Source organism: Xenopus laevis, chromosome 6S, assembly GCF_017654675.1.
Source record: "Xenopus laevis strain J_2021 chromosome 6S, Xenopus_laevis_v10.1, whole genome shotgun sequence".
NCBI lineage: Eukaryota > Metazoa > Chordata > Amphibia > Anura > Pipidae > Xenopus > Xenopus laevis.
In genome coordinates, this window is record NC_054382.1 from 43677536 (window position 1) to 43749624 (window position 72089).

Below are 72089 nucleotides of genomic sequence, written 5' to 3' on the forward strand. Positions count from 1 at the left end.
CAATACCTGCAACATAAAGTATTGCCAATGCCCTTAGGGATTTGTGGAAAAGTAATTCTCACTTTGTATACTGCAGGTGAATTCTCTATTATAACTTCTTTAAGTTCCCTGCTTAAAGAGTTACTTTAAGCAAAACCAGTTCTGTGGCTTCACCGTCTCTATGTAGGTATTGCACTACAATTATAAATAGGTGGCAATGAGGTGCCGCAATACCAATATTATAGGAATAAAACATCTTAAAAATTACGACGTGCAAGTCGGCTTGTCTCAGTTATGGACAGAAAATAAAAAAAATATACAAAAAAAAAGCTTATTTAAGATGTAGTTTATGCAAACCAGTGTGTAACTACAGAATTTCTAAAAGATATGAACTCTTTGGTAATATTTCGAGTATACAACTTTTAGGTGCATGCCACCTAGTGGGGTCATAACTTAGTCCCCCAATGTCTGTGCATCTGCTTAAAAATCAATGACGATGAGGGGAGGGAAGGTCACTTGTCCTAATTATGGCACCCAACGGACATACTGATGAAACATATATTCCTACCACTGAAACCTGCAGATTAATTGCGCTTCTTTCTACAAATGCTCAGTGGAAGAACATTAGCCAGGTTTTTATTGTTGCTGAGGGTGCACCCATTTTTGTTTGGCACACTGAATTCTACAAACCAAGTAAGGAAAACTCTCAAAACTAAAGGGCACGTATCAGTTTGGTCAAACGTACAGTTACAAGATACAGCTTATTTGTTTCATCCACTCAGCAGTAAACAAAGATGCAAAGAATAACTGATGGACTTGCAGCAGAAATTGTTCTTAAAGGAATTGTTCAGTGTAAAAATAAAAACTGGGTAAATAGATAGGCTGTACACAATAAAAAATGTTTCTAATATAGTTAGTTAGCCAAAAATGTAATGTATAAAGGCTGGAGTGATTTTATGTATAACAAGTCAGTCAGAAACTACTTCCTGCTTTTCAGCTCTCTTGGTTTACACTGACTGGTTACCCTGGCTACCAGACAGTAACCAATCAGAGACTTGGGGGGGGGGCACATGGGTCATATCTGTTGCTTTTGAATCTGAGCTGAATGCTGAGGATCAATTACAAACTCACTGAACAGAAATGTACCATGTGGCCCCCCTTCAAGTCGCTGACTAAGTCAGAGTTATAGAGCTGAAAAGCAGGAAGTTGGATTCTGGCTGTTTTATTAGACATCTGTTCACTCCAGCCTTTATATATTACATTTTTGGCTAACTAACTATATTAGAAACATTTTTTATTTTGCACAGCCTATCTATTTACACAGTTTTTATTTTCACACTGAACTATTCCTTTAAAACAAACATGAAGCCATATATTGGCAGATATACTACCATGACTTGTCGAGTGAAAATACAGGTACATACTGGACACCAGCAATGGGAATATCCCAGAATTGCATTTACTATGTTTTGCTAGCTATCCAGAGAAATAGTAGGATATGCTACATGTTTCTAACAAGGTCATGTTCATTGTTTTTATTATACATATGCAAACTGTTTCTTTATTATGGTACAAATGTAAAGAAGTGGAACTTGATCATTACACCTAAAATACTAAGGAATCTGGAAAGCAACAATGTAAACAGCTCAGGTAGATGTGGTTCAGTTTGACCTGCACCTGGCAACAGGAAAAAGGAATAGAATTGTACGGAGAAAAAAAATTACAAGTTGATAACTACATTGCGGGACAGATCTCTGTAAAGAATGAAATCGAAAGAAGTAACAAACACATCAAAGGCAGAACGGATTGTCACTACCGTAGAAACTGGGAGGCATTCTAGGCGAGCTTAAAGATGGCTTTGGGACATGATGCTCTGGAACACTGCATCTAATGCGGAGAAGAGCTTGTGATATCAGCAAGCCTCTCGGGATGATGCCAACATAAAAACATTATTGCTTTGGTTCTATCACAGACACACTTAGGGACATGAAAATAAGAGAACTCAGGTCTGGAATCAAGAGAATGTAAGAAAACAACAAGGCTTTCTCTTTGTAAGTGCTAAACATGAGACTTCTAAGTGCTCTTCACAAATTATGCCCTAGGTAATGCTCAAGGAGAAGCCAGATTTACATTTTTTATATTAAAAACACAGAATCTATACAATAAAACATCTTAGATGAGCTGATGAGTGAATTATTTGCTAGCACGTGCACAAATAAAATGTCCTATATGGCAAACACAAACTAAAATGGTAATAAATAATTGCCAAAAAGTTCAATTAAAAGAAAGGTGAGGGTGGAAAAACTCAAGACAACAAAATGGAATAAACACAAAGTAAGTATTCACAGCCATTAAGATGTTGTTAATGGTGTCAAGCCAGCATTAAATGACATGGCAACAGCTGGTCTGACTAGCAGTACATAGAAGTCCCTCCCTGGGAGTTCGCTGGATATTCACAGATATTGTTTTTTCACAAAGAGGTAGCTGTAACACATTATTTTTAAAGTTTTTGTTCTTTAAAAGTTCTTTGTCTTTAACGGTGTCTGACATTTGGTCAGAGAATAATTTTACACTTCCAGCCGGTGCGATTTTACTGGCGATGCCGTTCGAGCCGACGCACATTTTCCAACTGGATTTCTCCTGGACTTTAACACTAGAAAAAGAGAGATTATTTTGAGAGTCAATTATATACTTAGCCCCGTTATGTAGCTGCGTGCCCAAACAGAGGCTCATTAGTTTTAAACTTTCCACCAACTCTCCAGCACTTCTGGGCGATTGCTGTACAGAGTTTGCAGATCCAGTGCAGTTGCGAGTGTTTCCAGACTGGTTGTTGTTGTTTCCACTTGATGTGTTAGAGGGACTGCCACCTCCTTTGTTATCGCTTGGGTTTGTTTTGTCAACGCCAGTGCTTCCATTGCTTGGTTTACTTTGCCCCCCACCATCACCTTGATTGCCTGGGGGCCCTTCACTGCTATCGCGTCTATGCCAGGAATAGGTAAATCCACTATCTTTATCCAGCCTGCGTCTGCTCTCGGAATCATCATCGCTAGTTTCTGAGCTACTGCAACTTGATCCACGCCCTTGGCTTTTCCTTCGATTATATCTCTTGTGAACAGTGCCTGGAGATGCAATGTTCATTTTTAATCTGCTCAGTTTAGGGGGAAGATTTTCATCCATATCAAACTCGTCATCTGATTCTCCTTCCTCAAAGATCTGGTTCAGCACTGGAGCACTTTTCCTGGAGGTAAGGCGGTTTGTAACAGAAGGTTTGCGTCGAAGGACAACTTGTGTAGAGAGAGCAATAGGTTTCTTATCTTCTTCCTCTTCCTCTTCATCCTCCTCTACCCTAAAGAGACATTTCTTGCCACTTGTTGTTGGATTCAGGTTCACAGGAGACAGGCCAGAAACATCAGGACTAGAGAAATCAGGGACATCCTCTTTCTTTAGAGGCTCCATAAAGCCTTTGTTTCTGTGGCCATTCAACACATTCTCTGTACTCCGAGCTGGAGTCGGTTGGACAGCAACATGTGCTATAGGGGAAGCAGTTAAATCATCTACCAAGTCCTGTGGTACATCAAGCTTTGTTGGCCAAGACTGCCTATAAGTAAATTAAAGAATAAACATTGAGAGTTTCCAGAACTTTTATAAATATATATACGATGCAGCAATTCTGAAAACAAAACTAATTTGTAAATATTTATTTTGAAATTTCTCAAAATTCACAGCAAAAAAAAAAAAAAAATTAAAATTCCTGACTTTTGCACAGATATTTACTCCAAAACGATCTGAACTGAATCAAGGCCAATACAGAGCATGAAGGCTATGGGCAAAGAGAAAGATGTTTGAATAGACAGTTTCCTTGTTCTAATGAAATGAACAGCCCTAAAAGCCTGACTAGTTATCGGATGTCACACTTTAAAGTTGACATGTAAAGTTTCTTTGCTACATATAAGCATGAAAGTTAACGTACAAGGGAGGAATTGCCTTGCTAATGAATATTAGGCAGTAAAATTGCTGCTGGTCGCTATTCATGGGATTATAAAGCAAATACCGGAGGCTTCTTTTACTGGGACAGGGGTAATGTGCTCCAGTGGAAAAGTCAGAAGTATCCAATCAGTTACTGGATTTCATTTGGCAAGTAGCAAATGCTGGATGAATTTATGAAACAGACTGCAGGTGTGGGGCTTGTTGCAATTTTAGGTGCACATAGAAAAAATGAATTTACAAAATGTTATTTATCTATATTAAGATTTTGGTAACAAAACAAGAAATATGTGTAAAGAGTGCATTCTCACCTCCCATGTGTGCATCCAATGTTTGTGCGCACTTAGTATATTTGAGAGGGGAAACTTTAAAGTATGCATTTGCCAGCAAAATCTACACTGTGCACGCTGCTGATGGGCTGATCCCACATCTGTCAGTACAACGCAAATCGGGGCCAGGCATGGCATTTACAACAATCTCTGTGCCATTAGTTACTGAGGCCAAGGTGAGATTGGGAAACGACTCAGGGCAAGGACAAACTTTTTAGCAAATCTCCGCAAATGAAGACATTCTTATAAGATGCACATTGCATATAAGGACTGTAAACCTACCACTGTGAAAATAGGGGGCTGAAATGCACTGGTGACAGAAGGAAAGAACATCTTTTAAGTAGACAGGACAAAAGTATCAGAAACAAGGGGCTATTGACACAAATGGTTAAAAATGGTTTTAATGACAACTACATATTGCATGTTTTGTAGTATAAATCCCCAAATTCTTATTTCATAGGTAAATCTGTACCTGAACTGAGCCTTGATGTTACTGGGACTGGCTGATCTCATCTGTGTCTCTTTCTGTTGTTTCTCCCGCAGAATTCTCTCAGCCAGCAGGAAATAAGTTGCTGTAATATGATTGTACTTGTTTGTTTCCAAAGCACTGTAAAGAGCAAAAAAGCAGTTTAATGGATAAAATGCATGATTTGTAGTTTCATTTTTCCTACTGCCTTCTGCGAGGTAAAATTTATTTTCTGCCTTCCGGCAACAAAACATGAAAAATTCTGAGACCTACTGAGAATGCAAGAGTATAATTTGGAGGGCGCACACCCATTTCTTGAATTAGTGCAGAGGTGCTAATACAATGGAGACTGCCCATATGAAGCCTCCTGATAGATGAAGTACAAAACAAATATAAAGGATTGCACACACAAAATTTATTGTATCAAAAAACGTACATATCAGAAATTGGCCCTACACGTTTTGACCACGTCGGTGGTCTTCATAAGGGGCAAAATACACATTAGGTACAAAAAAAGATTAAAAAAGGGCATAGTTTTTTTTATCTTTTTTGAATCTGACGTGTATTTTTCACCTGATGAAGACCACCCATGTAGTCGAAACGTTTATGGCCAATTGCTGCTATGTACGTTTTTTGATACAGTACATTTTTACTTTTTATATTTGACTGAGCGTAAAATCCTTATGTTTGTTTTCTAGTAAAATGCAAGGCTTCACTGGTAACAACCAAAAAGGACTGACCACCAGGCTCCTGAATGTTGTACTATTAAACTTAATGAAATTAAACCATCATAGGAAAGTTCTTGCAAGCTACATAATGTGACCCATGCCCACGCAGCTGTGAATCAATGATATGAAACATCCTAATGCTGTTAATATTTGTAAAGGCATGTCTGCTTTTTATGGGGCAGTTTCCAATGTTGGATAAAATTAAACATATAGCTATACTTAATGGAAATTCTCCAGTCCTGCAGTCTTCCTGCTACGACAAAACTCACATCTGCTTTCTGTTAGAACACAAGCTGAGACTTAATTGTCCATTGAAAATTAGACTCTCCTCAGCAGGAAACTGCACTGTCAGGGAAAACACTGCACATGGCGTACACACACTATATATACACACTGTATAAATATAAATATATATATATATATATATATATATATATATATATATATATATATATATATATATATATTCTGATGTATTATAATGACACATTCTTCAGAACTGCCATCAGACACCTGCTAAACACTTATATAAAGGGCAAAAAGATTATCATTAGGTGCTTATAACTGAATGGCAAGGCTTGTCTGAATGTGGAGTTCCTGCTGTGGTCCATGACTGAGCACTGAGGATGCTTAATGTCTTCCTGACAAAGTGAACAATCCAAGAGTCCTTGTAGAACAAACAAAAAACTATGACATTAACAACATAATCCCTAAACACAAAGGAAAAAACTGCTGTACTCTTTCTATACACTGCAAATATCAGGAGGGGGCTCTTTTGTGTAACTGCCATGTATGAAATCAGATATCTAATTGATTGAATAATTATAATGGGGGGTAGACTGGTAACAAACCACAATTGGAAACATTTTTAAAGATCTTCTTACTCAACAATTGCATCTCTGTCAGCAATGTCGCCCAGGACCATTCTCTGTATGATGCTGTTATGCTCTTCTTCGGACAGGTTTTTGTAGGAAACCAGAGGGATGTTATATTTTGTGGCTGGAGATGGATCAACTCCTTGCAGCCAGGGATGGTTTTCAATCTCTTCCAAAGATGCCCTTCGTTTTGGATCCCTCTGCAGCATGCGAGGGATAAGACTTGTGGGGAAGAATGAAAATAAAAGATAATAAATCCGCTACAGAAAAATTTTTTTCCTTGTGGTGCTGTCTGTTAGCAGTATACAATTCAGACAAGGCCTTTGGGTGGGGGGTAGTCTCACAAGCAAAAACCACAGATAAATGTTATAGATTGTAGCGTTTTTTTTTTGGTGGAAACAACTCCATGCGAGTAAACTGGTGCAGAAAGAGCTTTAATGCCTCTAAGAATCAGTGGGAGATTAAAGCAAGATATTAACAGGTGAATACGCTCAGCCTCCCAACAGTCATTTGCACAGAAGCTGACAATTGTTGCAGTTACAAGAGGAAGAGCTGGTTACTGGGGGTTCCATAGCAAATAATATAACCCTGTGTACTTTCATTAATGATTTCTCATTATGTATGGGAGTTTAAGTAGGAAACCTGTGAGAGCCTGTGCGTACTTACTCTTTGCAGTGTTTCGATACGTGTTTAGGGACTGTATATTTGCAATCCATTATCATGGTCAGTGTTTCACTGTCGTTGGCTTCTTGGAATGGTGGAGTTCCACATACCAACATGAAAAGGATTACTCCAAGACTCCAAATATCTGAAAGCAGAATAAAATCAAATTAGTCATCAAATTGGCTTTCTTGATGTATTTAAGCCATATCCACAAATTTTCTGAAAAACTATGGTACATGTTTTTGACTGCATTTGTCCTCTCTGGGAGCAATATGGTGGTCAAAATAACAATTTCAGACAGCAACCACTTCCCTTTCCTATGGCCAATGATAGGGGATCCCTTGGAGAAGAATTGCAAGTGTTTCAGAGTGATACACAGACATACAACACAGGTAGCACATACAGCCTCTTTCTTGTTATAGCTCTAATAAGTAATAGCATATATATGAATATGCAAGCATATGTTATAGCAAAAGCCTCTGTGCAGATTTATTCAGCCATCCATAATAAATTAGCAAGAAGACCTTTCTACAAGAGTGCATTAGTGGTGTGCAGGTCGACAAATTCTCAACCCTTACCTAACACTCCCAGCCCACACCCTTCCCCGGGGTTCCCCTTCTATTTATCGACCCGCGCCAGCCCCAATGTCACAAATGGGACAGGAGCGAATCTATAAATTTAGGCAACGGAAGCCGGCAGTGCTGGGTCACAGGCAGGGAGAGCAGGAGAAGAGCTCAACCCGGACCCATGACCCGAAGATTTTGTGCAGGAGCCGGCTCACACATCACTAGAGTGTATGTCCTTGAAAATGTCTGCACAGGTAGTGTGGTTACCATTCAGACAAATGGGGAGTAGCTTCAGATCAGGAAACATTACTCTACAACAGTCACAACAGGCCATGCACCATAGTGCTAAAAGCCCTCTTTCAGTAACTTCACTGTAAATCTGATTCCAGGCTTTAACCCGTGAAAAATTGTTAATCTTGTATTATATGCGGGTTAACAGCCAGAATGGGATGAAAGGCAACAGAAAGCACAATGGGCCACGGTGCAAAACCTTTATTATAATGCAAGCCTCAATACAGATTTGTAATAACAAGAATTACATCACACGATTGCCCTCATAATCGTTATTTTGCTCTGTTTAACATGGTTAGGAGACCAAAATCACTGTGCTGGTCAGTCAAAACGGAAGTAAAGTGGGTTACAAACAACAGTACACAATGCCACCAGGCAGTGTACAATTGCCTATTTAGAGTCCATGTATCCCATTTTGCCTGTTTAGAGCCCATGTTTTGTGGGATGGTGTTGCCCAGTTGGACACAACAGCTGATAGAGAAGCTGTTGACAAAGGCTGTACATCTGTCCTGTATCACCATATACAGCTCTAGTGTCAGAAGTGCTGTACAACTGTAGGTATTTCTTGCTTGTGAATACAGTACATTTTAAGTTTCCCAGAATAGATGCCATTTTTCAGTGTTCCATACAGGTCCTATCCTGATTTTACACTTGTTGGCCCCAATGGTATCTTCCTTTATTTTGGCCATTTTGCAGGTCAGAAAATGATTAAGCACTATTCTGCTACTGACTTTATTTTCAATATATTCACCATTTCCAGTTGCTTATAAATCATGCAGAGCTTTAACAAAGAAACCAACAAAAGTAAACAGCAATTTAGAATTGATCCAAATAATAGGAGGCTTGTCAATGACTGTTATTGCAATAATGGGCTTTATTGTGAGACACTGAAGAAAGTAAAATCCTATTGGGCATCAGAGAGGCCTTCGGCGTATTACAGAGCTATGGGGGCTGATCAATCTGGCACACAAAGGAACATTTCAGCCTATTAAAAACAGGTGCATGCCAAGAAACAATTATATACAGTCATCTGAACGCAACAATGTTATAAAGCACCTTCACATTTGAAATTCAATATTTAAAAAGGTTTCATTGGTAGAAAGGTTCGAGAGATATAGATCTGCAAGCCTGCAGCAAGAGCAGAGCATTTCCTTTGCAAAGTGTGTAGCGGATGATTGCATGATAAGCCTACAGAAAAAGAAGCAATAATACATATTCAAAGAAAACCAGCTGTTCTGCCACTATTTTATATTCTGTAGCCTAAACTAATGTCAAAACACTTCACAGCCCATGTTAACAATGGAGACAAACATCTCCAGTGATTGCCTATAGCAATCAATCAACATTTAGATTTGAACAGTCACCTAAAAGTTCGAAAACAAAAAACAAAGAATTGGTTGCAATATTAAAAAAAGGCTTTAAACGCCAAAAGCAGTATATGCATTGCTGAAAACAGTGTCCTTCACTTGTGAACAATCAGTGGAAAAAAAATCTTTTGTTATTTCTTGAACTAAACCGATAAATTGCAGGCACTCCATGTTTGGTCATTGCGAGGTAGATAATGACATTAACAATGCACAGATAAACAGGAGCCCATTAAGCAGGGGGTTATTTGTGCACTGGGGATCTAAGTATCTACCTTGCAAGGACCAAACATGGAGCAGCTGCAATTTCCCTGTTTAGTTAAAAAAAAAAAAAAAATCACAAAATGTTTCAAACCAATTTCACTGTAAACTATTTAAAGAAAGATGCATGGTCCCCCATTGACAGTGTAAATGAATATAGATGATAGCCACTCACTGCAGCCAATTAGGGGCAGATTCATCAAATTGTGACATTAGGGTGGTGGCACACGCAAAGATTCTGCCCAGCGAGAAATCTCCCTTCTTCAGGTGGCTAATCTCCCTGAAAATACCTTCCCCTCGGCAAGAATGGGAATCGCCAGCGGGATGGCTTCGATTTTTTGAAGTCGTCCGAAGTTTCCTCGTGAGGCAATTTAGGGGAGATCAGTCCCCCAAAGAAGAGGAGAGTTGTCACTTCGGCGACTAATCTCCCTGGAATCTTAGCATGTGCCACCACCCTTAGAGTTCACCACAGAAAAATCAAGGAATTTTATTGATGCACATTTGATAAATACACTTCTAAAAATCCCATAGGAATGGATAGAAAGTTTGTCTTTTTGCTACAAGGGCCAGATTTGGTGAGGTGAAAATATGTGGGGGCCAAACAATTCAGTCCGACATTCAGCCTGACACCTCTATCACTTCCGAGGTAGCTAGCTTGTGATCAGGATCTTTCCAGGATCATTCACTCCCGGAGATGGACGCGTACACGGCGTTTAGGAAGTGGAAAAGTGGAGTCTGTTTGGACTTATTCTCCGCGCCTTATTTAAACATAATATTTGGGCACATTAGTGAAATTATCTGCCAAATGACCTGAAGTGATTGTGCTGAAGGTGTTAACAATAGACACATACTGGCACGTAGTGACGTGCCGCTCTCGCATACTTCATTAGGGCTTAAGGTGTCAATAGACCTACTGGCGTGCCAGTACAGTAAACTAAAGAAGTATGCGAGAGTGGCGGGTCACTTTGGAATGCCTGCACTATGAGAATTAATTGATACAAGTAGAACTACAGCTTTCATTAAAACCATTGTCAGTAGTGATGTGCGGGCCGACCTGATACCTGTGGGACCAACGGGTTGGGCGGGTTTGGGTCGACCTTGCACTGCACATCTCGGGTGGCGGGCGGGTGTGGGTTGAGCTCTTCTCCTGCTCTCCCCGCCCGCCACCTTCTAATGCAGGCATCCGACTTCCGGTTTTATAGTCTCGTGTCTGCTCGCTCCGGCGGGCGCGGGCTGCAGCAGGGCGGGTTAGGGTCGGGTGCGGGTCAGGAAAACCCTGACCCGCACATCACTAACTGTCAGGTGTTTCTACAGTCAGTGGCTCATGAGCAACACATTTCTCACCATAACCTTATATGTTGCTCCCAGTGGCTTCAAATCAGGTGCTCATAATTGGATTCCTGATTTGGAGGAATAAAGACCATGTGTACTGCCAAAAAGACCCACCTGCAGTCTGCCAGGCCACTGTCCAGTCTATGCTTTTAAAATGCCAGGGCCTATTTGAATGTCAGTCAAACCTGTAGGGCCTGTATTTTGCATAACACTTTACAAAAACTTTATTTAACAAACATAATAGTTCTCTACAGAAAAGGAATACAAAAGCAGCTAGCTAGATGCATCTCTTCACTATATAACACACTTTTTTGCTATAAAGTGATTACATTAAACATATTAGTTATTATTTATCAATGATGCAAATGTGCCGGCATGCCAAGAATCAGGCTTTTATGCAGCTCCAGAGATCGTATAATATGCTTTTCTTTTTATATAGCTAGAAAGACAGATCACGATTTTCTTTTTATATACAGATAGGATGCTTTTTTTCATTCTCAAGAAAGCCAGTGCACACACAACCTCCTTAAGCAGCATCTGCTGTCATAGTAACAATGTGCGTCACCATTTTCCAGCCATGATAAAATAAGAGCACAAGCAATAAAACCTACAGAATAAAAAGGCATTCACTGCTCATTTTCTAGAACCAGTTTAACCTTAAACCAAACACTCAACCAGTGACAAATAATTGTATGACTTGCAGAGAAGAGACTGCAGCCAAGTGGACGAATTAAACCTATTAACTCTGAAATTAAAATTAAATCAAACGGTGATGGTGTAGGAATAGAAAGAATCTTACACAAAGTGCACCCCCTTGACTGCAGTATTGACTGGCATCTGAGGAACAAAAGTGAGCAAACATTATTTATAATAATAAATAATGGCACAAACCCCATATTTTCAACTTCGTTCAATACAAATAAAATCTTATATTGAGTTATGTCTCTGCCTTTATTTTTCAGGTAAGGATATTCAGTTAGAAACCCTAATTAAACACTAAGAGAGGAAGTGGAGAAATTAAAGTGATCAGAGATGTCCGTGCATCTGTGCGAGAAGCATGTCCTGACAATCTGTTATCGGACATTGAGGGAATCTGGAGGTTCTGCCGTCCACTGCTTGTCTATGGCCTGTGGTGATCATCAAACATGAGCAACAATTTGCAATGCTTTGTATGGTGGAGCTGTCTAGAACTGTGAGCCTTCCCACCATGTAAGCATTGATCTTAAAGGTGAGCCAGCACAAAATCTATGCTGCCAGCTGTAGGGAGATTGCTGCATCAAAATAGGTCTACAAAGACATTTATGCAGAGGGTGAAGTACAATATTCTGGAACGGCCGTCACAGTCCCACGACTTGAATATCATCGAAAATCTATGGGATGATTTGAAGCAGGCTGTTCATGCTCGGCAGCCATCAAATTTAACTGAACTGGAGAGATTTTGTATGGACGAATGGTCAAAAATATCGCCATCCAGAATCCAGACACTCATCAAAGGCTATAGGGGGCGTCTAGAGGCTGTTACATTTGCAAAAGGTGGCTCAACTAAGTATTGATGTAATATCTCTGTTGGGGTGCCCAAATTTATACACCTGTCTAATTTTATTATGCATATTGCATATTTTTTGTTTATCCAATAAACATTATGTCACTGCTAAAATACTACTGCATGTTATAAATTAAAAAGAAGTTACTACTTGAAAGCTCAGCCAATGATAAACAAAACTCCAAAGAATGAAGAGGGGTTCCCAAACTTTTTCATATGACTAACAGATTTCATAACTGTACTTTCTACAGCAGGGGTTCCCAAACATTTTTACCTGTGAGCCACATTTAAATGTAAAAAGAGTTGGGAAGCGACCGGCCATGTCAGTCAGAGCACATGCGCATAACCTGCTTCGGACATCATGCGCATAATGAGCAAGTTGCTGCATTCGCTCATTGGTTAACAAAATCAATAGCAACAGATTAATATGCCAAAGTAACAGGTTAACTTTAGCTTTAAAGGGGTGGTTCACCTTTAAAGGGGAACTGTCATTTCAGTCTGGGAATTCATAATTACAGCAAGCCGGCAGGAGCCATTTTGTATGGAAGTCTTGCATCGGCTCAGAATCTTGTTTGTGCAATAGAATGGGGGGCCCCCATGTCCATCCCCATGCACTGGTTAAACAACCAGTTAAACAATAACAATTAAACAATAAGGGGAATGTGGGGAGAGCAGTGACATCTAGGATGTGCTGAATGGAAAGTTAAAGTAATTGTCTGCCCTGCCTTTATGCCTAAGGCATAGAGGAGGAGCGGACCATATTTGATTGACAGCTGAGATTTTTAAATGAGCTTACTACAGTTATGAATGCTTTAATAAAAAATAGAAATTGGATTTCATGTTTATTTTGAAAAGGACTTTTATTACACAGATTTTTGTGTCTGGGTGACAGGTCCACTTTAAGGTAACTTTAGTATGTTATAGAATGGCCAGTTCTAAGCAACTTTTTAATTGGTTTTCATTATTTATTTTTCATAGTTTTATAGTTATTTGCCTTTTTTCTTCTGACTCTTTGCACCTTTCAAATGGGCATCGCTGACCCCCTTCTTCAAAGCAAATGTTCTGTAAGGCTACGCATGTATTGTTATTGCAACTTGTTATTTCTCATCTTTCTATTCAGCCCCTCTCCTATTCATATTCCAATCAATGCATCGTTGCTAGGGGAAATTGCACCCTAGAAACCAGATTGCTTAAAATGCAAATTGAAGAGCTGCTGAATAAACTGCTAAATAACTCAAAAACCTTAAATAATAAAAAATGAAAAACAATTGCAAAATTGTCTCAGAATCTCACTCTACATTATACTAAACGTTATCGCAAAGGTGAATCACCCCTTAAACATTAAGTACAAATTAGGCAAAATTTGGATATGAATTCACTCCAGATACAACATATTGCACCCAGCTCTAATGAATAAATGTATCACAGAATATAGGAATAGAATAAATACTGATTTAGACAATGATTGGCAAAAATACTGTTGAGATGCCTAAAAGGAATTCACATAATTACACTAGCATAGGGAAATATTTTTTTCTTGTCTCTACAGGTTGTCCTACTCCTATTGAAAGTCCTGAAACACTGAATCAAAGAGAATGTCTTCCAACAGAATACTTTTGCTTCAGGTGGCAGCCAACAAACCATTTTTGGCTATATCATTCCAAAATGTATCAAATCCCTTAAAGGTATAGGGAAACATTCTACTTGTATCAGGCACATGTTTCTATCAATAAGATAGCCTTTGGTAGTTTTAAGTCTACATTATTCATCCTGCAGACCTCTGTTATTCCTCAGCTTCTCCTTTATAGGAGGTGAAATTTAGCTGGGGGTAGGTTATGCCTATAAGGACGTTTGACCTTACCATATCAGGCCTTTATCCTCACTTAAACCCAACATCAACTCCTGAGATTAGTGCTGGATAGCTTATTTAAGATTTAGCTACACATACCTCAGAAATGTGGAGAGTGACACGATCACAAACTAAATCTACATCCTCCATTGGATGAATGGCCTTCCAGATATTCAGGCACAGTGTCGTTAGTGTTTGCTGTACAACAGGGGTCCCCAACCTTTTTAACCCTTGAACCACATTCAAATGTAAAAAGAGTTGGGGAGCAACACAAGCATGCTCCTGGGGTGCCAAATAAAAGATGTGTTTGGCTATTTGGTAGCCCATGGTGGACTGGCAGCCTACATAAACCTGGTTTTTATTCAACCAAACCTTTCCTCCAAGCCAGGAATTAAAAAATAAGCACCTGCTTTGAGGCCATTGAGAGCAACATCCAAGGGTTTGGTGAGCAACAAGTTGCTAACAAGCCACTGGCTGAGGATCACTGCTGTACACTATGATTCTATGTATTCAACTGAACTGCAGCACAAATTAATTAATCTCATGCTTTCCGGTCAGGAAAGAGGGATAAGTACCATACACAATAAAAAACTGGTGTTGCACAATTTTGATTGTTTGTTTTGATGTCTGTTTGTGCAGGCACAGACCCATGGGGAACACGAGATCAGTTAACAAATGTGTTCATTTCAGAGGGAAATACAGAACCAAACCACACGGCAAACAAATTAAAAAAAAAAAAACTGAATATACCTGACCCTATGACATAGATTAACATTTGAAAGTATACTCATCCCAGACAAACACCCATGAGGTTCTTAAATCAGATTAATGCAAAGGGAGACAACAAAAACCCACAGTAACCAAAGATTTATAGTAGATGCATGCTAAATATTTTTTTCATTTCCACTATGTACTAGATACAAAGGTAGAGGGGTGGCACAGAAACACAGTCCTTAAAAAAAGATGTTTTGTGAAAACACATAGGCAATCCAGTATTTTCTAACCACACAAGGGAATACTGGTTTCAAACCTGCAAAAAGAAACTGTGAAAGTTGGTATTCGAACGTCCTCTATCCTACAACTATAACAGAACATAAAATTGAAGATGCTGAAAACGGTTTTGATCTAATTAATGCTCAGTCAATGAGAAATATAGATTAAGCTTGAGAGGGAAAGTCCTATGACAGAGCATCAAAGTAGCAAGTGCACCACAGAATCCAAACCCACACTTCGTTACTTCTAATAAGATCTTTTGTTTCACTAGAACCTTCAGCTGTCTTGTGCTTCAGTAAAGGCATTTAGTTTCCCCGTGAAATCTAAAAATATCAGCAGAACAGAAAATGCATATGAATACATTTAACTTGGCAAGCACCCAGCGTAGAGGGGAAAAGCAAGAATGTAAATTCTGTTGAGCACAATTTTACCTCCTGTATTGATCACTATTAGTATGCTGGATAATGAAGTGCTGTTCATTTTAAATATATGTTAATAAATAAAATTGACAAGCCTAGTGTAGCCATTAGCAAACAGGTCCAAAATAAAAAAGTGCTGTAAAAAGTGCTTTTTTTGCTGGTTGTCCTGCTGGGTATCCTGCGTTAATACCCCAATAGAATCAATCAGAAGAAGAGTTGAAGTGCAGGACAAATCCACCGCAGTAATCTTAGACTGCAAATATTTTATTTGGGGAAGTAGGGGGGGACTAGAGAATCTAGGAAACTTCTCCAGCAGAGTATGAGATTGGTGAGAGCATAAAGGCAGCACATCAGATAAAGCACTAGAAGAGGTGACAACATTTACACCAAGTTACAGAGCAGATGGTATTCTTATTCGCCACACTGCATTTGACTCCCATCTGCAATCAAAATCACTTTTCGTTCTGTAATGTGTTGGGGTAAAGGAACATGGGGCATGTTCAGACATTTTTTCTATGACTTAAAAGGGGATGAAGATTTAACATTATCTTCAGCATACTAAATACAACCAACTAAACATTCAGTACCGTTTCTGAAATAATAAAGTTTATCTTCACTATCCCTCTCTCAGCGTCTGTTTCTGCTCATTATGTCTTCATTCAGAAGTTATGTGTCAGATGAATCATCCAATATATCTTATAGGGGGGCTACTTTTGCCTAGAAGATGTATTAGAGCTCACTCTATTAAAATCACCAGAAATCCTCTCTCTACATGCAGAAAAAAGGCAGTTATTTTGTTTGTACTGGAATCGGTTATTTGAGAGATCTCCAATACATCTGCTAGGAATGGGAGCCCCCTCCCATAAGTTGGATCATTCATCTGACACCCAACTGCTACATGAAGACAGAATGAAGAGAAACAAATGCCGAGAGAGGAATAGTGAAGTTAAACTTGATTATAAACAGTACAGAATTTTTAATTAATTGTATAATCTATTTCAATATGAGGAAAATTATATTAATTTCTCATTTTTGTGATAGTTCCCCTTTAAAAAAACAAACAACCAACAAAAACCTTAAGGCATAACAAAACAGATTGTCCGTAAGGACAATGGCAAACAGGAAGTTTTGTGGGCCGCACTTAATCTCCTGCAGTGTGAGCAACAAAACATCCTTCCCACCTCCCAAATTTGCTCGTGGGAAAACACATTCATGTAGAAAACATATATTTATATAAAACAAGGAAGGGCAATCCCTCAATTGAGAAGAGGAACTTAGCAGCGAGAAGTATCAAGAATAAAAGCACATACGTATTACTGTACTCATCAGGTCTTTCAAAAGCTTCAATAAATCGCCTAGCAAGAAGACATCAGTTGTGGCAATTGTAGTAAAGTGCTACCTATACTCAAAACAGTGCTCTATGGCTGGGCTTGTGTACCAGAAGAAAGACCACAAATCATTCCAGCGATGCCAACACACCAGTAAAATAATAAATACAGTGCTAGATATAGTCGGCAATACATATATAGCAATTAGAAGTGTCACTGGGGAACCTATGACTTCAGTATTCCCTGGTGAATGTCTCAGCTGACACTTTGATGATAGAGCTGCAGCCACAACCAATGGAAAAACCTGCAGGGCAGTAGGCTAGAGAAGAGATGGCTACAATGTTTTAAAAAGTATGAGCAGCTAGGCAAGTAGTGAAGAGAATAGCAAAGGGCAACAAACACTGCTTTCATAGCAATTCATTTTTACAAACGACTAAAATCAATAATAAAATGATACACACCCACTGCAGGAGCATCATATTCATCTCCCAGCAATATCTCTGGAGCAGAATAAGCCAATGATCCACAGCTTGTTGTAAGCTTTTTCCCAGGCTGGAACTTGTTACTGAAGCCAAAATCTGTTAATTTTACAAGCCCCTGCTTTTCGAAGAAGACCACATTCTCCGGCTTTAGATCCCTGTGCACCACGTGAAGCTTGTGGCAGTATGATATTGCGTGAACTATTTGTGCAAAGTACTTCTTGGCCAGATCCTCACTAAGACCATCTTCGTGCTTCATTATGTAGTCAAACATATCACCTCCATCGCCAAGTTCCAGAATGAGATATAATTTGGTCTGTGTATCGATGACTTCATACAGACGGACTATGTTTGGGTGCTGTACGAGCTTCATACATCGAACTTCTTGGAAAAGGTGTCCTGTCGCCAAAGAGTCTAATTTGGTCTTGTCAATGACTTTAACGGCTACCTTCTCACCAGTGAAGACATGGCGGGCAAGCTTGACCACAGCAAAGTGTCCTCTGCCCAAGGTTTTATCAAGATCGTAAAGTCCAGCTATTTTCCCATCATATCCACGCTTGAAACCTGCCATGCTGCTTCAGGTAAGAAAATATTAATCCAGCCTTAGCCAATAGTTGTCCTCATAACAAAACGTCCAAACCAAATAAACAGCACATCTTCACTGCCACCAAAGACATCTGTGGAACAAGAATCAATAAATTAGACTTATATGAAGACTGATTTTACATTTGCAACTAGTACATGCAAAACACAGAAAATATATTGATCAAATCATGTAGAACAAGTCATTTTAGGAGCAGGTTGTATAAAAATGCAAAGAAACATCTATTTATGCTACAAATCAAATTCCTTTTTACCACATATTTGGAATAACATGTATAAAATGGATTACCCAGGATGCTTGTGACCTTGAGTTTTCCAGATAAGAAGTCTTTCTGTAATTTGGATCTCCATAATTTAAGTCTTCGATAAATAATTTAAACATTAAATCAACCCAATAGGATTGTTTGCATCCAATAAGGATTAATTTAATTACATCAAGTACAAGGTGCTATATATTTCCTGTTATAGTAACCATTCGTAAAGGGGTGGTTCACCTTTCAGTTAACTTAGCATGTTATAGAATGCCCAACTTTTCAATTGGTCTTCATTATTAATTTTCTATAGTGTACAGTCTATGTATTGTTATTGCTTCATTTTATTACTTATCTTTCTATGTAGGTCCTCTTTCTATTCATATTCCAGTCTCTTTTTCAAAACAATGCATGGTTGCTAGGGTAATTAGGTCCCTAGCAACCAGACTGCTGAAACTGCAAACTAAAAAGCTGCTGAACAAAAGCTAAATAACTCAAAAACCACGAATACTAAAAAAGGAAACCAATTTCAAATTGTCCCAGAATATCACTCTTTACATCATACGAACAGTTAATTTAAAGGTGAACAACTCCTTTAACTTCATATCACACTTTTAAAAAAAACATATATATGCAGGTTGTGGCATGATAAGTACCTCTGAGAAGTAAAGGCTATAGTCATAACCAATTTTTCACTAAAATGGATAATCAGAGATTTTGGCCTTTGCTAATTTTTGTTTTTGAACAGGATGGAAGCGAATAGCTGCAATCCTGTCAGCTATCGAGGAATCTAACATTCCTGTCAGAGCAGTAAATTGAATCTGCAGTTTTATTGTTGGCAAAAGGTCTCTGGGTAGAAAAGCACAAGATTTCTGCAGCAGTTGTTGCTCAGTCCTGTTAGGAAAAAGCAGCTGAACCACAACTTGCGGCTCTACCAAGGCAGGAGAGCAGCTGACAGAAAAACTCCCAGGATGTCCTTAAAGGAATTGTTCAGTATAAAAATAAAAATTAGGTAAATAGGTAATAAGATATAAGTCAGCAAGAGAGGTGCGCTAATTAACCTTATAACTCCTTAAACACAGGCACCTAAAATGAAAAGAAACTACACATAGAGTAGTACGTTCGGCTCTTCCTAGAAATAACTTTGATGTTAGAACTACTCACAATCGTGATCCTCAAACAAGAGCGTGTAGAGTATTCTTTTTAAGCAGGGTATATACGATGTTGTAGCGTGCGATGTTTCTGAAGGAAAAGAGACGCTACAGATGGTGAAGAATCGTTAGAGATCCGACTTAGACCCTGCGGGTCCTAAGGACTTACCAGACTGCCGTCAGAAGAGAGCGTTGGAAGACTCGCAAAGAGATCGCCCGATGCAGGTGATCCAGGTGATGCCCCTGAGGAAGTATCGTAGGATATGAAACGCGTTGGGCCTTTGTATTAATGAAATAAAAGTTTGTTATAGATTTAATCCCCTTTCCAATCACTTATTTAACCTTCGCACGGCACCGGAGGCGAGCTGACTGACTGTGGGACGAGAAACAGCAGAGTTTGCGGACGCGCAGCGGGTGAGCAAGGCTGCCTGAACTCAGGGAACGGTGTCTAAACAGCGCCTGGGAAACACGTCGGCATCGAGCGATCTCTTTGCGAGTCTTCCAACAGAGCGTTCTTCTGACGGCAGTCTGGTAAGTCCTTAGGACCCGCAGGGTCTAAGTCGGATCTCTAACGATTCTTCACCATCTGTAGCGTCTCTTTTCCTTCAGAAACATCGCACGCTACAACATCGTATATACCCTGCTTAAAAAGAATACTCTACACGCTCTTGTTTGAGGATCACGATTGTGAGTAGTTCTAACATCAAAGTTATTTCTAGGAAGAGCCGAACGTACTACTCTATGTGTAGTTTCTTTTCATTTTAGGTGCCTGTGTTTAAGGAGTTATAAGGTTAATTAGCGCACCTCTCTTGCTGACTTTTATTACTCACAGTGGAAGTGTGGATCCACTATTTTTTGGTGCTGCTTTCCCTGACCCTACTATTCGTGCAACAGCGCAGCCTTCACTCAATTTTCTTTGTTCAGGTAATAAGATATGCTGTGCAAAATAAAAAATGTTTCGAATATAGTTAGTTAGCCAATATTGTAATGTATAAAGGCTGGAGTGACGGGATGTGTAACATAATAGCCAGAACACTACTTCCTGCTTTTCAGCTCTCTTGGTTTCCACTGATTGGTTACCAGGCTCGAGGGGGTGCCACATGGGCCGTAACTGCTGCTTTTGAATCTGAGCTGCATGTTAACGATCAATTGTAAAATCACAACAGTTATGTCCCATGTGCCCCCCCTTAAAGTTACTGACTAACTCAGAGTTAGAGAGCTGAAAAGCAGGAAATAGTGTTCTGCTCTGTTTAACATCCACTCACTCCAGCCTGTATAGATTACATTTTTGAGTAACTAACTATATTAGAAACATTTTTTTTATTTTGCACGGTCTATTTACCCAGTTTTTATTTTTACATGGAACTGTTCCTTTAATGACCCCCTTGTCAGCTTAAAGTTGACAGGAACAAAACCATGCCATTTAACAAAGTAGTTTATGAGCCCACTGGCTTCAATACTAAAGTTGAAAAGAAATAAATGCAAGTTTGTGTTCACAAAAGTATCCTAGCTGATGCTCCACTGTGCTCTTTTATAGGAAATGTGTGATACTTCTGCTGACTTTCTACAAAATGTACACATTCTCTGACCCCAGCAATAAAATATAGACTGCCAGGCTTCAATTTCACTGCTATTCTTATATTTATTGCTTATGTTTATATTCAAACACTCTTTAATTCATTGTCCATTATGGCTTCAAAAACTGCCTTGCTGCTAGCAACCAGAAAGTAATTACTGCAACTTATATTAATTATAATAAGCCTGCCTATTGTACAATAGAAAATAAAACATAATTTTTTTTAAAAAAAAACATACATTGCCAATTTAAAGGGACATTTCATCTTAAAATGAGCTTTCATTGTGGTGCTATAGTAGGAAACATTTGTAAACTGTTACACATGATCGGGAGTGCTACACGTGATTCTGTTTGTTACACATGATTAAGGGCTGCAATGCCGCTTTAAAAGCATGCAGTATCCAGTATCCAAGAACACAGTTACTAAAGCTTGTGGATTATTAAAGGGGTTGTTCAACTTCAAACACTCCGTTTTCCGTTCAGTTGATTTCAGATAGTTCACCACTTTCTATTTGTGACCATTTTTTCTAATATTGAAGTGTAAAGTTTAAATTTTCACCTTCTAAAGCAGCTCTGGGAAGGGGGGTGACTCTGTAACTGTTCTAAATTGATACATTTAGTTGATACATTTATCTTGTCCCTGCTGAACAGAATCCCTGAGTTTCATTAAAAGTAGCTGTTAGAATTGATACAACAGTTGCTAATATTCCACAGATACTGCTGAGAAATGTATCAACTAATTGGATCAACTTATAACAGTTCAGATGCTCCTGGATCATTGAGCTGCCAGACTGAGACACCAGAGACTGGAAAAATGAAATGTAAACGTACCTTTTGGGAAAACGGTAAAAAAATAAAATATAGAAAGCATATGAAAAAAGTATTTGTTTATGGTGAACAACCTGAAAACAAATTAACTGAGTTTGGAGTTGGTGAACAACCCTTTTATGTATCTATCTATCTATCTATCTATCTATCTATCTATCTATCTATCTATCTATCTATCTATCTATCTATCTATCTATCTATCTATCTATCTATAATCATATACCCATTTAACTACTACGCATGGAATTTTCCTGTCTCTCCAGGTTCAGCAATACTTACTTGCTTGTGCCACTTCTGCTGAAACTAGGGTTACCACCTTTTAAAAAAACTTCACCGGCAGGTGGAGGAGGCCGGGTTAAAAGGGCGGGTTGTGGTGCTAAAGGGGGCGGGTTGTGAAGCTAAAAGGGGCGGGCCATGATGCGCTATTGGCTGGGTGGTTTGTAACGTCAAAGGGGGCGGAGCCAATGCCCACGTTTGGCAAGAAGCCCAGGAAAAAGGTTAGTTTTGAGCAGGCTGGGGGCAGGCCACTGGCTTTTTTTAGGTGTATTACAAATGTACCGTCAGCTACATTGCCGGTAAATTTGTAATACCAGCCCCGGCCTTGGCTGGTGTTTTACCGGCCTATCCCCCACTGCAAGCATATCTGTATAAAAAATAATAGTGTTTCTGAAGCAAACACAGCAGTTTTACCAGTGCAGGGCAACACTGCATTTTATTTGTATTACTTAAAAACACACATTTTTTGTTGTTGCTGTTTTAAGTTATAGAATGCTCATATTTTAGCAACTTTTCAACTTAAAAATAGTTTTCTTCTTCTGACTCAAATGGGGGTCACTGACCCAAACAGCCAAAAAACGATTGCCCTCTGAGGCTACAATTGTATTTGTATTGTTATATTTCATTATTTCATTACTTAGCTTTTAATTTAGACTTTTCCTATTCATATTCCAGTCTCTGATTCAATCCACTGCCTGGTTGCTAGGGTAATTTGAATCCTAGTAACCAGATACTGTAGCTTCTGAAATTTTGAGCTCAAAAGCTGCTAAACAATGTGTGAGATAATTAAAAAATGACATACAACATACTAAACGTTAACATGATGGTAAACAACCCCTAGTAATTCTAGATATATTTGAGAGAGACTACATAGGATTAAATACCATTTAACTACATTTATTTTACTGCTGCATGGAATGCTTGTGGTTCAACCCATTAAACATAAAACATCTGAACCGTTAATGTGAAAAGAAAAAGAAAGACAATGAATGGTCTCAACATGTTCCGGCACAAGTCAGCAGGCCTTTGTTTGCCTCAATGAAGTAGGAGTAGAAGAAGCCCTAAATAGCTAGGGTCATTGACCCTGGCAACAAGGCAGCCGATTTCCACTTGGGGGAGTCACAAGAGAAAGTCTGGGAAAGGTTCTCCAGACCTTAAAGGAGAAGGAAAGGTAATTTTTATTACCTATCTTTAACTGTTGCCTGATCGCACCCCTCCTGAACCGCTATAGTGTCACCAGACAATTAGTTTTCCTGCACTTACACTGTGCCATCAAAGTTTTTCCCCGTTACGGAGTATGTGGCCACCATGTTGGCCATGTACGCGCCACATCCTTTGTCTCCTCGTTAAAAGTGCTCATCCGCGAAATTGATTCCTCCTCGCGTCATGCGTGCAACGTCACCCACACACCATCTGACCTGCTTACCATCGATCGCATGGGGGAAGTAAGCCAATAATGTGCACATGCGCAGGGCTTGCAGAATTTCTTCTGCGCATGTGTGAGCCCTGATAGTGCCAGTTTTGTTAGCAGGGGGATGTCTTCTGTATTCCATGCACCTAGCAAAATGTTTTACATCGACCTCTGAATGCAGCTAATGGGGAAGACATACAGAGCCACGATTATTGTAAGTAGTTCTCCTTTTTGTGGCCAATATATAGAAATGTATTTGTTTGTTACCCTTCCTTCTCCTTTAAAACAGCAGGACAATGTCTTCAGCCTCTGGTCAGTCTGCAGTTAGCAGGATTACTTCAGATCTTTAACTTTAACTATGCCAAAAATAAACTAAACTTAGACTATCCAGAATAAAGCTATTAGTGACAGACATGCAAGTAGAGATAGAGATAAATAGCTTTTCACTAAAAACAGGTTATTGCATTCAGTGTCTGTGAACCCTGTTTCAGTTCATGTGTCTGGCCTTCGAGGTGTAACCAGAATGAATCTTTTTATACCCCTACAATCCCATGCATGCCTGGCTGGCTAATCCCATCATTCCATGGCTTCATAACAGCAAAAAATGTAATACAAGTTATCCAGAATGCTCAGGACCTGGGGTTTTCCCGGATAAGGGATCTTTCTGTAATTTGGATCTTCATACTAGAGAGTCATGTAAACCTTAAATAAACCCAACAGGCTGGTTCTGCTTCCAATAAGGGTTAATTATATTTTAGTTTGGATCAAGTACAAGATACTGTTTTATTATTACAGAGAAAAAGGAAATCATTTTATAAAAATCTGGATTATTTGATTATAAGGTTGCCTATGGGAGACGGCCTTTCCGTAATTCGGGGGTTTCTGGATAACTGGTTTCCTGATAACTGATCGCATGCCTGTACAGGGATCCTCAAAAATAATACACACACACTTTAAAATGTAAAACCACAGATGCAATGGACATACTGTAAATAATTTGCTACCAAATAACAAAGGTAACCTCTGTTTAATTGTAACCCATGCAACAGAGATGACACTTTTTAAAACCTCATTATCCAGAAAGCTCACAGACAGACACCAAGTGGATTTTGATGCCAAATCACATGAGTATGAATTTCAGCCTGGTGTAGTCTGGAGTTAGCCTTCTCTCTGTAATAGAAAAACAGTAGCTTGTACTGTACAAAACTAGGACAAAAAGAAAAACTAGGACAAAAAGAAACAATCCAACTGTCCTTTTTTAAGGGTTTAATATTTTGGTAACCTTAGAGAATAGAGAATCCTTACATGAAAAACTAAAATTACCAATATTTGCAAGTAAGCGACGATCTGTATATTAGTATAAAAAAAAAAAAAAAATAATGGCTGTTGTGGTCCTGTTCCTATTTTCAGAGAAACTGGGTGTTGTAAGAAACCCTTCTCCTGAGATCTTGCAGCCAATATAGGCCGCATAAACAAAGCATTCACAGGAAGCATGTGTTTTATGTTGAGCAATTCATATTTGATACTTGGCCAGTTCTAAATTTGTTATGAGATATTAACAGTGGAGGCATGAACATGCTGAAAATGTATTTCTGGGCTGTAAGATGATTTTTTAAGGGAGTATACTGGATGACCCACTTACTGTTACTACAATAGCTGTTTCAATACAATACAGAATCTCCAAATGAAAATGTATGTAATTGTGTCTGACCACTCACTATGGGCTCTTCAGCTCAGCCACTGCAAGTACAACATTTAGGCTAATGCCAGAAGTGGTTGAAAATTACGCACGATTGCTGTCAGAGGTAGTACATTGGCTGATCTGTTCTTTTACTACTTTATTTGATTGGAATGGTAAGACTTTGATCTTTATGGTTAGTGGAGGGTCGGGAGATGGGAAAGTCCGATCGTACATTGATTCGTACAATCGGATCTTTGCGTCTATGGCCAGCTTTAGCCTGTGAATTTTAGCAGACCCAGTCTGGCATTAGCCTTACAGATGAGCTTCAGACATGACAGGATATTCCAGAAACTTCTCTACATAGGCAGAATAATAAGAATTGATACCGAGACATGAAATTACTGGCTGAAAACCAGTCCTTGGGAACTAGCAAGAGATTTGATAATTCTCTATTTTTACTACAAGTCTTCAGTTGTACCTAGACACATGTAACCAATCAGATAGTAGGTGGTCGCACTGACATTACAGAATATATCTAAAGTAGCAAATAATCTGTAAGGTTATTCACTTGCAAATAAATATTTATATCAAAAAATAAAAATTCCAGGCCATGAAAAGGCCGATTGTGAGTTAGCAAAGATAGGCATTTTCACTTGTTACACTTGCCTGCGAGACTTCAGGTGTGTGTGTGTTTTTCTAACCTGCAATGTGTGAGCAAGATACATAGCATCATGATTCAATGATGGACAGTAAGCACTTTTTGCTGTTCACTGCCTTATTAATGTTATTATTATCCTTTATTTTTTATAGAACCAACATGTATATTTCATGATATTGTTCGTTATTACCATCAGTCTCTGCCTCAGTGCAGCTTACAATAAAAGGTCACAGTCACACAGTGATACACACAAAATAATAAAGAACACTGCTCAGCTTAAAGACTTCTAATATCAAGCTTTTATTGCAGTACTTAAACAATATGGCCTTAACTAATTATGAACGCTAAATGCTACGACCGCAATAACAATAATATATATTTATATCCTCTTAAAATGATTGATTGGGGGGTTAGTTTCTTCAGAAAAATATTCAGCATAGAGCTTTCTGACTGCATAGTCACCACTTTGATGAAGGAATGTCATTCTTTCCTGATAAGATCTATGTAAACCAGGGACAGGCAACCTTTGCCACTTCAGCTGTAAAAAAAACCTTCAACTTCCTGTATTTGCCCACAAGCTGGAATTCCAAAGTTTCCAGTCTCTAAACAAACAAATAAATAAATAATATGTGCCATTTGTAGCTGTCTGTGACATGCATGCAAGGAGAAAAAAAATAGTTGCAAATAATTAAAATAAATATTCATATTCCGAGTTCAAATTTTTAATTATTCCTAAAGGTTCAGTTGAGGAAAAAGGTCAGCTGCCATTGGACTAAGCCAATGCCCAATTAGAAGAATGGGGTCTGGGGAATTATAAATGCTGGATTTAAAAGGATTTGTTCAAGTAATAAAAAAATAAAAGAATGCAAGGCCCTTGTTTGCCATAACACACATATTCTCATATAACAGCCACTGTATGACATTTAAGCTGCTTTCTTACTGTGAATAAGGTTTGTACTATAATCTACCATCTGACTACAGTTTAAGCCTACATGCCAATGCAAAGTAAGTGCAAGTTGGGCTAAAATATAGGAAAAACGAGGAGTGCAGGTGTAGGTCTTGGCTCCTGGTATGTTCTTGTCTAAATAACAATCTTACTGTACTCTTGACATTTAGTGTAAAGGCACTTTTAGTCCAGATGCGTTGTATGAAATGAGCAGAGTATCACTGTGCAGTAAAATCAATAAAGGATAGTGGAAGCCTGAAAATCTGTCCTATTTACACCATTATCAGTGCATTAAACACAAAAAAAGCAAAGCTGTGCTCAACTGTGCATACTGACTATGCTTGCCCAAGAAAACACCCCTAGATAAACAGGTCAATACATAACAAGCAAAAGGTGTTTACACAACAGAAGCAGTAAGGGGCAGATTCACTAAGCAACGAATTTGCGCTAGCATCTGGTTCGCTCACAATGAAAAACTTCGCCAGGGTAAATTTGCAAGAACAACGCTAATTCACTAAAATCCAAAGTTGCGTCCAGGGCCCCGAACGCTGGCGAAGTAGCGCTAGCATTACTGCGGCAAGTGAAGGTGTGCTAGCGTTGGCTAATTTGCATACGGCGGGAAGTAAAGGTTGACTTGACTTGATATGTTGCAGCCAATATATTACACAAGCCCGGGAAACCTTAATAAAATAAAATAGAGTTGTTATATTTCCCTACACATGATCCCATTGTATAGTTTGTGTGCCATATGTTAGGAAATGTAGGGGGGAAGCTGGGTAGCCCAGAAAAAATTTACGATCTTTTGCAGCCTATCACCCTGAAAAATGAAAAGTCGCCAGCTTTTTTTTGGGCGTAAGAGGTAACGTTCAGTAAAATCCACATCTTAGTGAATTTGCGTAGTTACGTCCCTTCGCCAGAGTGTAAGTTCGCAGGCGTAAGGGAGCGAATTACCACTAGAGTCTATCTCCTTCGCTAGCGAAGTTATGCCTTTGCCGTTAGTAAATAAGTGAATTAACGAAATGACGTCACGCTGGCGAATTTTCGCTAACGTTAGTCACTTCGCCCTTTAGTAAATCTGCCCCTAAGTGTGCAGAGATCAGATCATAAGGAATGCCATAAGCTGCTTGAGTGATGGCAGATGGGGTGCTTTGTTGCAAAAAAAAAAATACTTTTCTGTCAGGATTGCTGGGAATCGCCACATGTCAAACAATTTCCATGCAATGAAAGAAATCTTTTTGCATAATTACAAAACATGCAAACTGCTTGGCATGTGGTGATTCCTTGCTTCGCTCTTAAAGGGGTAGACATTGATATACTAAGCCAATTTGCAGTTGGTCTATATTTTTTATGGTTTTCAGTTATTCAGCTTTTTGTTCAGCAGCTATCTGGTTGCAAGGGTCTTATTTACCCTAGCAACCAGACACTGGTTTGAAAAAGAGACGGGACTATGAATTGGAGAGGGATTACATAGAAAGTAAAATAACAACAATAAAATGGTAGCCACAGAGAGAAACAGTTTTCAGCTGATGGGGTCAGTGGCCCCCATTTGAAAGCTTGAAAGAGGCAGAATCGGAAGGCAATAATTAAATAACTATTATAAAGTAAAATGAAGTTAGACACCTGACTTTATCTCCTAATAATTTTACACATTTTTTGTGTTCCAGTGCATTTAATCAGTTTATTTTCTGAGGACAGAAGCTTGTCCCTGTTTTTACAAATGTATGGATGAATTGTGACAGGCTGTGTATCAGTATGCTCTTACAAAGCAATGCTATAGGATATGCATTACTGTATTTCTACTCACACCGACACAGGATATAACTGCATTTTAATGAAAGTCTGATTCCTGTTGCAATTTCCTTGTGTATGTATTTTTAGCTATTTCATCCCACACAATTTTAAAAGGGTCCTCCGCCCAAAAAAGAAATTTGTATAGTGAAAGAAAATTGCATTCTAAACAATTTCTATGTATACAGGTATGGATCTGTCCTCCAGAATGCCTGGGACCTGTGGTTTTCCGGATAACGGTTCTTTCCTTGATTTGGATCTTCATACCTTAAGTCTACTAGAAAATCATGTAAACATTGAATAAACACAATAGGCTGGTTTTGTTTCCAATAAAGATTAATTATATCTTAGTTTGGATCAAATACAAGGTACTGGTTTATTATTACAGAGAAAAAGAAAATCATTTTTAAAAATTTGGATTATTTGTATAAAATGGTAGTCTATGAGAGATGTCCTTTCCGTTATTAGTAAATTTCTGTTTAAAATATTTAAAATGTATTTGTAAATGCATTTGCTATAGAAAGCAATGTTAATACCTTTCTATTGTCTGGGTCTGACTTAAAAAGAATGTAACCCGACCCGCACATCTCTAGAAAGGACCTACAGAACTGTTAAACGGTTAAGAGCTCTCTCTACATTACGCTTTTTTTGTGTGAAAAAACATATTAAAACCACATTATATAATTGAACAGTAAATTCCTAGAAAATTATCAGACAGTTGGTTTTGATATTTTAAACCATTTTTGCATTAGTAATTGACAGTAGCTTCATTTGACATATTTGGGCCTGCATTTTGACAGTGTAAAGTAGTTTTGCTCCTCCTCCTCCTTTTACTGTATACAAGTTTATTTTAAAAAAGCCCTTAGAGAAAACAGTCCAACAGATTTGTCATCTTTTCCTATATCAAGGTTGTCTTACAGGATTCACAGTAGTCCCTTGTGACCTTTCATAATTTTTATGGCTCCAAGCTCACTCAAGCGCTTCACACATTTCTCTATATTAAACCACTGTTTAAGTATTCTAACATGATAATGGGCTGCTGTACATTAAACCTGCAGTGATACACAGTGATTTCTTACTATTTCATTTACAGTGCATTTTTACCAAGCATCAACACCCAGAAAGCTCCAGGAATCACAGCCGCTAGGCTGAAGAGAGGGACCCTGCTACTTTTTTTTTTTTAACATTTTCATGTTAGTGTGTTTAAACCAATTAAACCAGGGATCAGTAACCCTTGGGTGGGTCGCCATGATCCACTTGAATTCAGTAGAAGCCTTTTTTAACAGTAGCAAAAATGAGGAGGATAACTAGTTCTATACCAATGTTTAGGTCACAAAGCTGCTACTGCCACTTAATTGATGAAAAAGTATTTATAGCGAAACTCTAAGCAACTTCTAGGACTCACGTTATATAAATATAATACAAAATGGTAGGTCTGGCAACAAAATGTACAGTCCTTATGAAGGGGGAACACCTCTGAAATGTTGCAACTTTGCTTGACACAAGTAAACAAAAGAGTTATTCCCATTCAATATCTAACTCCCGTGCTGGAGTTTTCTTTATTATGCATGTGGTGGGGGGCTCAGTCCTCCTTTATGCCACAGCAGCAGGAATAACTAATTCAGAGGGGCCAGGTGTACAAGTAGTTTTCCTTAAAGGGATACTGTCATGGAAAACATGTTTTTTCCAAAACACATCAGTTAAAAGTGCTGCTCCAGCAGAATTCTGCACTGAATCCATTTCTCAAAAGAGCAAACAGATTTTTTTATATTCAATTTTGAAATCTGACATGGGGCTAGACATTTTGTCAGTTTCCCAGCTGCCCCAGTCATGTGACTTGTGCCTGCACTTTAGGATGGAATTACTTTCTGGCAGGCTGTTATTTCTCCTACTTAATGTAACTCAGTGATCCCCAACCAGTAGCTCGTGAGCAACATGTTGCTCTCCGACCCCTTGGATGTTGCTCCCAGTGGCCTCAAAGCAGGTCATATTATTGAATTCCAGGCTTCAAAGCAGGTTTTGGTTGTATAAAAATCAGGTGTACTGCTAAACAGAGCCTCAATGTAGGTTGACAATCCACATAGGGGCAACAAAATTGCCAATAACAGCACTTATTTGGCACCCCAAGAACATTTTTCATGCTTGTGTTGCTCCCCAACTCCTTTTACATCTGAATGTTGCTCACGGGTTCAAAAGGTTGGGGATCCCTGATAACTGAATCAGTCTCAGTGGGACTTGGCTTTTACTATTTAGTGCTGTTCTTAGATCTTCCAGGGAGCCGTTATCTTGTGTTATGGAGCTGCTATCTCGTTTCCTTCCCATTGTTCTGTTGTTAGACTGCTGGGGAGGGGGAAAGGGAGGTGGTGATATTACTCCAACTTGCAGTACAGCAGTAAAGAGTAGGGGATGCACCGAATCCATGATTCGGTTCGGGATTCGGCATTTTTCGGCAGGATTCGGATTAGGCTGAATTCTTCTCCCTGGCCGAACCAAATCCTAATTTACATATGCAAATTAGGGGCGGGAGGGAAATTGTGTGACCTTTTGTCTCAAAACAGGGAAGTAAAAATTGTTTTTCCCCTTCCCACCCCCTAATTTGCATATGCAAATTAGGATTCGGATTCGGCCAAATCTTTCATGAAGGATTCGGGGGTTCGGCCGAATCCAAAACAGTGGATTCGGTGCATCCCTAGTAAAGACTGGGTTGCCACCTTTTAATAAAAGTTCCAGGGGGCGGAAACAAAGGGGCGGGTCACGACTTCAAAGGGGTGGGCCTTGACGTCAAAAGGGGCAGAGCCATTGCGTGTGATTGGCTGGGGAGGATCTTGACATAAAGGGGGTGGAGCCTCAGCACTGCAGTTGACAAGAAGCCAGCAAAATAGGTGAGTTTGGGGGAAAGCCACGGGCTTTTGTTAGGTGTATTACAAATTTACCGGCAGCTACATTGCCGGTAAATTTGTAATACCGGCCCAGGCCTTGGCAGGTGTTTTACCGGCTAGGCCGGTAAAATACCGGCCGGATGGCAACCCTAGTAAAGAGTGACTGAAGTTTATCAGAGCACAAGTCACATGACTGGGGCCAGCTGGGAAAATTACAATATGTCTAGCCCCATGTAAGATTTCAAAATTGAATATAACAAAATCTGTTTGCTCTTTTGAAAAATGGATTTCAATACCGAAACTATTAACTGATGCATTTTGAAAAAAACATGTTTTCCCATGACAGTATCCCTTTAATTCCTTGAATTTAAGACTTTTGAGCAGGGCCCTCGTCACCTCTTGTATCAATGTTTGGCTGCTTTGAACGTAGTTCAATGAATACAGTGAAATGTCAGTTTTAAGTACCCCACAGCTTTTCCACAGTTAACATTATTGATGTGGTCCCACCAATTTATTATGCATTTCAATAGGGGCCCTTCCCTGACTTTACATAAAAATGTCCTGATTTTAGAAAAAATTACGGTTTGTGCAAAGTCCAATTAGTCTGCACCTCATAAAGCACCTCATACGCTGTGTTATCCTTCTAAAACATCCTTGCAAAATCTTAAATTTAGAGGTGTCACTTTACCAAACAGTTTAGAACTTATTAGCCAAAGTATATTATCACATCAAGAGGGGTTAACTTAGCAGCTCCATAACAACCCTTCCCTTATCAATCATAACCAACATTAAATAGCAGGAAAATAAACACAAGACATGTGATTAGCTCTAACCCAAATACACTGCTGAATGCATCAAGGCTGCATGGCATTTAAGTGGATTGGAGATGCTTTTAAGCTGCTTAGAACAACAAGCCACCAAAGCAATCCTTCACATAGCAACGTTTCATATTATCAGGCAAACATTTGCATTTAGTACAGATTTGCTTGATGAATGTCCCAATTACCCTACACAACCAGAAAACATTGAGAGCTAACTCCACTGGCTCTGCATCATGGGAAGGAATATAAGGGGTTTCTATATGCTTGCTTAGCAGCAATGCAACAAGAACTGAACCATGTTATGGAAAACTAAACTATGTCTGAGAAACAAACTGGAAATATCTGTATTCAAGAAGAAAGACACTATTGAAAAATTATGACATAAACAGTCATTTGTTTTGATTGTTAAGATTATAGCAGCAAATAATCCTACAGCAGACAGGATAATTATTTAGAATCTGGACTGAATATTGGAGTTAGGTAAAAATAGATTATTTCTGTGCACATTCCTCTGTTTGCCATCCTAGTGATCCTAAAAAGAAATCAGGGACAGGAGGTGACTGCTGATTTCTTTAAAGAGATACTGACTTCAGTAAATAACCTTTTTTATTATCTATCATAACATGTCTTTGTCTTTGAATGCTTTTTATAATTTTGCCATAAAAGTATTTGCCTGATACTTTTACATTACCATGTTCCTGTATGAGGGGGCTGCCATATTTGTGCAGCAGGAGTCCATTAGCATTAGAAACTCTAACTGACAGGCTGAGATGCGACAGTCAGGGTGACAAAACAGTCAGGTTTAAGGACTTCAAATAACAATTACTTACAAAAGTAGAACTATCAGCCAAAAACGGTCAATGTGACCTATAGGTAACTTTTAACGTAGATTAATACTTTCAAAAGAAAATTTTTAGTGTCAGTAACACTTTAAGGCAAACCTCATTTTACGCTTGATGATTTGAAACAACCTTTAAAGGTGGCCATACACAGAGAGATCCGTTTGTTTGGCGATGTTGCCAAACGAGCGGATCTCTCCTAGAAATGCCCACCTTGAGGCCCTAGAGCACAACAATTGGATCAAAATGCAGGAGTACGGACGGTCGGATTGCGGGACAACATTAACGAACAGATGTGGTCCGCGATCCGACGGGATTATTAGCCCTGTCCGGTCGACATCTTGCCAACTTTCGGCCAGATATCGATAGGGGAAGCCCAACTTTTATCGGCCCGTGTAGGCCACCTTAAGTTTAGCCTTTCAACAGTTTCCAGAGCATACTGAGCATATGCAATGTCAGATCCTGTGCATCAGGCCTTCATAATTACTGTTATAGAAATACTGAACTTTTAGGCTGATGCAGAAAGATCAGTATATAAAATAAGCATATTTAACCGTATTCATTTTTAGGTTTTAGTTTAGTTCTCCTTTAAGCCCTCACAAACCCAGGGTGCTGGGCTGGTACTGTGGGTCTTAAAAGGACCTACTGTAATTGGTAGTGGTGGGGACAGTGGAGGTGCCAAAAGCTCCTCTGCAGAGGGCCCCCAAACTCTAGTTTCACCGCTGGTGTCAGTGAATCAATGTCGGTGTATAATGCTCCTTCATCAACACTGATCTCTTGCTCTCAAACCACTCATTACCTAATTTAATAAACCATGAATAGAATTGGAAATCCTACTACTTTTAAAGCTAGCATTACATCTAGTTTTATATGTTCAAAACATATGATTGTACAAAAAAGTAAACATACCTACATAATAACATGTTACAGTAACCCTTTACCACAGAAATGCTGCAGTACAAGTTCAAACAGCAGGTTGTTTCCCAAGAATCAAACAAGTAAAACATTTTGAGAAATGACACAATGATGCTGGTAAAAAGTAGAACATTCTCCAAAAATCACAAGTTGTAGCTACGGCCCTTTGTATCTACCTATGATAAACACAGAAGTTTAAAGGGATACTGCATCAGTTAATATTGCTGCTCCAGCAGAAATCTGCACTGAAACAGTTTTTCAAAAGAGCAAACAGATTTTTTTAATTTAATTTTAAAATCTGTCATGGGGCTAGACATTTTGTCAGTTTCCCAGGTTCCCCCAGTCATGTGACTTGTGCTCTGATAAACTTCAGTCAGTGATTCTTCCTTACAAGTTTGTTTGTTTTGGGGCTACAAAGGGGCTTTACTTGGCTTTAAAAGTATTTAATTCACCTGACTGTATTCTACATTAGCTGGTATATGCTTGCAGCCAAAAAGTGTCAGCCATCTGACCGCATTACCTTGTGTCACACCAATAACTCAAAGGAGGACTTTTGTGTAAAAATAAAATACAGAAAAAAACTCACCTGTAAGTTGTTCACTATAAGGTGAGGCACACAACAAGAGACAAAGGTCAAATTTACTATTCACTCCTGAAAGTAGCGGGATATAATAAGACATTGTTATGTGACAATAAATTAAGCAAGTACTTGTAATGCTATACTATAAGTCTTACAAGACCCTAGCAAAGGGAGTTTCAGTTTGCTGCCAGCATTACAATATGTCTGATGCTGGCAGATGCCACAGCAAAGCAATGAGCATAATACAATGGCTAACAATTAGAAAGAAAACCAATACTGCTATTTATAGTATATTTTTCACTATTTTTTAAGAATGCAAACCCTGGATGGTCATAAAATAAAATGTGTTCTTTTTTTCTAGAGGCATTGTGCTGTGATTTATCACTGGGATTAGATATCTGGGTTAAACTACAGCACCATATTATGAGTTTATTTTTTTTTTTTTACGAAGAGCATTGAATGCAGAACATGAAATTCAGATAGATGAACTGCACCTGAAGTGGTTATAATCAGAAAAATAAACAGTTAAACTAAAAATAAAGGTTACATGTCACCATATAGTTTTTAGGCTCTTCAGTTGAGGAGACAATCCAAGGAGGCAGCCCTAGATGCTCAGGTTTAAATTGGTTAAGCAGACGAGACAGTCGAGATCAGACACAACATGGATTTACTGCTGGGAGTCATTAATGCACATGCCTTGAAGGTAGCCAAGCTAAGCAGCAAGAGGCAGAGAGTATTGTGAGTGGGATTCCTTGCCACCCGCCCTTCACTAATGAACAGTGCAGACCATGATGCCATTGTGGTAAACACACACACAGTGATTTATTAAATCCCTAGGCAGACTGTATCCAACCTTGTAAGTTACAGCAATAGACTGAAAATAAGCCGATTGACACATTTGACAGTTGACACATTAGTGGGTCTCATTTATAAACACTGAGCAAATTTGCACCTGGGCAGTAACCCCTGGCAACCAATCAAATATTTGTTTTTGTTGTTCAACAACAGCTGGCTAGAAAAACAAAAACAAATTGGTTGCAGGGTGCAAATGTGCTCTGTGTTTATAAATGAACAATTGGTTATTTGGGAGGGGGTGTCCTGCCCCTATAAATTACAAAATTAGGGCTGACAACAATAGAAGCCACTATTGTTAAGGTCATCTATATTCGATAGGTGGATACTACCTCATCATTCTATCCACTAAAGAGGGGGAAGCTCTTGATCCATGTGCCAAAACTAAAAGGAAATTATTACCCAGAAAGTAATTGAAGACATAGGTTTGCTAAGAACTTTCTACGTGTGAAGGGAACTGACCTGCCTCTTATTTATCATGCTAAATTCAAAGAGAATAAGAAAATACTTCTATTTATTCACGCTATATGGGCTAAACATTGGCTACCAGAAATAAACACTTGTGAATCACAAGCTTGTTTCTTGTTAGGTTTGACAAGATCTTACATAAGTTCTCACACGGCCACTCCCTTCAGCTGCACACATATATTTTTAGACATTTGTCATGTTTAGAGACCACCTTTTTTGGTTGAAGACAAAACCATGAGCCTTGTTGTGCAGCATTCTTTCATTTCTTCAGGGCCTGTATTCACATAGATACATGTAAGCACTGAACGTTTAGCGATTACATGCATCTGTCCAGGTACAGCCCTGGAAGAAAGCATTGTTTTGTTCTGCATCCCCTGCAGTGAAACACATTAAAACTGAATGCAATGGAGCGCAGGTAAAACCACCCATGTGAAGAGCCCTTAGACATTTGTAATGGCTTCCAATAACATGTAATTAAAACAAGGATTTAATTAGTAATAACCAATTTTTTGGTTTGAGTTGAGTCCCCTAAGAAGTTAAGGAACCCTGTCCTACATAATCATATGATATGCACACTCACAGGCTGATTATGAATTAGTTGGTTTTGCTTTCTGTTTAAGTGAGACTACTTATTTTGGCCAGTGGATGCATTAAAGAATTTCTTGACCAAAATCTGCCTCACGTGCATAGACAGGACAATTTCTGGTCTTGTCAATTTCTGTCCTACAGAATATGCTGATGTTATACAGGTAACTCATATTCTGTTAGGACCCTCTCTTTAGGACCAGAAAAGGTAAAAGGAAAATGCCTTAACCATATAGGCAATGATGTACTGGTATTCTACATGAACAACAAACTTTGCGCCCTTTTGCTTTATGTCAATGAGTTGTCTTTTTCAGCAGCTTGCCAGTTATGAATTTCAGCAGTCTAAATCTCCCTAGCACTCAGCCATTGATCTGAATGAGACACTGGAATATGAATAGGAGAGGGCAGGCCTGAAAAGCAAAGTAACAAAAAGTAGCAATAACAATAAAATGGTAGCCTTACAGATCATTTGTTTATAGATGTTGGTGTCAGTGACCTCCAGCAGATTAATCATAAGAAATGGGCAAATCATTAAAAAAACTATAAAAAAGAAAAAAATTGAGGCTAACTGAAAAGTTCCTTAGCATTAGCCATTCTATAATACACTAAAAGTCAACTTAAAGGGGCTGTTCACCATAACTTTTTTAGTATGGTGTAGAGCAGTGATCAAAAACACTGTATCCAAAAGGATGTGAGGATCTCCAAAAATAAAGAAACAAATGTAAAAAGTAGAAAAATTTATTAGGACATGAAGACCTAACGCGTTTCGTGCCTATTGGGGCACTTACTCACAGGCAGTGATCCCCAACCAGTAGCTCATGAGAAAATGTTGCTCTTTGACACCTTGGATGTTGCTGCCACTTTTTGAATTCCTGGCTTAAAGGCAAGCTTTAGTTGCATAAAAAAAAACATGTATACTGAACAACATAGCCTCCTGTTGGTTGCAAGTCCACATAGGTGCTACCAATAGCCAGTCACAGCCCTTATTTGGAATCCCCAGGAACTTTTTGCATGCTTGAGTTGCTCTGCAACATTATTTTATACTTGAATAGGGGCCTGAATAGATAGTTAATTAATAAAAATACGCAATAACAATACATTTGTAACCTTACACAGCATTTGTTTTAGATGTGGTCATTGACCCACATTTGAAAACTGGAAAGAGTCAAAAGAAAAAAAGGCAAATAATTAAAAAACTACAATAAAGAAAAAATTAAGCCCAATTGAAAAGTTGCTTAGCATTAGTCATTCTATAACATATTTAACGTTAACTAAAAGCTGAACAACTAGCACTGTGCAATATGATGGTGCTTTAAAAATACATGGTAATAATAATAATAATAACCATCCCTTTAAGCAAATAATAATGGAACCTAGTCCTTACATATAATCAGGCCATAAATGAACACTCTAGTTACATGCCAGTAAATAAATGCAAATATTATAATGCCATCACAATAAGGGCCATTAACTCGGAAGCCAAGAGATACATTTTGGAAGCAAATACTGATAACAGTCACTAAACATTTAGAAATGACCAAAAAGCAAAATGGCATTACAAAATACAATGGTTTACATAAAGTCAAAGCTTTTATACTGTATATGTTCAGCTGCCTCAAGCAAATACTGGTGGGAGCATTATGGGAGTTGCAACTCTGAAATTGCTGAAAAACACAACATTGACTATTCCTGGTTTACAGGCCAGATATCTGCTCTAACCAGTACACAACCTACTTGCCAGTGAGACAGAACACAAAGCAAAGATGCCCTCAAATTCATGTTAAAGTACAAATCTCAGCATCCATGAAACCCCTGCTCTGTGCCATTTAAATATTTTCTCTGGGGAATTAGTATTCTTGTGATTTCAGCAAAGTTAAAAAAAAAAAAAAGTTGCAATCTGATTTTATTTAAAAGAGAAAAATGGAAGATTATCATTTATCTGTACACAATATATAATGTGGAAGGCAACTGCTTAAAGGGCTCAGCTATACAGGTGGTTTGCATTACAGTACGTACAATCATCCTACATAATTTTTTCCATGCCCATCGGCTCCTGAGCAGGTGGCTAGCGTACAGGATATCCTTTTCAAATTTTAGAGCAGTTTTGGAAAATGCCAGCACCAGCTGAGCTCTGTTCTTTATTTTGCCTGGATCAAGTCCCATGTTCAGCCAGCCTGTTTCCAAGCTAACATAAAGCACCAATGAATAAAATACCCCCTGTACAAGTTACACTTTCAGCACTAGAAAATTAAAGTCAGTGCAATGTTCTGCTGGCACAGCCCTAGGCAAATAATGTCAATGAATAAATTAAAACCTTAGAGGCACGAGAAATTGACAGTACAGGATTATTCATTCACAATCGGAAATAATAAATCATTTCGTATGTTAGATTTAGTAAAAGCAAATTCATCGGACAGCTTCAAAAATTGAGTTGCTGCCAGTGACATCAAAGAAGGGGGTCAGGATGGTGTAAAGAGGTCACTTTGGCAGTTTTCCTTCCAAACGCGCTTTGTGCGGTGAGGGCCTGTCATCTTAAACCCATACCCAGTTAGGGCTATGGCACAACGGACATTTTGATAAAACTGTAACAATCACAATATCTTTTCCTGCCTGTTGCTACTTCCATATCAAAAGCAAGTTAAAGATTCTGCCTATGGCATCGAGAGATGGGCACTACTTGGGAACACCAAACTGTTCAGGTGGGCTCTGTTCAACTTTGGCCTTAGCATCTGAAAGGCAAATCATTACCTATTCCTTTGAATGGGAAGTGATGATAGGTGGGAAAAGGTGTTCTGGCCACAGTGGTCTTTCCTGAGAGCCTTGTGAAGTCTAAACCCCAGGTGTGCTACTGCCCTAATAATTTACACATTGGAGTAGGTATGTAAATGGGCAGCCCCTGTATTCTGTTTTAGTATTTCTGCTCCTGAGCCTGCATTGCCCATTGTATCTGGCCATCCCTTGTGCTGCAGTATGGAATGCAAATTATAATTATATATCGATCTATATCACATCTATATACACATACAAGCAAATTGTATTCAAACATAAATGAATTAGGTTGCAACTTATAAACAGTTTCCATGCCTGTATTACTGCAGTGTCTTAAAAATATATATGGTAGGGGTAGATCTTGGAGCAATTTCAGATTTGCAGAATAAGAATTCATGCCTTTGTCAGCATATGCTATTCTTAGTCACACACACCTTCATTTTCATTCATATCTTGATGCAATATGTTCAGGGCTGCCATCCAAGGCAAATGTTACCATTAGAACTGTATTAAGGGGGGCAGAAAGCCCTGATAACCATAGGCTGAACAGTTAATTGTTTTCTAAAATGGTAGTCAATGAAGTTCCCACATTGCCCCCATTTATTCTAAAGCAGTTATAGAGAATAAGGCACCCACAGTCATCTTGTACCACCCAGATGTGCATCAATACTACCATCAAATATGTGCCAGAAGCAGAATACTGGGTAACACGCAGCTTTTAAGAACACATAATAGAAATAATTGGTCCCAATCAAATAAGAAGCTGTCAAAAGGCTATATAATTTAGCACACAATCCATTCTGTTGAAGGACTCCAAAAATAGAAAAACAAACCACTAGCACAGCTGACTCACAACAAGCCTCAGTTACTGTACCCATATACTAATGAAGTTCACCCAGTGTTTGAAAGAGGAAGTGGGGGGGGGGAGATTTATAATATTTTTATTCCAGTTTATTAATCCAATTTGGATAGGGAGGCAGTAAAAACAACAGTCTCAACTTGATGGAGGAAATCAGCTTCTAAATTGTTGCATAGTGCTGACCAGTAATGGGAAACAAAGCACTAGTTTCAATACATTTTCATATCCTGCTCCCAATATGACGATCATTGATGGACTACAACTCCCAGAAACTTATGACATTTCTAATAAAAGGGTAACACTGTATGTATGGAAGGGGTTGAGTGTAGAAGCAGGATGTGTGTGTGTTGCAGTTAGTCAACAACAGCACGGATACAAAGGCTGGAAATGACGGATGAGCAGCACCAATGCTTGTTACATACAAAAAACAAGCAATCATTTCCATATACATAAATAAATCGCTATCCCATGCCCTTTATTCTGCACACAGCCATAAAGACCGAGGCCAAGGCAGCTGCATAGTGTACACACTGGCGTACAGATCATCATACATGTTTAGGCTTCCATGATGCAGTTGGCAAACTACAGATCTCGCCTTAAAGGGTTCCCAGGGAACGCTGGGAGTTGTAGTACATATCGGCGGTAGTGGTGTTAGGATGCCTGCTCCAGCAGCTCACTGAAAGAAAGATTACAATAGGTGAATAACTTACATCCATGCAGTAGAGGAAAGGGAGGGAGGCGAGGGCACGGTGCAGGCTTTCCGGGAGATGGCTGCTAGGAATCCAGTGCAAATCCTTGGCTAGAAGTTCCAGTAATATGTTCCTTAATCGACACACTCTGCACGCCTATGGTCCCCCTGTTAATATGGCAGCTCCCCCATTGGGCAGCACGAAGCTCTCCTTGCAGCTGCATTGACACTGCACAGCAACATGATGGGGCTTGCTGTTATTATCCACCGCTGCAGGGGTACGAGCCAGAACGCCGCGCAAGCGCACTAGCACACCGACCCGCCCTTCCCTGACGTCCAGACGATGGGCGGGACTGAGTAATGACGGACGTCGTCACCCTCATGGGCGTGGCTGCTAGGGTCGCTAACGAGTGTCTGTTCTCATAGGAGGTGCAGCAATAGCAGGCTCATTGTAATCATATCTATAGAAGCGAGCAAATCATGGACGTCCATACAGTTTATCCATCCTAAAAGGCTGTACATTTTCAGTGTTTGATCTTTATGGGTTTGGTTTCCCGTTGTGTGACATTGGCAACAATGTGTTAATGCCCCCTAGTGGAGAAGAAAGTGTGTGACACAGTACTCCAGGAACTTCCTAGGAACAGCAGGTTATGACAGTTGGCCTGGGGCAGATTTATTAAGGGTAGAATTGTAAATTGGAATTTGAATTTTTGAGTTGGAAACTCACAAATTTGAGTTGGGAATAATCCAAATTCGAATTTGAGATTTATTATACCTCGACCCTGGGAACTAGGGATGCAGCGAATCCAGGATTCGGTTCGGGATTCAGCCAGGATTCAGCCTTTTTCAGCAGGATTCGGATTTGGGCGAAACCTTCTGCCAGGCTGAACCGAATCCGAACCCTAATTATGCATATGCAAATCACTTTTTGTCAGAAAACAAGGAAGTAAAACGTTTTTCCCCTTCCCACCCCTAATTTGCATATGCAAATTAGGATTTGGTTCGGTATTAGGCAGAATCTTTCACTAAGGATTCGGTGGTTCGGCCGCATCCAAAATAGTGGATTCGGTGCATCCCTACTGGGAACAACTCGAATTTTATAGTACGCCACCTAAAACCTGCCGAGTTCATGTAGAAGTCAATGGCAGAGGTCCAGTGACCCATTTGAAGATGTTACTAGTAGGGATGCACCAAAATCCAAGATTCTGCCTTTCTCAGCAGGATTCGGATTTGGCCCAATCCTTCTGCCCGTCCAAACTGAATTTGAATCCTAATTTGCGCACGCAAATTAGGGACGGGGACGGAAATCACGTGACTTTTTGTTAGAAAACAAGGGACTAAAAAATGTTTTCCCCTTCCCACCCCTAATTTGCATATTCAAATTCGGATCGGTATTCGGCCGAATCTTTCGAGAAGGATTCGGCTGTTCAGAATCCAAAATAGTAGATTCGGTGCATCCCTAGTTACTAGCCTTCCTGTCAAGTTTTTTTCGGAGAAAAAACTAGATTCAAGTTTTAGTCGAATTCGAATTTGCTTCAAGTTTTCGGGTCGCTAATATTCTTTTGAGTTTTAGACGTTCGCATTTTTGCTGAAATAACCTCCCAATCGAGTTGTGAGTATATTCAAATTTATTAGAGTAAAAAAAATTCACATAAGCTTGAAATTCGACCTTTGATCTTTTTGCCCCTTGGTGATATTAAGCCTAGAGTGTGTATAGGAACCAGCCTGGAAAGTCTCACTTCTTTATATGCTGACTCTATTATAAATCATGGATAATAATGTGGAAGTGGTCTGAATTGGAAGTCTTGCTAGTCTGGCAAATGACAGGTTGGTGTTTTTTGTGAAGGACTGTTTGCTTCTCAGTCTAATGAATATGCTACTATACTCTGCATCTAAATATAGAAAATGTTCCAGCACCCGCAGGCCCAGGCTGGCAATATGTGGGTTTTGGCAAATGCTGTAAGATGCCATAGACAGTCACTGTTCAGTGGTGGGGGCTGTTTAGGCCTCTGTGTACTTGGAGGAATATATTGACTCTCAGTCTAGACCTGAGCACTCCTTATTGTAAGGTGAATGTTTTGGGTCTTATCTTACCCTTTTAAAACCTGCTTGGTCACACATACAACCAATTATTTACCACCCAAGAGCTGACCCCCTCCCCCTTACCAAGGAAGGGTCAAAACATTGCCTAAATACACTTGTTTACTTTCCAATAAGGAGTGCTACAGCTGCTCTTATATTTTAAATTATTGCCCTCTGGCAAGAATATTGCTGAAATTGAACCCACCTAAAAAGGCATATTTTAAGCTGGTTTTGGAATTTTAGGTGTCCGAAACACTTAAGTTGGAAAAAGTCTTGGCATGACGTGGAACCCAAGTTTGTAGTTGGCTTGTATGCATACCTGCTCCTAAATCCTCCTGCCATGATGGCGTCAGCCTCACTCCTTTTGCATTATAATCCCAGCCCTTTTTCCAGCAGCACCCACCCCCTTTTGTGCCCGCCCCTCACCTGCATGAAATTTTTCATATAGGTGGCAACCATAATCCTACCAGGGAGGAGGGGGTGCAGGGCGCGAGGATGGAAGGAACAAGGGTACGCTCAAGTGTGCAAAAACTTGAATTTTTAGAGGTTTCTGAGATTTTTGGATTTTATACCGCATCTTTCAGCACTTTTTTTTCACAAATACTTTTTATAATCGGATCTTTTAATAAATTCAATGACAATCGTGGTTTTAGAGTTTGTGAGTTTATTTGTTTCAAAAACCTCTAAAACCATTTCAATCTGACCTTTAATTAATAAGCTTCCACGTGTCATGTACAGACACACAAAACAAGGCTAGTTTATTACTGTGTTCAAAGCCTCAAACATTTTAAGAAAACTGAATTCATACTCTGATGTTTGCAAGGCAACGATTTGGACTACAGAAGTGTTTTGCTTGTGTGTATAAAGTGAAGAACAATGGAAATGTGTATAAGCAGTAAAATACTATATCATAGACTTTTATGTTCACCAGTTAATTTTCCCCTAGTTACTGAAGTACACAATATTTTTACAGTAACGTAACTAGCGGGGGGGGGGCGGGTTGTGGGATGTGCAGCTGGGTCCCCCCACCCCCCTCCATGCCCCTCCTGAGGGGGTGCGGGCCCTGGTCCAATCGCACCTCCTGCTCCCCCGGTAGTTCCGCCACTGTATTGTTACACTAGAACCTCAACCCAACAGTTCTAACATGGCTGGATTTACATAGCAAATGCCCCTAGGCCCGTTGTCGTTCCCCTCCATTTTATTCACTCAAATTCTCATCATCAGGAACAGAGCAATGGGGATTGGCATTGGCGCATAGGAAATTTAAAAAACAATTGTATCTGCTGCACATCCCCAGTGTTTCTGAACCAATGTGGGTGTGGTTGAGCGGCATGCGGCCCCCTAAAATCCTGCCACCCAGACCTTGGTGGCCTCTCTAAAAATCTCCTGGCCGGGCCGACACCGGTGGGTTTGCCCATGGATCAGTTGTGTTCGGGCCAACCTCAGCATTTCTTTTTGCAGGTTGTGGGCCAGATTTACATAGCAGACACCCCTAGTCCTGCCGCTGTTCATTGCCCCGTCCCCATCCCATTCTTTGTGCACATGCACAAATTTTCAGCATCGGGTCCGGAGTACTGGGGATTGGTGCACAGGAAATTTTTAAAACTATCATATCTCCTGCGCATCCCCAGTGCTTCTGAACCAATGTGAGTGTGGTTGGGCAGCATGCCGCCCCCTAAAATTCTGCCGCCCTAGGCCCGGGTCTTTGTGGCCTTTCCACAAATCCGGGCCTGAGTGCTAAGGCAATTTGTTGTGATAGGTGCCCTTTAGGATGTGCCATAAGCTTCTGCACTCACGGTACAGGGCTAGTTCTGGGTAACTACTGAAAAGTAAAATAAAGACTATGGGTATTTTTTAGAAATAGCAATAAAATTATTTTTAATGCAGAAGGGACCCATTTAAAGTTTTTGATGCAAGGTGCCTTATTATCACTGAAGCTCGTTTCAGCAATTAAGTTGATGGTAAGAATTCAGAATATAACTAACAGAAAACAAGATAACTAAACAAGCTATATGACTTTGTATGACCACATTTCCTGTGGTATTCAGATAAATTACTGCAGGTATGGGACCTATTATTCAGAATGCTTGGGACCTGGAGTTTACCGTCTAACAAGATTTTTCCGTAATTTAGATCTTTATACCTTATGTCTGCTATAAAATCACTAGGGATGCACCGAATCCACTATTTTGGATTCGGAGGAACCCCCGAATCCTTCGAGAATGATTCGGGCAAATACCGAACCGAATCATAATTTGAGTATGCAGATTAGGGGTGGGAAGGGGAAAACATTTTTACTTCCTTGTTTTGTGACTTGATTTCCCTCCCCACCCCTAATTTGCATATGCAAATTCGGATTTGGTTTGGCCAGGCAGAAGGATTCAGTGCATCCCTAAAAATCAAGTAAACATTAAATAAACCCAATAGGCCGGTTTTGCTTCTAATGAGGATTAATTCTATTGTAATTGAAAAGAGAAAAAGCTAACCCTTAAAGTTGCACCTCCCCATCATAGGATCTGATATCTCAAGGAACAAATTAAAACTTTTACTAATAAATTACATAAAAACTATGAGCCCAGGAAAACGTTTAAAATAAAGTTAGGAACAGGGGGATGAAGAAACTGAAAATAGGTAAAGCAATATGTGCAGGTCGTGAAGTAGGTGTTAGACCAATCTGTTAGGTCTGCAGTGAGACGCTAAAATAATAACGGGGTGAGAATAAGGACAATTGTCTAGTAACCTAGAGAAAAAAATGGGTATCAAACCCACCTGCCCAGCTTAACACTGGTTTACTTCCGAACCCCAATTAATTAGTCACCCCTTCACCCTCATTTTAACCCTCCCAGTTTCCTGGCACAAAAGACGGCTAAGTAAAGTGGCAATTGCACGGATCAATTGCACGTAACCTGCAGACAATGATCACAGACCCACCTGCACAATCCACCAACGGAGTGCAGCAGTGCAGTAGAAAGGAACCCAGCTGGAAGGCCAGTAAGGGTGAGATGTGTGGTAATGCCTATTTTTTAGTCGCTAATACTAAGGGGTCCATTTACTATCAATCTAATTTGTTTTTTTATGACAAAAAATTCATGATTTATTAAGTGTAAAAACCACAAAAACCTCTAAGCAATATATCGCCAAGTGAAAGTTGTCAAGGTGCTAAAGAAGTCAATGGGAGCTGCGCTGATCCTATTTCACCATTTTTAATCCAATCAGAATGTTAGAGATATTCATATTTTAACAAGGTCACTGTTTAGACCATAAGTTCACTTTGCTGTGAGCTAGGAGTCCTGAGCATATGTTGGAAATCTTAAGGGAGCCAGTATCCAAAAACTCAACTTCTTCTTTTGATTTACTAACATTCAGGAAAAATTCTCAACATTTTACCTTTTTTTTTTTTTCCTCCAGTGTGTTAAGATTTTTTTTGGGGTGGCCTCAGGGCCGGATTTCAAATTGCGGCGCCCCAATGCGCATTGTCCCAGGCCGGCTTCTTCTGTTGCTCTCGACCCCCCCTGCTGCTTCCGGCGATAGGACCATGGTCCTAGCGCCGGCTGCATGAGGCGCCATCGAGCGTGATTTAAATCATGGGAGCACTGTGGGGGCTTTGAGTCCCCATTTTATCCACAGGGTTGCGGCTGGGCAGTATGCCGCCCCTAAATTTTTGCCACCCTAGACCCAGGCCTATGTGGCCTCACCACAAATCCTAGCCTGGGTGGCCTTTGGGGACCCTCCACTGAGATCTCGACATACAGTATTGAAGTGTATACATGTTACATTCCTCATCGTATCAGTCCTATTCCACAATCCTAGGTAGTACAAAGCAGTGCTTCTTCCTTCCTTTGGGGTAAAATTGGAAGGGCAGCTTTGTGATATCCATTATCCAAAGCGTAATTTGTAAATATGTTTTTTTTTTAACTCAAAAGACTGTATTGTAATTAAAGAACCTAGGTGATTTAGTTTTCATTCAAAATACTATTCCTCTATTGGTTCGTGATGACCTGTCTACAGAACTAGTGTCATGGGCAGTAGTGGTCATTTACTATCACCTGGGGCAGAAGTGCGCCAGATGTTAAGGGCACAAAGCACAAGTGTTAGTACTCTTGCAGGGAACACATTGCGCTGGCCAGCCATATCCTTGCCACCTGTTGCAGGAGTGGTTAGGGGTGGAAGGACAATTGCCTATATACAAAGGGAACACCACCTGTGATTCATTTACATAGTAAGGCTGGGTTCAAAGTACAAAAAAAATGCTGTACTGTTTGTTTTTGTTTTTCTTGCACTTTTCACTCCAGTTTGAAAATTTGCCCTAGTGAGTATCCACTTTAAGGGTAGGGACACACTGGGCGATTTGGGGAGATTTAGTCGCCTGGCGACTAATCGCCGCGACTTTCCACGACCAATCTTCCCCGAATGCCTCCCCTCGCTCTGCGCCTGGCTAAAATGAAAAATCGCCTGCGCTAATCACACGCGGCGATTCGTTTTCCGAAGTCGCCCGAAGTTTCCTCGTGAGGCAACTTCGGGCGATTTCGGAAAACGAATCGCCGTGTGTGATTAGCGCCGGCGACTTTTCATTTTATCCAGGCGCAGAGTGAGGGGAGGCATTCGGGGAGAAAAGTCGCTGCGATTAGTCGCCAGGCGACTAAATCTCCCCAAATCGCCCAGTGTGTCCCTACCCTAAGAAAAGCTGCTAAAGAAGATGGATCTATTAAGAGGACTGTTACAGACACACATATGTCACAAACACTTATGCCATAGACCTAAATCTTGAAGCAAGTTTTTTTTTCAGACCTTTGTGTTTTACTTGTTAAATCTTCTCTCTCAGCTTATAACAGTAATATAATTAAAGCATTGCCTGTAAATTTACTGTTATCAAAAGAGTTTTATATCTAGGTCTCACATGGGAAATATTCATACCATGAATATCCCCTCCTTCCTCCTCCAGGCAGTGGGGTTCTGATCTTTGCCACAATGCTCTGTTAAATACTTCTGCAATTGGAATTATGCAATCTGACTGGTCACAGGTACAACTAGGGTTGCCTCCTGGCTAGTATTTTACCGGCCTGGCTAATACAAATGATGGTTGATTCCAATGTTATTAATAGGGAAAAAAGATAAATATATAGGAAGGCCGGTATTTTTTTCCAGAAAAGGTGGCAACCCTAGGTACAACATACATTTTGGAATACTGAAATCTGATTGGTTAGATAGAATGACAGAATGAATATATATATATATATATATATATATATATATATATATATATATATATATATATATATATATATATATATATATATAGACACAGCACTCACGTGGAATCCTATATACATTACCCTTGCACTGACAGACTGTAAATCCTTGTACTATAATTATCACCTTATGGTGGAGTGACAGTTTTCCTGAAAATGCCTGCTTTTCTGCTTTCAAGCCGACCTCCGCTTTGCTGTGGGTCCCTGCATGCAAACAGAAGCTGCACTTTTCAGTGATGAACCAGCGAGCTGGGGCACGGAGCTTCTCTCAGACTGCAAAACAAACACAGGCTGAGAGAAGTACACCATTTGCCCAGGTCCTATGCTTCTTGGTGTGCCTTTCCTTTGATCATTAGTTCAAAAGGAGATAAACTGTTATCAACTTGGACAAATAATTTGTCCCTACTCGTCTTGTAGCAAGACAAATGCACATACTTACACAACCCCCTGCGGGAACGACAAATTAAAGCTGGCCATACAGGGGCCGATAAAAGCTGCAGATAGGACTAGTCGGCAACTCATTGGCCGTGTGTAGGGCCCTCCGACGGGCTTTACGGATCGATAGGCCAGATGTCGAACGGGCAGGATTAAAAATCCCATTGGATCGCGGCCGCATCTATTCGTTGATGAGGTCACGTGATCCACCACCAGTGTTGGCACTAGGGCCCATGATCAGATTAGCCCAATATCATCCACTTCAATGTGGGCATATCGGGGAGAGATCTGCTCGTTTGGTGAATATGGCCACCTTAAGGTTCTCTGTATATCTTTGGACCAAATGTGCCCAAGTTAACCCTTTCAGTAATAGTGCACTGCTGTTTTTGCATGACGGATGATATACACCTTAAAGGAACAGTAACACAAAAAACTGAAAGTGTTTTAAAGTAATGAAAATATCATGTAGTGTTGCCCTGCACTGGTAAAACTGATGTGTTTGCTTCAGAAACACTACTATAGTTCATATAAACAAGCTGCTGAGTAGAATGGCGTAAATTGAAAAACGGCTATATGGCACAGGATATATAATGGATAACAGATAGCATTATGTTCTACAGAGGTTATCTGCTATCTGCTGTGTAACTTGAGCTTTTTCTCATTTTAATAGCTGCCCCCATGGCTACACAGCAGCTTATTTATATAAACAATAATAATGTTTCTGAAGCAAACACAGCAGTTTTACTAGTGCAGGGCAACACTGCATTTTATTTTTAAAACAATTTCATTTTTTGATATTACTGTTCCTTTTTCCATTTGAGCACAAGTAGGACTTTTGTGGAATGTCTCTTGCCTAGTTTTGAAGTTTAAAAAAAATACACATTTTATTTACCATTTAAATAGAGATAATAAGGTTTGTATAAACAATGCCTTCCTTTTCCTCAGCTGGAGTTGGTGTCCCAGGTTTACAGAAAAGGTAGAGATCAATATACAGAGAATTTTCTATGGATTGGTAATTTAATCTACAGACTGCAAATTTACTAATTTGCTCATAATAACCAGGTGTGAGCAGTAGAACAAACAGGAATTCTCAACAAATTTTACCCTAACTAGCCTTCAGGCTGGGCTGCAAAGTTATTGCTTTGTGCCCTCCTACCACACAGTTTGGGAATCACAGTTCCAGTGCTAATAACCCTGCTGGGATATAGTCAATGGATTTTAGGGCAGCTTTTGAATGTGTTCTGTTCTAAAATAGGCAGAATTGGAGCCATAAAATATGACAAAATATTTTTTTCAAGAAATACAGTATACTTTACTAAATGGTATCCATTGGTTTAGGCACAAAAATTCTTTTTTGATTTTGTGAAGATTGTGTCAAATTGATTGCTGAAAAACACTATATAGTTGTCATTGGTAGACTGTTATCCATTGCTTCAGACATCATACATTATCATAACATACTGTATTCTTTAATCATATGTCTTGGACACATTTAGTGCTCCCAGATTCTTTTGCATTAATTCCTTGGGTGGATAGTTGTTTCCAATAAAAAAAAAAATGATAACATTTATATACCAAACCAATGAGTATTACACAATCCACTCCACACAGAGGATGCTACATTCACCTTCCTGTTCACGTCACCTATGTATTTTTCTGAGAAATGCTTTCGGAGGCTAGCCCACACTCTCCCACCCACAGCTGTATCAGCCTAAACTTGCCTGTTACGCATACAACATCAACATTTTTGCAGGTTGCACAAGTCACAACGCATTTGAATATATTTGGTTATAAAACAGGATTCTATCAGTGATTAACAACTGAATTATTGGGTGTGATAATAGATTATCAGATAATAAATAATAATGGGAACTGTATACACAGGAAGGCAACCTGACATACAGTATTGCACTACACTACAAAAAAAAGCATCAGGGTAATGGTAACAATTGGCAGGGCACTGTGAGAAGTATCTTATCTACTAGTAGCAATGTAACTTGCCAGCCCTATGGGTAACATATACCTACAGGTCCTAAAATGTTTTTTTATCCATTCAAGTAAATTAAATCAATATTTCAAATGTTTTGCTATTATAATGACTAATGGAAAATTATTTAGGTTTGCCCTGAATTTTATCATCAATTTCAATTTTAATACAAACCAATAACACCTAACACTTTTAGGGGCAGATTTATCAAGGGTCGAAAAACTTCGAAATTCGGATAAAAAAAGACCAACTGAAATTTATTTAAAAAATCAGTTTTTTCTAAAAAAAAACCTTTGATTTTTCAAAGTCCACAAATTCAATCCAAATAGGTTCCAGGAGGTCCCCCTTAGGCTAAAACAGTAATTCAGCGGGATTTAGATGGTGAATGGTCGAAGTCGAATTTTTAAAGAGACAGTACATGATAAATTTCGATATTAGAATTTTCAAAAAATTTTCAAATTGGAATCGAATTTGGACTATTCCCTAGTTGAAGTACACAAAAAATTGCTCGAAATTCGAATTTTTTTCATTCGAATTTTCACTTCGACCCTTGATAAATCTGCCCCTAAATATAAGAATAGCCATGGTGGGGAGGTTAGATAGACAAAAACATAGAATAGGAAGAAATAAAATGAGGGAAAAAAGTGGGGGTTCAAAAAGCTGTTGAGGGTCACTCTGTTGGAAGACGTCCAGATAACTGTCTGTAACTTATAGGAGAACTAAATCCGAAAAATTTATATGTATAGAAATGCTATATTTTATACTGAACTTATTGAACCAGCCTGAAGAGTCAACATGTCTATAGTAGTAATGATCCAGGCCCAGTTTCCCATCTTGGATTTTGTTAGGAGTGTCAGTGACACGCACATGCTCAGTGTGCTTTGAGCAGCTGTTGAGAAGCTAAGCTTAGGGGGTCGACACAAATCATTTAGCAGAAAAATTATGTTTGTCTGTAATATAAGCTGATTCTACAGGGCTCATTATTATATTCTGATTCTGACATTTATATGATGTATATAGTCATTATATTGTGTGCCAATACCTAAGCTCAGTAAGTGACAGCAACACAGAGTGCATTGAATCAGCAGAAAAGAAGATGGAGAGCGACTGGTCCATATTTGGAGGCACAGATCTGCTATTCTTAGACAGTTTGCAGTTTGGCCTTCATTTGTCATTATTTGAAGTTTTTTAATTATTTAGCTTTTTGTTCAGCAGCTTCACAATTTGTTATGTCAGCAGCTATCTGGTTGCTAGGGTGCACTTTAAGCTAGCAACCAGGCAGTGGTTTGAAAGAAAGATGGGAATATGAATAGAGGAGGGCCTAAAGAGAAAGATAACTTATAAAAAGTAACAATAACAAAATTCCAGCCTCACAGAGGAAATGTTTTTGGTTATCTGGGTCAGTGACCCCCATTTGATAGATGGAAAGAGTTAGAAGAGGAAGGCCAAAAATTCAAAAAAACATTTTAAAAAATGTTAAAAAAGTCAACAATTGAAAAGTTGCAAAGCATCAGCCATTCTTTAACATACCAGAAGTTAAGCTGAAGTTGAACCATCCCTTTAAGTCTTTTTAAAGGGCAAGTAACACTAAGTAAAAAATCCATTCCTCCCCCCTCCAATAATACTGCTATCCTGGACAAAGTTAACTCTCTTTAATATCTAATACATAAATAAAGCAACGAAATCTCACTTCCGGTTTGTTGTAAAACGGCAAAGTGGCGACCTGCACTTAAGTGCGCGCTCCAATGTCCTGCTAACCGGCTTCTTTCTAAAACCGGAAGTTACTGGTGATGCTGATGTTCAGCCAGTGACTTTTTATTAGCTTGTCTCCTTCACTGTCGAGCTTGGTAGCTGCTCACTCCCCCCTCCCCTCTTCTTTCCCAGCCACCTCGTTCCCCACACGGACTCACACAGAGCAGGCTCCGCCACAGCATATACCTTTTGCATTGTTGCTCTTCATTGTTAGAATAGCAGACAAAATTGCTTTTCCCCCAGGGCCCCCTGCAGTTGCGAGGTTCACCCCCTCTATAGTTACAAAATAGACCCCCCCATGCCTGTCGAGGGGGGCCAAGTAAGGTCCTATGATTTCCCACCTTCTGTTTGACCAAATGCATGGTGGTTCAAGAAATATACTTTGCTAGCCATATAGAGCTTACAGTCTAAGATGGTTAGCAAATCATGTAACAGGGACAGTAGAAAATCCAGCTAGAAAGGCATGGAGCATATTTCATTTAAAGGGATTGGGATAACTTTTAGTATGATGTAGAGAATGATATTGTGAGACAATATGTTTTAATTTTTTTATGATTGTGGTTTTTGTGTTATTTAGCTTTTTATTCAGCAGCTCTCCAGGTTGCCGTTTTAGCAGTCTGGTAGCTAGGATCCAAATTACCTTAGCAACCCTACACTGATTTGAATAAGAGACGCAAATTTGAATAGGAAAGGGCCTGAATAGAAAGATGAGTAATTAAAAATTAGCAATTACAATACATTTGTAGCTTTACAGAGAATTTGTTTTTTTTTTAATGGGGTGACCTCCATTTGAAAGCTGGACAGTCAGAAGAAGAAGGCAAATAATTCAAAAACCATAAAAAAATAAAAAAATTAAGACAAACTGAACAGTTGCTTAGAACTGGTCATTCTAGAACATATCAAAAGTTAACTTAAAGGTGACCCACCCCTTTAAATGCACCCAGCATGTGCTGGGCTGAATGCATTTCTTTCTGACTCCTTTAAAAACACCTAACATGCTTATTTTGCATCAGTATAGATTTATGTGTGCTGAAGTACAGACAAAAAAACAAATCAGCCAAAAATGAAGAACTGATTTTGTAAAAACAAGCACTGAGGAAAATGGCATAGCTTTTAGTTTCTAACATTCTAGATAACCTACATAATATATCCCAATCCTTCAATTCATATATTATAGCATGATACTATTTGTAGTACAGGTACTGCTAAGTGTTTTCATGCCTTTTTACTGAAAATATATGTTATTAAATAACATAATTTACTCATATGTAATTGCTATCCTAATTAATAATATTATCTTATCAAGGGGAACATTCTGATAATTCTGAAGTATGTGGAATTAAGTAGCTACTACCTAATCCACAGGCTCTGGATCAAGCAAACATCATCAAAATATGGTTTTCAAGTGAAAGTCTCATCTGACACTACTCCTGTTGATACATCCCAAAGGGAATTTGACAAAGAATGAAACTGGTTTGGCAGAACTATTAAAAAAATGCTTGTGTGACTTTACAGCTTGCCATTCTAATTCTCTACTCCCATGTCAACTCCCAACAAATGTAGTTTATTAACTTCAACCTCCTTCTGTTTTATCTGTAGTCTAAAATAATACTATAAAGTAATGGTCTATAATATAATTTAGCCATGGATGAATCAGCTAAATTGTATATATCCCCTTCTGTAAGTCTGAGCTACCGCATTGAGCTACTGCAATGGGTGTTAGGCCTGAAGATGTAAATAGCAAGATCTTATCCCTTGTTTAGAAGGCCCAAATAGACAGATTATGACATATATTCTTCAGTGCCTCTGTTATGGGCCTTACCCATGCTTCTAGGCTCCCCTTATACCTTCATATTAAATCTGTCTTTGCACATATCTATAGCTAGGTGCACCTTTCAACACATCACTATCTGCCTTGCAATCACTGCAGATTGATAAAAATGATTAGAACTCTGGTGTCTTTTCTTTTTTACAGGGTGATAGGCTGAAAAAGATCAAACTTTTTTTGGGGTACCCTCCTTCCCCTACATTTTATAACATATGGCACCTAAACTAAACTGTGGGCACTTGTGTAGGGCAATATAAAACCTCTATATCATTTTATTAAGGTTCCCTGGCCTTGTGTAGTGTAATGTATTTGCTGCAGCATATACGGCCATTGTACTGAAATGCAGGCCGTGTGCAAATTAGCCAACGCTAGCGTAACTTCGAACTGCTGAGCGTATTTTCTCTGGTGCAACTTCGCCAGTGTTCGGTACCCTGTGCGCATTTTAGGATCTTCGTAAATTAGCGTTGTCCAGGCGAATTTACACCTGGCGAAGTGTTGCGATGTGCGCAAAGAAAGCGCAGGCGAATTTTCGCCGGTTATTGAATTTGCCCCATAGAGGGAAAACTGGCCCATGAATATTATATAATTTGCCCCATAGAGGGAAAACTGGCCCATGAATATTATATAATATTATATATATTGTACATACCTCTATGCAGAAACAGACATAACCAGCTCTTCAGTGTGCGTGTGCTGTCTATGTTGTGGCCCCAGATTACTGTCAGTGGAATTGCTGAGTGTAACAGTGACAGTTGTTTTGTTAATAGTTCATTTAGCACATTAACTTTTAGTAAAAGCAGAGCATAGAGGAGATGTGTGTTAAGTTTAATGACCTTTACTGAAGCTTCTACGGGCATGGCACAAATGTGCAACAGGAAGCATGATCATATACTTTTAAAAGAGTAAAGGAGAACTAAACCCTAAAAAGGAATATGGATAGAAATGCCATATATTATATACTGAACTTATTGAACCTTAAAGATTCAGCATCTCTATATTGTTAATGATTCAGGCCTTCAAAGTATTCACAGGAGTTTCCCATCTTGGATTTTGTCAGGAATGTCTGTGACACGCACATGGTCAGTGTGCTTTGAGCATCTGTTGAGAAGGCGAGCTTAGGGGTTGTCACAGATCATCAAGCAAAAAAATAGATAAGTGTGCTTGTTTCTGAACTGCCATGTACCAATAATCTGAATTATTTAACAATCAGTCTTATATTGGAAATATTTTATATATTCAATATAATGTGAGTGGGTCCCTAAGTTTAGGTAAGTGACAGCAGCACAGAGCATGTTCAGTGAATCAGCAGACAAGAAGATGAGAGGCTACAGAGGCATCTTTGGTGGCACAGATCTGCAGTGCTAAAGTGTTGTGATTGCCTTGGGCTGGTATAGAAACCCAAAACATAATGTAGTACTTTTCTAGTATGTAAATATACTATGTACTGCAGCCAACACAGTACTTTGGCATGAATGGGCAGCATTCATGCAAAGGAGCATTTTACCTGACAATAGAATGGTACATCCAATGTTGGCTCACTGATGGAAACAGATGTTCTCCCCACAAACTAAATTTAGGGTCCAACTTTATCTTATATTGTGCATTAGCCAGTGTCCCCCTGGGGCCAGTATACTTCCTGAGCACCCCTGCACTTAACTGGATCTATTTATTGAGTGCAAAACTATTTTGACCAATACGGGAACTGACACTTTGTAGTTTGTATTACCTGTAGATGGATTACCTCAGACTTGGCCAGACAAGTGACAACTCCTGCAACTCCTGGTAGAGCATTAATAACATGGGAATCTTTTTCTCAGATGGGCCTTCACTCCATCAGTGTAAGAATAACTCGCACACAGCTGATTTCACAATAACGTGGATGCCGGTAGTTCTTGTAACAGATAACTCTTTATTTGCTGGACCTTGCACAGTCTCTTTGGTGGTACTGGCCAGATGGCACACATTCTATTACTTCATGTATACTTCAGACATTTAATTCCCTGAATGGTATTCACAAAGGCTTAGTACTTGCAGCACCCAGAGATAGTACTTGCTAAAAGCTGAACTATTCCCCAGCTCTAGCGGATGCTTGCAACAGTGAATTTCTCCAGGAATTTCTATTCCTGAGCCTAACTGCGTCCCTATGCTGGAGGGTGACACCACAGGGTACTTAATGTCCTGGTTTCATACTTGGAGCCTCTGGCTGCTCCACCTACTACCCTGGTCCTATATCTCACTTCTAGAGTGAGCCTTTACAGATATATTTGTACATTGACTCTCCTGCTGAGGCCAATCTCCACCTCAGTCTCTCCAGCAACAACCACTCCCCACTAGCAAGTGGGACCAAAGAGAGCAAAGTTATGGTGACTTCCATTATTAAAGACATGACACCCCTGGCCAGCTACATGACTACCAGGGAAACAGTTAGACTGGGAAGGGAAAACAACCCCCCATCCCCCAATTGTGAGAGAGAGTTAGCTGGCTTAAGCAGTATGGAGACTGCCTGAAGTCTCCATTCTGTGCCAATTTTTTACCCTACTACATAGGTAATCCTTACCAATAAGATAATATAGTGCTTGGTTCTCCTGGTACAATGCAGGAACACAGACAAGCTGCTTCCATGTTAAATTCACTTTGCATAAGCTGTTATGAGCAGGACCCTTCTGTTTTCAGGAATGCTTGCAAAGCAAGAAAGGAGAAGGGATATTGATTGCAAGACACCTAAACAAAAAGGGAAACATGGTGTGTATTCAGCAACTGCAGAGCAACAATACCTGTAATGAGCACTTACCATTGATCAATAAAAGACATGCCAGTCTGCGTTGCATGTTCTGAGAAGACATAACAGTTTGGATAAGTAGAGTATTCTGCTGGCATCAATTATAAAAATAGCTCAAAAGATGTTCTTTGTTTCATAGCCAGAGGGAATGCTTCTGATCTGTCTTGTGATGATTATATGTTAAAATTGTCATAAATAATATTTTCCTAAAATTGCTTTCATAATTAAAGAGATGTTTCTCTTGCATATGATGCATGATCATTTATAGACCAGAGAGGCTATACATAGGCAGGCACTGGCTGTTGATCTATAATCTTTTGATCAAAGTAAATTCAGTGATTGGGTCTAAAACCACAGTATCTGTTTTGGGATCATTTATACTTTTTGGTTGATTGGAAAATCCCATAAGCCAAAGACATATTTCCATAGTAATGTATTACTCAGCAGAAAATTGTGCCAAAGAACAAAACATCTACATAGAGGTGCTGCTGAGTCCCCATCTGCCATCCGTTTACCCCAAAATCACATGCCTGCCCAGCAGAACAATCAGATACCACTATGCTATAGTATCAGAGAACTACTCAAAATGTATTTTGTATTTGTGAAACATGTTCTGTAAAGTATGAACATGGAAGGTTGTTCTGTACAGATGCTGAAAAAAGCCTAAACTGTTACTGGGTGGCAGGTCCGGACTGAGAATTAAAATAGGCCCTGGCATTTCAGGTACACAGAGGCCCAATCAGCCCACATAGAGGCCCAAAGAGCCCCCACCAGCCCACTAAATACTGACTTTCTATGGCACCTTATAGTAGCCCCTCTGGCATTTGCCAGATCCCACAGATTGCCAGTCCGGGCCTGCTGGGTGGTGATACTGACATAAGGTATGGTACTGCAGCAAAGTTATTAAGCGCACCTCTATTCTGGTCAGGGTCAGACTGGGGCTGCTGCTTCAGGGGCCTCCACACAACCCCTGGTTCCCCCACCCCAAAAACACCTCAAGCCCCCGCCCCATACGCAATCCCCCTCTGCCCCCCTGGGCTGGGAGGGAGATCTGGGGCAGCAACAATAGTGGGTCATGTCCCATGTCTCATTAAACTGCTTATTTCTCTGTGCCCCACTGGTTCCCCCAACAGATTGCCCCTCTCAAGTTCTACTTCTGCAATGCAGACTGGGTAGTAGTAGGCCGATCTATTTTAGTTGTTATTTTCTGTGCACATGCTTAGGTTGCCAAAGGGTTAAACAACCCTGGCAGGGTTCTGAAAGGAGTATTAGCTATTCCTGCAGAAAGCCTTATCTTTTTAATAAGTCTTCTCAGTGGCAGCTGCAAATGACTCCAGCCTGTTGGAGTCCCGGAATAGCAAATGGTGGAAAATCAATTACCTCTAAATCTAGAGCAAAACAATTTTTCTAACAGAACTGCTGTTGACCGTTTTAGAAATCTGACATTTCTGTTGTGCCCATTTGAAAATAAAGCAGCATGTGGGCTGGTAATGGAACAGGCTATATGATTTGCTGCCCCCCATTTTCACCCAGCATGGAGAAATGTTTTGGGCAGAGACCAAGTGAAAGCTCTACAAGCTGTTTATTCAAGGTAAACTTAACAGTAATCCGTTCATGTTGGTTTATACCTTCTGTTCCACCTCTCAAAATCTTAATGCTGACCTGGGGATGGAGCAATTGTATTCTGTAAATGACTCAAAAGGCCATTCTTATGCAAGATAGCCCTCCATACAACCACATTATATCAGTGCAGAAGAAATTTAGTAACATAATTATATGATAATAATGTCATTAACAAAGCTGTGGAGACTTAGGGACTTAGGCAACCATCTGCAATTCTTCACCTATCTAATTCCTGGGTAGCATTAAAATGATACAGAGAAAGAGAAAAACATTTTCTAAATTTACCCAAAGGATATTAAAATTCCTCACAACAAGATTTGGCAGCTGACAATTTGGGTGAGAAGGCTTGAACCAGTTAGAACCAGTTTCCCACTTGTGAAAAATATCTGCTACTGTCCTAGGTCGAGAATCATAGTGTTTGTTTCTCAAAGGAATTGGAACATTGGAAATATAATTTTCTCTGTACTGTGCATGTGCACACCTTCATTGGGCACAAGGGATTATTGAGGAATACTGTGCTCTCTGTTGAACCTACCCGGATTAGTGTCCTTTTTTAAAGAACAGATGTGCTAACCCAGGATGCCAGATTAACAATTATCATCAATGCAGAATGGGGGGGCGCCAAGCATGCATTTCTCTTCTTCTCCTACCCCCTAGTCCATTCCCTGGTCTTCACTCTAGCCAAAGTGTGCGGTCTTTTTAGCACATATGCACTGTTCCTTTCATGCTGCACCTTTTTTTCGCGCATGTGCATGGGCATCTGGCCAGGTTGGCCCGGCGCTGGGAGGCATGTAGGGATCACCCTCCCACCTGCCCCCTAACTAGGATGTCATACAGACATATAAGTAAGAAAGCGGCAGCAGATTCAGGCCTCGGTGGGGTCATTAACCTCTGCTCTATGGGTCATTGGATTTTTGGCCCAAAATTCCTCCTTACGGCATGTGCGTTTATCTATCAGTTTGTTTTAGACAGGTCTGGACTGAGATTCAAAATAGGCCCTGGCATTTAAGGTGCACAGAGGTCCAAACTACCCCCACATGCCCACTAAATAGTGGTTGTCTGTGGCCAAGTCCGGACTGAGAAATAAAATAGGCCCTGCCATTTAAGGTACACAGAGGCCCAAACAGCCCAAACAGCCCCCACCAGCCCACAAAATACTGATTTTCTATGGCACCTTATAGGAGCCCCTCTGGCTTTTGCCAGAACCCACAGATTGCCAGTCCGTGCCTGTGGCATTTTACTGCAGCTGTTCAAATTGCCAGTGTAAGCCTGCATTAAGGGAATGAACTCGCTTACAGGGTCTTCCTCAATATGAATTCATATATGAAGCAAAATGTGACACTCCTGTGTTGGCTCCAGAGAGTATGGAACCTAAATCCTCTCTGTTTATCATGAACTTTATGTAAACAACCATTCTGAACAATGTATATTACATTTGTCCATTTTATATTTAGTAGCCCTTGTACAAGTAAAACAAATCTAAACAAAATAACGCCATATTGTAGTATGATAAAAACATTATAATACAATATGTATTATTCATGCTGACTTCATATTTACAGTTACAGTAGAACAATCACCTTTAATTATTATTTGTTATAGAATGTCCTGTTGTTACCAACTATCAGCTTCATTTTTGTTTTCATTTTTGTTTTCATTTCATTGTTGTTGAAATATTTGACTTTTTCTGCCTCTTTCCAGCTTTCATAATTGAATACAGCAGCCAATTGTTATTTTTTTGGAAGTATTGCCAAGAACCATTATCTTCAGCACAGCTTGGCATCCTCAATATATGATTTATTTCCGAGGACATGGTTTGCACACTGGGCTGGGTAGATCCAGGTGGTCTTCCTATACTCTCTGGGGCAAATTCACTAAGATTCGTAGTTGCGCCAGCGTCCGCTTCGCCACACTTCGCCAGGCATATTTTCGCCAGCGCTACGCAAATTCACTAAAATCCGAAGTTGCGCTCAGGGGAAGCGTAAGGTAGGGAAGTTGCGCTAGCGTTAATTCGCCAAGCACAGCGAAGTTACGCTAGCGATGCTTAATTTGCATACGGTGCCAAATTTAAGTTACAATGGAGGTATATGTAGCAGTACTACACAAGCCTCGGAAACCTTCAAAACAGCAAATAAAATTTTTATTAAATTTTTATTTTGCCCTACACATGTGCCCACTGTATAGTTAAGGTGCCATGAGTTAGGAAATGTAGGGGGGAAGGAGGGTAGCCCCAAAAAATGTTTTGATCTTTTTGAGCCTATCACCCATAAAAAAAGAAAAAACGCCAGCGTTTTTTGGGAATTAGAAACATTTTTAACTTTTTTTGAAGCAATCCCTATCTACTCTATTGCACTTCGCCTGGTCTGAGGTGGCGAAGGAAGTCTGGCATAAAAGGTAGCGTTCAGAATAATTTGCGCGTCAGTGAATTTGCGTAGTTACGTCCGTTGCGCAAATTCGCCAGGCGTAAGGGTGCGAAGTAACACTAGAGAATTTACGCCAGCGTCCGTTAGTGTATTGGCAAATTAACGAAAATGCGCTACGCTACCGAATTCACGCTAGCGTTAGGCGCTTCGTCATTTAGTGAATTTGCCCCTCTGTGTTTTCCCTTTCCATCCTGAGGACATCATACACCTTTTTTTACTCTTTCTTTTCTATAGTACTGTAATATTTGGATGAAATAAAACATCTGACTGGTTGAGCAGTCCTCCTGTAAGATAGCAAACGATTGGCTCATGATTGGCAGTACTACAACTGTTTCTGATGATCACACTCTAGTTCTACATTACAGTTTTTATGGCTAAAAGATGTAGGCACATTATAACAATAAATGTATTGAGTATAATTTAATATGCTGACACACTGTTTTGTTAATCCAGAGCAGAATAATCAAGGCAGCTTCTGTTGCTCTTCAACACAATGCTTGTGGTTTATTATTTTTGTTTCCAAGGAAACAGCAGAATTTATAGCAGCCAGCATTGGTTACTTTTGCGTCACTGTGGCTTATTTACTGCCCTCAGCACTTTGACTTTATATTCTCAATAATCACCACATCTGAGGAAAAAATACACTTCCTAGTAAATATGCTCCAGGTTTAGGAGAGTGTAATTAGTTAAATTACCCAAGGCTGATACAGGTTTGTTTTTAAAGCTCATGTGAGAAAGCCTCTCTTGTAAATAAAAGGTCCCTTAAATGCAAAATACAAATGTATTAGTCTAAAGGTCCCTTAAATGTCTTAGGACATGTACATATGCATTACCGACATAAGCCTGTTCTCACCTCACTAAACTCAACTTCTCCATCCACAGTACAGTTGCTCTATGATGCAATACGTGTTAGTGTTTACATTGTACTTTTTTAAGTGGGCTGCAGTGAAAACTCCTCTGTGATAGAAAATACACAAAGAGTGGGTTAAACAAAATGGAGTAGGGCAAAGTGATTTTTGCACAATGCGCCCTGCTTTCCACAACATAAACGACCCCTATAGCCTCTTATAAAACAGTTATATCCAGCGGCCTAAGTGACAGCTTGTTTATTTACTTGGCATAACCTCTGAACCAATCATCTCTTAGACACCCATGCACCTTTGTTTTATTGTTTGGCAAATCATTTGTGGCCCAACATAATAACCCTTTACCAATGTTACTCCCCTCTCAAATGGCTCATGAACTCTGAACTTATTTGCATTCAACATTGTTGTCCTTTGACAATGGTGCTAATGCTTCTGTGTGTTTCACTGGTGGCTTGATCATAAAGCATATTGCTGGGTGCACTGAAGCCTTCACTGTTGCCATTTACCCAGGTTACCATTGTTAGGCACAGCACAATACTATGACTTGCAGCTTTGCTAAACAAGGATTCATGTGTGTTGTAAAATGTATAGCAGACTTTGTGTGACTAATTATGAGCTTTGCTTAATGCTCCAGCTAATGAAAGGAAGCAAAAGGCAAAAGCAAGATTCAAGCAATGAAAGCTATATATGTTTATTTGTGAAATGACCAGCCCCTCTCCTCATTCATTGTAAAGTGACTTTGGGAGTTCCTACCGCATAGGAAACATTTCAATAGAACACAAACCTGCACTGTTTATATATAAGTGAAGCCTAACATGGCACTTCAACTCACTGCTGAACTTGAACTAACAGTAGAATCATCTATTATGTATCAGGCGCTGCCAATTGGTGCTGGACACTCAAGAAGACCCCAGAATAAAAAGTAGTTAAAGTGGCAGTATATCCTCTTGTTCAACATGAATGCAATATATAGGGTTTGTGCTTAACACACTTTGCCTATTGCTTTAATCCCAGAAACTACACAGGAAACTACTAAACAGGGCAAACAGGGAAACTGAAGCTACTCCATGTTTGATTCTTATAAGGTAGAAAATTCGATTGCCATTGCTCATATAAAGCTCCTGCTAAATGGTCTTCTAGTTATCTAATTAAGTACCTCACACAGCCTTTTGAGGGCTATGGCAGATAAAACAATTGGTGTTGTAAACCTAGAATTACTCAGTATCCCTCTTGCTGCCTGTGAACATCACACAAATCAGTTTTTGCTATCACATAAATCTTTTTTTCCTATATAAAAACTAGTTTTACATGAAAAGATATACCTCATGAATAGAGATACAAGATTCAAAACAAAATGTGGGGTTATATATAATATATATATAATTATTTATGTAATTTAGGTTTTGTATGTACTGTATCTATATACTGTATCACACCTAGCATAAAGTGGCAACCTGTGGCTAGCTAAACATATCATCCTTTCTTGACATAAGGTCACTTCTGATTACATACCCTTATGGGCCTGGCAGAACTGGACCAATTTTGAAAGATCTAAAACACAGACATTCATTGAACTTAAACAGTGGCTGAAAGATTTAGCTCTTAATTAGTGGTGGCAACTGCTTCCAGTGTATTTGGCTGCCACAGGACCCCACTATGATTAATGTGACAGCCAATAACCATCATCTCTGTCATCTCTGTAAGGTATCAATTCCCTGGCAGATGGGCTGTGAAAGGGGTGTCAGTAACAGCATGGATATAATGATTTGCACTTGAGAGAATGGACAAGCAAAAAATGTAGAAATGTAGAAAAACTTTTCAAGACTTCAGGTTCTTTACCAAATGAAATTTGAAATTTGAAATTTGAAAGAGTGTTATTTCAAATATACTACATTCCAAACTTTTAAAGGGGTGGTTCATCCAAGTTCATGGAATGGCCAGTTCTACGCAACTTTTCAATTGGTCTTCATTTTTTTATAGTTTTTTTTTAATGATTTGCCTTTATATTCTTACTCTTTCTAACTTTCAAATGGTGGTCACTGACCCCATCCAAAAAACAAAAGCACTGTAAAGCTACAGATGTATTGCTACTTTTAATTATTCATTTTCCTATTCAGATTCCAGTTTCTTATTCAAATCATAATAATAATATAAAATATTATAAACATAGAAAAACAATATAAAAATGCATATAAAATGTTTCTCAAAATATTACCCTCTACATCATACTAAAAGTTAACTCGAACAACCCCTTTAATTTATTGATACAAGATTCTGCAATTGTTATGGGGCTGGTATTAAAAGCATAGCACAATATCACAAAGATCATAGTGTGGTAGACTGTGTCTATCACTGTAAATGTAGAACACTGGATGTGTGTGTGTATATACAGTATGTGTTATATATATATATATATATATATATATATATATATATATATATATATATATATATACACATATATATATAAATATATATATATATATATATATATATATATATATATAGACAAAATATAAAATCACAATACAAGTATGATTAATAATGGATACATTACCTTATAGTCACAGGTATGAGTCTATATATATCTTTATATATATATATATATAAATGCCTCAGTTACAATAATGAAACTCCAGCCAATAAAGTAAATACCCCTTTTCAAAAATGGCAATACCTGCACTGTCTCATAGTATTATCTGCGAGAGGCATACCTTTCCTCAATATATATAGATATATCTATATATATATATATATATATATATATATATATATATATATATATCTATATATATATATATATATATATATAGATATATATATATATTGAGGAAAGGTATGCCTCTCGCAGATAATACTATGAGACAGTGCAGGCATTGCCATTTTTGAAAAGGGGTATTTACTTTATTGGCTGGAGTTTCATTATTGTAACTGAGGCATTGTGGAAAAAACAGGTGTAGGGAATTTGTGCAAACTCCTTGTGCAGAAGCACAGAGCCTGTGTCTGTGTGCTGTAAGCTGTTACCTAGCAACCAGCTGTTCAGTGATCTCAGTGCAACAGGAAGTGACACAGCAGCTAGTGAGTGGCTGGCAGGAAGAGGAAGTCACAGAGACTGGCAAAAGAAGAAAGCCTGTCATAGAGAGCCGCATGGTGGACAGAGAAAAAGGCCAGAGAGCTGCTGGTGGGCCTAGAGAGTTGAGAGGCTGCACCAAAAGCATTCATTTGGATCGGGCTGGCACAGGGAAGCAGATACTATGCCTGGAAAGACAGAGAGTGTGAAAGGAATACAGACTGGAGAAACAACCAGCAGGAGATTCCAATCTGAGCATCCAAAGGGGCTGGTAGTCGCACTGTATGACTGAATGTGCTGGATTCACCTGAAGAGAGCTCTAAAGTAAAGTATCCAAAGAGGATTTGTGAGTATCCTGTTTAAAGGGACAATACCCTAAAGAGTGCTGAAGATAAACAGACTGTTTATTAAACAGCTAGACAGCTTTGCGCTAGCAAGTTTGTTAGTGAGGCCCTATTGCCACCAGTTAGGAGTGCTGCCTGTATTAGGTGCCCATTTATTTTAGATAAACAGTTATTTAAGTTAACCAATACTGTGTGTGTGTTTTACTGTATTCCTAGTGGGGCCACCCGTAGGTGCATTCCCGGATCCCACTAGGTGGAGGCACTGCGCTAGTAAGTACCAGGTACCCAGTCTCTCCCCATAACACTGTGGAGTGGCTCAGGTTTGTCCAGTGCCATCAGGTAAGCGCCACACGTGTACTGTAACACCAACAAAGGGGTGTCAAAAGGGTTACACAGGTATCCTATCTATTCTGGCTGCCAGTGCACCAGTCTGTTCTGATCCCATGAGCTTGGGATCTATTTAAAAGGTCTCTTTTGAAGGTAATGCAGTTAGATCATCCCACTATGTGCAGAACAGTTAATGCAACATTATTTCAGTCTATTGCTGAGAACTGTGTCATCCTGTTGCCAGGCAGCAGGTCTGATTTTCCTCATACTGTTAAAATTCTGATTTATTCACAGTGTCATTAGCAAGTATTCTCATACATTATAATATTATTCTGATGGTTTTGTGCTGATCAGCAACTCTTTGTGCCAATTTTCTTGAAGCTCCTTGTACTAAAATTAATATTAAAGCCAAGAGGTTTGGCGCTTTATATTTTTCATCCCATTTGTGCTTTAATCCAGCGGAATGATTTGTAATAAAACTGTCATAATAATTTAGTTGCATGGAAAAAACCAACACGTTTTCAAAAATAAGTTTTAGGAGCAAAATAGAAATGTACCAAATAATCTATGATGCACACATACATACATTCTAATTATTATTTTATATATGCACCACAAGGCATGTATGTTCTCAATTACTGAAGGAAAAAAGGGTGAATTTCCTATTGTCCCTGAAAGCATTGCAGGAGCACTAAGAACCTCAATGTGTAGCCCCCATCATTCCAAGGCACAGGGCACACTGCAATATAAAGCCCTGCTACATGCTTGACACTAGCAAATACATATATAGAATGGCTAGTATCCCTTTAAATGATGAGCCAAAGACAGTTGCAAAGTCAATACTGCAAGGCTTACTAAAAGATTGATGAATTCTTTACATAATGGAAAGTGGCTTTGTCACACATCATGGATAGCTCATCTGAAATAACAGCTGTTCACATCAAGATTTTAGCATACGCACTGCATTTGTCAAGGGATGACAGTGGCAGAACTCTTGAAATGCTACATGTCTGTTCGGGGCTCATTAAGAAAAGTAGTGCAGAGCCAAAAGTCATTGCAAATTGCCATGTTTTTACCTACAATGCATTTTTCCCCAGCATTCCAGTGTAATTATGCTATTTTGTTCAAAGCAGCTTGCGCCAGATTTGTCAGGGAGGGCATAAAACTTGAGCACATCCAACAGTAAACATAAAACTTCAGCATGTTCTATTAATCTAGTGCTAGCTGCAACACATCTACTGTATGTGGACTTAATGAGTGGAACATCAGTAATCGTTCTGGCTACCAATACTGTCAAGACAACGCCTAAAGGGAAATAAATAATGCCTGCTCAAGGCAGGTGTAAATTACAAGGCTCCTTTATGGCAAATTACCTCCCTATTCTGCACATCAGGAGCAATGTTGCAAGTATGGACAAAGGCTCTCTTTTACCCAAGATGCGTTGCCTCTTGCACCTTATGCACCAAAGACACAATTGCCAAATTGGTAGCGGATAGGCAAGTAGACGTCATTCCCAAAAGAAGATACCCAAGTTTTCCTGAAAACTTCCAATTTGTAACCTACTAAATTAGCCAATAAAAGGAATCACTTACTCTATTTTGTTAAAGGACAAGGAAAGTCTAAAATAGAATAAGGCTAGAAATGCTGTATTTTGTATACTAAACATAAGCATGAACTTATTGCACCACAAAGCCTAATCAAACAAATGATTTATGCATTCAAAGTTGGCCACAGGGGGCTGTAATCTTGTAACTTTGTTAAACATTTTTGCAAGACTAAGACTAACTGCACATGCTCAATGTGGTCTTGGCTGCTTAGGGATCGTCATAAACAAAGCTGCTTGAATTCTGCATGGCTGGTAAGTAAGTCGGGGGCTCCCCCTGCTGTTCATAAGTATGATTGTTTCCCTGCTCAGCAGTTAGGGACCGTCTGACAATTCCTATCCACAGCAGTAAATGAAGGGAGAATTTCACTGCATACAGTCAGGTTTCTTATAAAAACGGTACACATTTTTTAATTAAAGTATATTGGAGATTTTTTTTCATTAAAGAAAGTAAAAATGGGATTGTATTTTTTTGCCTTTCCTTGTCCTTTAATGTAATGGCTAACATAATACCACAGTCTGTTACAAATGGTTTGTATATGACATTTTTAAATGCACAATTCTGAACCTAACCCTATGCCTACTAATAATAAATATAAAAATCATATGTGGCATTGAATCCCTGTTTAATTTATACACAAACATATCAAAAACGTATTCGCTGGTAACTGGCCAGTCTAACACAAATTACCTGTACACAATTAACTACATAAAATAGTATTTGTTCAATTATTGCTTGAAACCACTTAAAGGAGAACTAAAGCATAACTAAAGAAGTAGATAGAAATGTTGAACATTATTTTTTGTGCTTCTGTAACAGCCCAAGGCAACCACAACCCTTTAGCAGTAAAGATTTGTGTCTCTAAAGATGCCCCAGTAGCTCCCCATCTTCTTTTCTACTGATTCACTGCATATGCTCTGTGCTGCTGTCACTTACTGAGCTTAGGGGCCAACTCACAATAATACACTACACAGAATAGAAATGTCCCAATATAAGGCTGATTAATAATTAATACAGATAAATACTACATGGCAGCACAGAAACCAGTGCAATTAGTATCAGAATTGAATAATGAACCCTGTAGCATCATCTTATATTACAGGTCAACCTCATTTTCTGCTTGATAATTTGCAACAATCCCTAAGCTTAGCTTCTCAACAGCTGCTCAGAGCCCACTGAGCATGTGAGTACCGCAGACACTTTCCAAGATGGTGACCCCCTGTGAAAAGTTTAAAGTCCTGAATCATTGCTGCTTTTGGGAAGCTGAAACTTTAGGCTGGTGCAATAAGCTCAGTATATAAAATATGGCATTTTTAGCCACATTCATTTTTAGGGTTTAGTTCTCCTTTAAAGGGGACAATTATCAGTCAGTATTTCAGAAAACACTTCATAAAATGTCCCAATCCCACTGGTAAAGAAAGAGCTGTGCTGCAATATTTTGTAGCATGTTATATATTTAGTTCATCCCCAGACAGTTTGCTGACAAGGGTGGATTATAATTGTAGCTTTTTTAACCGTCTTACATGTCCATCCCTATATGTCCATCCAGTTTTTTATTTTACCATGTGTGGATGCTGCCAGTTCACTAAAAGACCCCTATCAGGTAGGTGACTTTTTAAAAAATGTGATCAATCAATAGCATTCCCTTACCACACTATACACCACATACAATCTTTTGACTGGTGAAAACCAAAAATTTGGAAGTACCTTCCTTCAACTAACATTTTTTGAAGGAGAATAGATTATTTACATAGCAAGCAGAATAAATAATGTCACCTTATTTCCAGAGTCCCAGTTAAGTAGTTTAGATTTACAGTATATTTAAAATTGCACTTTTCTTTCCCTTTACTCTTTCAAGTCTTTTATATTATAAATGACAATCATTCTATATTTTCATTTAAGCCAAAAGGCTTTACAGTATGGAATTTAATAGCATATTAACTCTTTTGCCTCCTCTTTCCCTCATAGTTTAAGTAACTGCTACTAATATTACCACTACACTTCCTTTAAAGGGGTGGTTCACCTTTAAGTTAACTTTTATTTTGATATGGGATGGCCAATTCTAAGCAACTTTTCAATTGGTCTTCATTATTTATTTGTTATACCTGTAGTTTTTAATTATTTGCCTTTTTCTTCTGACTCTTTTAAGCTTTCAAATGGGAGTGATTTTGCTCAGTAAATGACCATCCCTAATTTAATCTGGAGTGCTGGATCTCTATGCAGGGGTATCTGACTACACAAACCATGTACCTGGGACCGTGCATTGGTGAGTACAAATGAAAGCTTATTCAAAATGTTGGCTCTTGCAAGCAATGCCACTTGTTTTTGTTGGAAAGTGCTGTAATGTTTTTCATTGTTATAAATTATTATAATTATTACCACAATGCCTGCATTGTATTCCATACTGTAGGAGGGAAGACATATTGGCATTTTACCAGTATACAATAAAAATCTAGCTGTGGTGAAATAATACTAAAATCCAAGTTATAAAAACACTAGAATTTGCAGGGTGGAGATTTGTTTTGCAAAACAAAAGGCTACAGAGATTTTGCAATGAGGGTGTATCCCTTATAAACAAGGTAGAGTTCAATGGTGAATTTCAATTACTTGTGATATTAGTTGGTCATTGACTGATAGTCTGATTGTCAGTTGTAGATCTAAGGAGTCAGATATTAGAGCAATAACCCAACCAGTGGCTCACAAGCAACACGTTACCCACCAACTCCTTGGATGTTGTTCTCAAAACATTAATTGATTTTTGAATTCCAGGTTTGGATGCAAGTTTTTTTAATTGCATAAAAACTAGGTGTACTGCCAAGAAGAGCCTTCTGTAGGCTGCCAATCCAGGTAGGGACTACCAAATAGCCAATCACAGCCCTTATTTGGCACCCCATGGACTTTTTTATGCTTGTTGTGCTCCCCAACTCTTTTTACAGTTTAATGTGGTTCAGGGGTAAAAAAGGTTTGGTATCCCTATATTGGTCTCTAACTACTTTGATATTCAAAAAGATCATTTGATCTGCATTTCCTCTTCTCTGACTGTGCTGCACTTGGGATATGTGGCAAGTCCGCAAGTAGTAGGCTGTAAATGTTCCAAAGCACATCTTGGTTTATAGAGCTTCTTACCAAAGCAACTAATAACTATAAATGACAATGGAGTTTGCAAACCTATAGGAGTAACACTATGCTGGTTGAATAGTACAGATGCATCTGATACAATGGTACACCCCCCTATTGGTCAGATCTTGTTATCCTCAGTCTATGTGGCAAATTCACTAAGATTCGTAGTTGCGCCAGGCGTAACTTCGCCGCACTTCGCCACACTTCGCCAGGCGTAGTTTCGCCAGCACTTCGCAAATTCACTAAAATCCGAAGTTGCGCTCAGGGGTAGCGTAAGGTTACGAAGTTGCGCTAGCATTGATTCGCTAAGTGAAGCGAAGTTACGCTAGCGAAGGCTAATTTGCATATGGCGCCAAATTCAAATTTCAATGGAGGAATACGTATCAGCACTACAAATGCCTAGAAAACCTTCAAAACATCAAATAAAAATGTTATTTTGCCCTAAACATGTGCCCACTGTATAGGTAAGTTGCCATGAGTCAGGAAATGTAGGGGGGAAGGAGGGGAGCCCCAAAAAATTTTTCGATCTTTTTCAGCCTATCACTCATAATGTAGAAAACACGCCAGCGTTTTTTGGGACTTAGAAAAAATTTTGACTTTTTTTTGAAGCAATCCCTATCTACTCTATTGCGCTTCGCCTGGTCTGAGGTGGCGAAGGAAGTCTAGCGTAAAAGGTAGCGTTCAGTACACTGCGCGCGTTAGTGAATTTGCGTAGTTACGTCCGTAGCGAAACTTCGCCAGGCGTAAGGGTGCGAAGTAACACTAGCGAATCTACGCCAGCATTCGTTAGTGAATTTGCGCAGTAACGAAAATGCCAAACGCTAGCGAAGTAACGCTAGCGTTCACTGCTTCGGCGCTTAGTGAATTTGCCCCATAGGTGGATAGTATCTATTAATAAGATTTGTAACCTTACTGTTTCTCACTTACTGAACTGTATAAGGGACATTTTATAAAGCAAAATAAGCAAATCCCCAGAACTCTAGTTGTGAAAGGGAGGTTCTTAATGCCTGGTTTTATCTTTACAGTTTGAAAGTGTTCTGCTGGATAATAATAAGAGAAGAACTGGAGTAATACTGGCTGCTTTTCAGCATATCCAACATAGCTGACATGTTGAATAGTGATGGGCGAATAAATTCGGCAGGCACGAATTTGCAGCGAATTTCCACGTTTCCCCACAAGCAAATTAATTATTGAAACTGCTGCCAAAATTGGTGCATGTCAAAATTGCCGCACGCATAAAAATTGTTGCACATCAAAATTATTCAGACGCTCATTGACTTTAATGCGTTTCAGGAACAGCACAGATTCCATGATTGCTGTTGCCGCACATGTGCAAGCGAGCGCTGATGCCACTCATGCACGTTAGACGGGAATGGGGGGTGAGCTGGCCGGCTGGCTGCCAAGGGTGCCAGGCCGCCTTTGGAATCTATTCATTTTATCCATGCTGCCTCTTGCGTTAGCAACTGTTTTCTCACATTACCTCCTGTTAATGGATTAACCTGTTCCAATATAGTCCATTTTACCTGAGATACAGTATGTTTATTATGAAAAAAAATGTTGAAGCTGATAATTCAGAAAACGGTTCATTCCTTTCTTCCTTTTCTATTGTATAATTCCGTATGTGACTTTTATGTTCATTTAGACTACCTTAATGGATCTACTTGTTTGTCCCACATACAGTAATCCACATGGGCACTTTAACATGTAGATTACTCCCGTGCTATTAC

At 39.2% G+C, this 72089-nt stretch overlaps 1 protein-coding gene across 1 annotated transcript; it reads right to left on the reverse strand.

Moving 5' to 3' along the window:
• Positions 1 to 1522: 1522 nt before the first annotated feature.
• snrk.S (SNF related kinase S homeolog) lies at positions 1523 to 41222 on the reverse strand. Its single transcript, XM_018269314.2, has 6 exons — positions 40896 to 41222; positions 17432 to 18126; positions 7028 to 7169; positions 6371 to 6583; positions 4765 to 4899; positions 1523 to 3577 (listed from the first exon to the last, which is right to left on the reverse strand). The coding sequence occupies exons 2-6, from the start codon at positions 18018 to 18020 to the stop codon at positions 2362 to 2364; spliced, it is 2295 nt and encodes a 764-aa protein (XP_018124803.1). The 5' UTR covers positions 18021 to 18126; positions 40896 to 41222; the 3' UTR covers positions 1523 to 2361.
• Between the last annotated feature and the right edge of the window lie 30867 nt (positions 41223 to 72089).

What these genes read in the sequence shown, in the direction of transcription:
- snrk.S (XM_018269314.2), bottom strand. Translation starts at nt 18,020, where the DNA reads ATGGCAGGTTTCAAGCGTGGATATGATGGGAAAATAGCTGGACTTTAC. An exon ending in GTATCGAAACACTGCAAAGA is followed by an intron (nt 6,584 to 7,027) that starts GTAAGTACGCAC and finishes CTTCCCCACAAG; the next exon opens with TCTTATCCCTCGCATGCTGC. An exon ending in GACAGAGATGCAATTGTTGA is followed by an intron (nt 4,900 to 6,370) that starts GTAAGAAGATCT and finishes TGCTCTTTACAG; the next exon opens with TGCTTTGGAAACAAACAAGT.